This window comes from Aspergillus thermomutatus (genome assembly GCF_002237265.1).
Source record: "Aspergillus thermomutatus strain HMR AF 39 chromosome Unknown NODE_170, whole genome shotgun sequence".
Classification (NCBI taxonomy): Eukaryota; Fungi; Ascomycota; class Eurotiomycetes; order Eurotiales; family Aspergillaceae; genus Aspergillus; species Aspergillus thermomutatus.
Genome location: NW_020798219.1, coordinates 1 through 66,686, shown reverse-complemented (window position 1 = coordinate 66,686; position 66,686 = coordinate 1). Strand labels below are relative to the sequence as shown.

General features: G+C 49.8%; 20 protein-coding genes across 20 annotated transcripts; 11 read left to right on the top strand and 9 right to left on the bottom strand.

Annotated features, from left to right (window-relative positions):
- Positions 1 to 2,562: 2,562 nt before the first annotated feature.
- NPR3 (nitrogen permease regulator 3 family protein) lies at positions 2,563 to 5,146 on the bottom strand (the record flags this gene model as incomplete). The annotated part of the gene is made up of 2 exons (XM_026760138.1): positions 2,563 to 3,965; positions 4,027 to 5,146. 2 exons carry the CDS (start codon positions 5,144 to 5,146, stop codon positions 2,563 to 2,565), a joined length of 2,523 nt encoding a protein of 840 aa, XP_026612499.1.
- Positions 5,147 to 6,856: 1,710 nt separating this feature from the next.
- Positions 6,857 to 7,517, top strand: CDV56_106374 (GFA family protein; the record flags this gene model as incomplete). The annotated part of the gene is made up of 3 exons (XM_026759993.1): positions 6,857 to 6,864; positions 6,960 to 7,139; positions 7,214 to 7,517. The coding sequence occupies 3 exons, from the start codon at positions 6,857 to 6,859 to the stop codon at positions 7,515 to 7,517; spliced, it is 492 nt and encodes a 163-aa protein (XP_026612498.1).
- A 2,141-nt stretch (positions 7,518 to 9,658) lies between these two features.
- Positions 9,659 to 10,778, top strand: CDV56_106155 (aldo/keto reductase; the record flags this gene model as incomplete). The annotated part of the gene is made up of 4 exons (XM_026759774.1): positions 9,659 to 9,798; positions 9,857 to 10,118; positions 10,179 to 10,506; positions 10,573 to 10,778. The coding sequence occupies 4 exons, from the start codon at positions 9,659 to 9,661 to the stop codon at positions 10,776 to 10,778; spliced, it is 936 nt and encodes a 311-aa protein (XP_026612497.1).
- A 402-nt stretch (positions 10,779 to 11,180) lies between these two features.
- CDV56_106057 (phosphatase PAP2 family protein) lies at positions 11,181 to 12,372 on the top strand (the record flags this gene model as incomplete). The annotated part of the gene is made up of 3 exons (XM_026759676.1): positions 11,181 to 11,251; positions 11,330 to 11,841; positions 11,894 to 12,372. 3 exons carry the CDS (start codon positions 11,181 to 11,183, stop codon positions 12,370 to 12,372), a joined length of 1,062 nt encoding a protein of 353 aa, XP_026612496.1.
- Positions 12,373 to 12,578: 206 nt separating this feature from the next.
- CDV56_105983 (vacuolar protein sorting family 37 protein) lies at positions 12,579 to 13,416 on the bottom strand (the record flags this gene model as incomplete). The annotated part of the gene is made up of 2 exons (XM_026759602.1): positions 12,579 to 13,065; positions 13,136 to 13,416. The coding sequence occupies 2 exons, from the start codon at positions 13,414 to 13,416 to the stop codon at positions 12,579 to 12,581; spliced, it is 768 nt and encodes a 255-aa protein (XP_026612495.1).
- An 825-nt stretch (positions 13,417 to 14,241) lies between these two features.
- On the bottom strand, positions 14,242 to 14,901 carry CDV56_105885 (ankyrin repeat protein; the record flags this gene model as incomplete). The annotated part of the gene is made up of 1 exon (XM_026759504.1): positions 14,242 to 14,901. One exon carries the CDS (start codon positions 14,899 to 14,901, stop codon positions 14,242 to 14,244), a length of 660 nt encoding a protein of 219 aa, XP_026612494.1.
- Positions 14,902 to 15,463: 562 nt separating this feature from the next.
- On the top strand, positions 15,464 to 17,959 carry CDV56_105667 (tRNA ligase; the record flags this gene model as incomplete). The annotated part of the gene is made up of 1 exon (XM_026759286.1): positions 15,464 to 17,959. One exon carries the CDS (start codon positions 15,464 to 15,466, stop codon positions 17,957 to 17,959), a length of 2,496 nt encoding a protein of 831 aa, XP_026612493.1.
- A 9,396-nt stretch (positions 17,960 to 27,355) lies between these two features.
- CDV56_104790 (basic helix-loop-helix domain-containing protein) lies at positions 27,356 to 28,927 on the top strand (the record flags this gene model as incomplete). Its single annotated transcript, XM_026758409.1, has 1 exon — positions 27,356 to 28,927. The coding sequence occupies one exon, from the start codon at positions 27,356 to 27,358 to the stop codon at positions 28,925 to 28,927; it is 1,572 nt and encodes a 523-aa protein (XP_026612492.1).
- Positions 28,928 to 29,828: 901 nt separating this feature from the next.
- On the bottom strand, positions 29,829 to 32,814 carry CDV56_104457 (uncharacterized protein; the record flags this gene model as incomplete). Its single annotated transcript, XM_026758076.1, has 7 exons — positions 29,829 to 30,540; positions 30,641 to 30,730; positions 30,830 to 30,859; positions 30,936 to 30,946; positions 31,009 to 31,125; positions 31,701 to 32,122; positions 32,412 to 32,814. 7 exons carry the CDS (start codon positions 32,812 to 32,814, stop codon positions 29,829 to 29,831), a joined length of 1,785 nt encoding a protein of 594 aa, XP_026612491.1.
- Positions 32,815 to 33,718: 904 nt separating this feature from the next.
- CDV56_104041 (formin-mediated actin nucleation enhancer) lies at positions 33,719 to 36,904 on the bottom strand (the record flags this gene model as incomplete). Its single annotated transcript, XM_026757660.1, has 2 exons — positions 33,719 to 36,718; positions 36,833 to 36,904. 2 exons carry the CDS (start codon positions 36,902 to 36,904, stop codon positions 33,719 to 33,721), a joined length of 3,072 nt encoding a protein of 1,023 aa, XP_026612490.1.
- A 2,176-nt stretch (positions 36,905 to 39,080) lies between these two features.
- CDV56_103443 (putative PAB1 binding protein (Pbp1)) lies at positions 39,081 to 42,768 on the top strand (the record flags this gene model as incomplete). Its single annotated transcript, XM_026757062.1, has 5 exons — positions 39,081 to 39,256; positions 39,557 to 39,743; positions 39,812 to 40,085; positions 40,155 to 42,512; positions 42,563 to 42,768. The coding sequence occupies 5 exons, from the start codon at positions 39,081 to 39,083 to the stop codon at positions 42,766 to 42,768; spliced, it is 3,201 nt and encodes a 1,066-aa protein (XP_026612489.1).
- Positions 42,769 to 45,123: 2,355 nt separating this feature from the next.
- CDV56_102853 (COPI-interacting protein CEX1) lies at positions 45,124 to 47,981 on the top strand (the record flags this gene model as incomplete). Its single annotated transcript, XM_026756472.1, has 9 exons — positions 45,124 to 45,246; positions 45,306 to 45,443; positions 45,536 to 45,646; positions 45,716 to 45,862; positions 45,923 to 46,296; positions 46,358 to 46,652; positions 46,714 to 46,917; positions 46,977 to 47,149; positions 47,210 to 47,981. 9 exons carry the CDS (start codon positions 45,124 to 45,126, stop codon positions 47,979 to 47,981), a joined length of 2,337 nt encoding a protein of 778 aa, XP_026612488.1.
- Positions 47,982 to 48,620: 639 nt separating this feature from the next.
- Positions 48,621 to 50,768, top strand: CDV56_102502 (uncharacterized protein; the record flags this gene model as incomplete). Its single annotated transcript, XM_026756121.1, has 1 exon — positions 48,621 to 50,768. The coding sequence occupies one exon, from the start codon at positions 48,621 to 48,623 to the stop codon at positions 50,766 to 50,768; it is 2,148 nt and encodes a 715-aa protein (XP_026612487.1).
- A 318-nt stretch (positions 50,769 to 51,086) lies between these two features.
- Positions 51,087 to 51,948, bottom strand: CDV56_102352 (peptide alpha-N-acetyltransferase complex A subunit ARD1; the record flags this gene model as incomplete). Its single annotated transcript, XM_026755971.1, has 2 exons — positions 51,087 to 51,469; positions 51,567 to 51,948. 2 exons carry the CDS (start codon positions 51,946 to 51,948, stop codon positions 51,087 to 51,089), a joined length of 765 nt encoding a protein of 254 aa, XP_026612486.1.
- Positions 51,949 to 52,547: 599 nt separating this feature from the next.
- CDV56_102064 (PI-PLC domain-containing protein) lies at positions 52,548 to 54,061 on the bottom strand (the record flags this gene model as incomplete). Its single annotated transcript, XM_026755683.1, has 3 exons — positions 52,548 to 52,768; positions 52,834 to 53,433; positions 53,503 to 54,061. 3 exons carry the CDS (start codon positions 54,059 to 54,061, stop codon positions 52,548 to 52,550), a joined length of 1,380 nt encoding a protein of 459 aa, XP_026612485.1.
- Positions 54,062 to 55,609: 1,548 nt separating this feature from the next.
- CDV56_101707 (SUR7/PalI family protein) lies at positions 55,610 to 56,660 on the top strand (the record flags this gene model as incomplete). The annotated part of the gene is made up of 2 exons (XM_026755326.1): positions 55,610 to 56,015; positions 56,098 to 56,660. The coding sequence occupies 2 exons, from the start codon at positions 55,610 to 55,612 to the stop codon at positions 56,658 to 56,660; spliced, it is 969 nt and encodes a 322-aa protein (XP_026612484.1).
- An 833-nt stretch (positions 56,661 to 57,493) lies between these two features.
- On the bottom strand, positions 57,494 to 59,773 carry CDV56_101260 (uncharacterized protein; the record flags this gene model as incomplete). Its single annotated transcript, XM_026754879.1, has 1 exon — positions 57,494 to 59,773. The coding sequence occupies one exon, from the start codon at positions 59,771 to 59,773 to the stop codon at positions 57,494 to 57,496; it is 2,280 nt and encodes a 759-aa protein (XP_026612483.1).
- Positions 59,774 to 60,616: 843 nt separating this feature from the next.
- Positions 60,617 to 62,041, top strand: CDV56_100906 (WD40 repeat domain-containing protein; the record flags this gene model as incomplete). Its single annotated transcript, XM_026754525.1, has 4 exons — positions 60,617 to 60,638; positions 60,735 to 60,756; positions 60,828 to 61,323; positions 61,382 to 62,041. The coding sequence occupies 4 exons, from the start codon at positions 60,617 to 60,619 to the stop codon at positions 62,039 to 62,041; spliced, it is 1,200 nt and encodes a 399-aa protein (XP_026612482.1).
- Positions 62,042 to 62,676: 635 nt separating this feature from the next.
- Positions 62,677 to 63,431, bottom strand: CDV56_100689 (dynein light chain Tctex-type family protein; the record flags this gene model as incomplete). The annotated part of the gene is made up of 4 exons (XM_026754308.1): positions 62,677 to 62,961; positions 63,051 to 63,125; positions 63,243 to 63,281; positions 63,405 to 63,431. The coding sequence occupies 4 exons, from the start codon at positions 63,429 to 63,431 to the stop codon at positions 62,677 to 62,679; spliced, it is 426 nt and encodes a 141-aa protein (XP_026612481.1).
- Positions 63,432 to 64,355: 924 nt separating this feature from the next.
- VTC1 (putative vacuolar transporter chaperon Vtc1) lies at positions 64,356 to 64,799 on the top strand (the record flags this gene model as incomplete). Its single annotated transcript, XM_026754099.1, has 2 exons — positions 64,356 to 64,389; positions 64,462 to 64,799. 2 exons carry the CDS (start codon positions 64,356 to 64,358, stop codon positions 64,797 to 64,799), a joined length of 372 nt encoding a protein of 123 aa, XP_026612480.1.
- Positions 64,800 to 66,686: the final 1,887 nt, after the last annotated feature.

The following is a 66,686-nucleotide window of genomic DNA, read 5'->3' as shown; positions in this document are numbered from 1 at the left end:
TTATGTGTGATTAGTTGGTATTTAAAATTAATGAATATGTATATTTGTTGAGTATTTTTTTTTTTTTTTTTTTTTTAAAAGAAGAAGAGGCAAACGGATTTTCCCTTTTTTTCTGTGGGTTGGGGGAGGTTATAAAAAAAAACAAAAATAACTTAAAAAAAACTAATAAAGAAAAAAAAAGAAGCCAATTCTTTTTTTTGGAAACCCCAAAAGGCAAAGGGGGGGAAAAAAAAAAAAAAAAAAAAAAAAAAAAAGTTCAGTCTCTGTTTTCCGCGTTTAAGCCTAAGGTCTTCTCTTAGGCTTTCATCGGCCTGTAGAAACCAAAATAATCGCATAAAATCGAAAGGTTCCTCCCGGTTGCCGTACGCCCGTCAGTAAGAGTGGGAGGATTTTAGTGGACTTCAGGGCTTGTGTGGGTATTTTACCAGTAGTACTATGAACCAGGCCTAAGGTAAGGTAGGTACCTTAGGACAGGTTGTGTATACTCACCAATTCATCCTAAGGTATGTACTCTCGTATTTCTACCTATGTAATTCTTAAGCCATGGCTCTCTAGCTTTCTTTTGATTTGTATTGCATTGGATATATTGCCCTGGAGGAGAAGTACCTAGATTTCTCATGAGCGTCCTTACGGCCTGAGGCCTTTGCCGTTAATACATGATTATTACCTCAACCCTCAACCACTAATCAAAGTACCTACCTAAGGTACCTACTACTAGGTACTCTGGTTTCGGAATCGCTAATACAGCCCCTCTACCCCTCCTTTGCAAAATTAATAAATCTAACAAGGGCATTCTTTTACAATCATAACTCATAAGTCCTTCTGAGGATCATCAATGTCCAACAACATAGATGAGGTATTGTTGACAAGCACCGAGGCTACCTTATACGTCAATCCCTTCTACTGTCATCCATACTTCTTGGAATCTGGACTTTAGATCTCCAGGTACATTTCCCTTTCGACTTCCACGCCCATCCAATCATCCAAAGCACAGTCAAACCCCAAGTAACATCCTCCCTTACGTCTATCTCGCAACGCCAACATACCTTAGTATCCAGAAATAGATTAAGTGGAAGAAGATGAGGTATAAAACAACAACAACAACAGGAATCTAACCTGTAGCTCTACCTCAACTGTAGGTACCGTGAGTTCTGTTGCATTATAAGCCCAGAGCAGTAAGGCGAGAATGAGTGATAGCCTCCATATTATATTGATGGGCTCTTCGCTTCTCCCGGAAGTACTACTAAGAGTTATATTCTACACAAACTCTTATCCCAGCACCCTGTTGTGCAAAATAAAGCATTACAACAATACTTCCAAGCCTCCTCATTCCAGTTAAGGATATCCAGGCGTAAATATAGGTACTTGCAAAAGAGCGCAACTATTGAACTTTACCAACCCTTACAAGAATGATTACAGGACGCCTATGAAAATTTATAGTATCCTAATATTATTCATAAACATCTCTCAACTCTGAGAACTCCAGAATCCAAATGGAGTAATTTACCTATGTATCGGTGGGGCGGTCTGTTAATGTGTGTGGTCATTGTATTACATGGGATAGCTCCCGTCGTCATTGAGATACATGCCTCAAAGAACTTTAACCCGGCAGGATCACATTTATGCTCGTGCGACTCGCTCTTCATTTACCAGGCTTTAAATGAGCAATCAATCGGCCTCAAGTAGTACATACTCCCTTTCTGTCCCGTATTTGGTGTTGCTCCCTGGATAAAATATTCACATGGCTCGTCTTCATGTGTAGGATCAAATTTCCTGGCTTGGGTAACGAAGAGTCCGCACTTCAGCCGCAGGCGCTGTTTGAGATTGACGGACCGGGCCTCCTGCAGAGCAGTTCAACTCATTCATCAGACTGCAAGTCTCACCTATTCCATCCGGTATATATCTCATGTTCAGCTTTCACCTTCCACGGTTATAACTGTCGTCCAGAAACACTGCAGGGCCAAGCCGACTGACAGTTACATAATGAGGGCCGTCTGTGTAATACACATGCAATCTTGAATCACACGTGAGTCGTGACACGCAAAATTATGGCCTTCCGGCATGAGCCGTGGGGGAGATTTGCTGGCTTGGATGAAACTGCGGTAGACTTATCCCTAATCCCTACTAGTCACATCATGGATTTGTTCGAGAAGAACATGGATTGATCTTGTAACCTTGTAACGCCGCTAACGGTTACATAGCAAAGTAATCCATTCGCTTAGCACCTAGCAGCCCGCATGGTTCGCTGCCATTAGGGCTGAGCCTGTATCAACAATAGACAGTATAACGGATGGACCCATGGGGTAAATGATGTCGGAATCCTTCGGGGCCTCGGTGTCCCTCTGTAGTATTGGTAGGTATATTATTTATCCAAGACTCAGTACCCAAGCCCGCAGTGCAGTTTTGCTTATTTTCAGACAGGCAGACTAAGATAGACTATGGCGGTGGGATACTTTCCATATCACGTGAGCCCAACAGGGTCCGTGATTTAAGAGACTGCTGGAATGACTTCAAATATCATGAGAGCGAGGATCACAAGTCGGTTCTCGAAGGTACTGCTGTTCACCAATGCCTCACACTAACCAGCACCTGTTCCCTAGGATCCAGTTCAATAGAGGACTGTTGAGAAGTCGCCAAGCCCAAGCGTGTGAGGACCTGCCACACCAGCTTACGCTTGAGACCTTCGCGTATCGGGATCTTCTCAAGCGCGTCAAGCCCATTAAAGTACTTGATATATGTCGGCCATAGATCCTTCATTGGAGTGCTCAGTCCAGCATACTCAGAGTCTACTTCACCTCCAGCGGCACTCGATCCTTCTCCCCGGTGACGGCCCGCGGATCGAGGGTGCTCAGGAAACCGGGAGACAATCTGTTCCAACCACCGTGACTCCAGCGGTGAGGCACGGTGAGGGTAAAGAATCAAAGATGATGTTCTCAACGACGTCTTTCGATCTAGCATGGAATGTGAGAGACGCAGGTTGCTCTCCGGCTGATAATGCCCGGGCATTGGCGTTTCTTCCCCGCTACCCTGGCTTGCCAGCGATGACGACGAGGACGAGCTGGCATCGTCGTTTTCATCCGCTTCGTTTCCATCTTCGCCACCCGCGGGCTTCTGTGCCTCCAAGGATCTGCCTTTTCGCAGATATTTGTCCACTTCTTCACGACGGAGAGCAACTTCTACGGCCATCTTTATCTCCGGGGTGACTTTGACCCTTGCAAATGATCGAAGTTGAGTCACCCAACCCCCTCTTAGCAGCCACGCCAAGATAGCAAAATATGTCTCCTTATGGTCTTTGCTCGGGATAAAACTTCCATATGGTCTGGGTGTTCCGCTCAGGGCAGAAAGCATCTTGGGCAAACTGGGTAGGGTTGGGAATGCTGCTTGATAGGCAGCAGTGGCTATTTCCAGCTTGCTCAAGTCGCAGTTCGGAGATACAATATACGTATGGCGTTGGTGAATTGGGGGTATGGCGCGTGCACGTCGCCAGTAAACGAGATGACTGGCCAGCATCTGTATAGTCGAGAGGGGTATGCCGGATGTCGCGGATATCTGCGCAAAGGATTTCGTTGGCTTGGAGCATCGAAGATAGTGGGCAAGAGCAGGTGCCAGAGCACCACCGGACGCTTCGACGTCCTTGAGAATTGCCGCCTCGTTGTCCAGCAACAACAAAGCAAAGTTTTTGGCTAGCACCTGATGCGGTGCGGTGTTTTCATCGGCAGTAGGGTCGTCCACCGGGCTGACGCTGTCTGCAGTGGTGAGCCAGAGACCCGGGTATGCTTTATCAGCTGGTCCAGGCAGATAAGGTGTTGAAGTTAGAGGAGGTATCTGAAGCGATATGGAAACATCCGGACTCAGCGGAACAGATGCGATTTTGGATGCGGATATGCTAGTGTAGACGGTGTAGATAGCCCTAGCGAGCGACGATTGATTGATCAACTCCGAGTAAAGGGCGTTAAGGGAGGTTCCTGCATAACAAAGCATCAGCATTCAGGCATCTCAGAGAACGTTCACGAACATGCGACTTACTCCTCTCTTTAGCTTTTTCTTTGAGATGTGATATATGTTGGGCCTCTTTCCAGACGTAATCGGTTCGGGCCTGCTCCCATTTTAAGGCTTTGGCGAACTTCTTTATGATATTGTCGTATACCTCTCTAATGCGCATGGAGTATTCCAGTAAAGGAGGGTCTAGCACGAAGACCACGTTGAACATCGTCATAGAATCCTTGTCATCACCGTCCACACAGTCAACGGATGACCTTGCCGCTTTGCTGCTAGTTCCCAACGCTCGTTTGGCCTCTGTGAAGGTCATCTGCTTGGGACTCAGCGTCTCAGTCGAGGCCGCAATCAGTCCACCGCCGCCGCCGGTGTTGCCGCCAGCATCGCCGTCCTCATCATCCGGCGCCTGCTCTGCATTCTCGTTATGCCCAAGTTCGCCTCCCTCCCACACGGCACGGGGCTTCTTCCTTTTCTTCCGTCTCTGTTTCCTCCACGTCCCGTCCTCGCGAACAAAAACCGGCCATCCAATAAACGCCAGGTCGTTGATCCCTACCTCGAAACGGCGCTTATGCCACGCAGGCGACGGACTCAATAACTTCTCCCAGACATCGGCAGGAAGTCCCAGAAGCGACTCCCACGGTGGACGATACGGCCCACCCGCTCCTCCCGAGCCATCCTCTTGCCTGTCCGACGTCGCGCCCGGGTCCTCCTCGACATCTGAATTGCCACCTCGTTTGCGAAACAACGTCCGGCCGGATCCAATCGATCCAGCGCGCTGGGAATCGCCGCCGGGAGAGACAGACATGGCGACATGATCGTCGAGGCCGAAGTTACTCGACCGTCGTCCCGATACCACGCTCCCGCTGAGGTGACTCTGGCTCTGGTTCTGGCTCTGAAGCTGGCGCTGGTGCTCCTCCTCGTCCTCGTCGGAGGTGGACCCACTCTCCTCGCTGGAGCTTGATTCATTGCTCTTGTAGCCTTGTCCGTTCTTCGAGCGCGAAGTGCGTCGTTCCTTGGGCGCGGGTCTCAAGCCATTCTCGCTGAGCGGGTTCGGAGGGTAATGGAACACGAAGCGTGGGCCAGCACGGGAGCGGACAATTAAGATGATGGCAACCAGGCAGGGATCTGGTGGACGTGCAATTGACGACATTTGATGGCTGATGATTACTCCATTAGTAGTGTGTGGACTTTGTGAAAAAAAAAGGGTTGAGCGCAAGCCAACTGGGCCTTCCCCGGAGCAGCTGGGTAGGAGTGCGTGAGCTGAAATGGAGATACGTAGATAGCGGTGGTTTGGGGTTGTCGATCGCGGGATAATATCAAAAGCAAGTCTCCCCGCATCAAGTTTCAATAATGGCCAACTCTGGTCGTAACCACTAACCCCTTCACTGAGGATCTATACCTCTCATTCAAAACTGATAAATCTGTGTTCACTTGAAAAAAATATTAGGATCAAAGCATGAGTACGCTTTTCATCCGACCGCTTGGTTCAGAGGGAGGGCAGATTGATCAACCCCAACAGGCGCATTGGTCTTGGCCTTTATTGCTTTCATGTTGATATACAAGAGATGCGATATGTCCAATATATACAGATAGAGCAAATCCCCAGAACGCCGTGAGCAATATAGCAATAGTCGTGAGAGCTGGGGCATTCATATTCCTGACTTCATCATGCCCAGTATATCGTACACTCCCCATCTTCAGTCGCCAACAGTACTATGATTTTGTCCCTGCATTCTGCCCGGCCACTGTGTTGTTTTGCGCTTCCTGTTTGTCAAATACGAGTCCGAGATTTTTGAAGTCGTCGGGCGCCATAAGGTTCCTGCCCAATCGAGGATATTAGCATCATTCTTGCGAGATTAATGATTTGTATCGCGACTTGGCCAGGTCTATGTTATGAAGAACATTGTCACGGCCCAGACATACTTATCCATTCGACAGCTCAGATATCCCTTGGCTAACTTGCGACACTCTTCGTCGTTAACCCCTCTCCTCAGTTTCAGACATTTCAGATACTGGGAAATAAGGTGCTTGCATTCGCCTGTAGACTGTTAGCCCGAATTTTTGCGCAATCCGCAGTAGCAATATTTCATGGCAAGTGTCGTTTCCTCGAGAACTGATATGTTGCTGGAACGATCGGATTGATGGACTTCTCCACTGGGGTCCGAAGACAACACGGACAAAGAGAGTTACCTTCATGATCAAGTGGAAAACTCCCTCGCTCAGGACTAGTTGAGCCGATTAGCCGCTGTCTCGTGTCCGGTCACCAAGCGCATAACTCGAGAATTCGGAGCGGTGTAAAAAGGACTCACGGAGTAGGCTTGATATTGGTTGCGCCGCCACCAGGGCTTCCGAAACTCATCGCGATTCGATTATACGAACAGTGACTCAAGCAGACTGTGAGCAGTAATAATAACGTAAAATAGAGACGAATAGAGCCAATGAGTAAATGCGGTACGGAGTTGAGCTGTCAGATGTCGAAAATTGAGGCCGAAACCGACGGTTCTCAAACAGGGCAAACAGTCCAAACATGTGAGATCATCTTATCAGCCATTCAGAGATGCGAGAAGGACAGCATCAACACGGGATACTGAGCTTAGGTAGATGCTATGACCTCTTGATCCTTGTCATCGTGGCCTTGTAGCTGGTTTGTGCAGAATGTTCTTGATAAGGTATGTTTGCTTCATTGGATGAGGTGTTTCAGAGGTCTGGCTGTGCTTAGATTCTCCATATGATGCAAGCTATATATACATGACGTTGTTCCCCCGACTTGAGCAGCTGTACTTCAATACATATTCCCTCTAGACAGCCAGTTCTAAGAACTGTTGAATTCGCATTTTCGATCGCAAAAATACCCGTCAGGATGCCCATGTAAGTTCGCAAATTGGTAAACGGCATCTGCGTTCATATACATCCCTCGCTTGCCGTTCATATCAGACCAGCAACCACTGATACTGTGGACACAGGAAACTCGAAGGAAGTTGCCAGTGCGGCGGGGTGGAATTTACGCTCGATTCTCAAACCCCTGCTCCCTATCAGCTTTGTGCATGCAGCATCTGCCGCAAAGTTGGTGGCTATAGCGGCAGCGTCAACCTGGGAGGCATCGCCGATAGCCTCAAAGTCATCAAGGGGAAGGATCTCATCAAGTATGTATTGACTCCAGACATGCCCGGCACAGAATGTAAGGTCTTTTGATTAAGCGTTGGTCTGACAAAGGCAGGAAATACAACGCCATAAAGGACCGTGGCACTCCCAACGAGGTGAAGTGCTCGTCTGAACGTAGCTTCTGTTCCAACTGCAGTACTATGCTCTGGCTATGGGACTATCACTGGCCGGAGCTGATCCATCCTTTCGCATCTGCCATCGACACCGAGTTGCCGGTCCCAGACGAGATGGTCTGCATCATGGCAAGCTCCAAGCCATCCTGGGTACGATGGCCCGAAGGCAAGAAATCGGTGCATGATGTCTACAACGACGACAGCATTGAAGAGTGGCACAAGAAACACGACCTATTCCAGGAGTGAAAAATACGTTGCAATTATCATGTGATGTTTACTGAAGAATATATTAAGAAAAGAAGCATTAAAAACTCTTGCATTTCCCTAGGGCTTATAACAAAGCAATCTGACTGCAAATAACAAGTTAGCCGAAGTAACTTTCAGGCTTCCACAACAGATCATCGGAGAAGACGAGGTATCAGTTCTCCAAGGTGAAATGATGTTTTTCTTCAAGATGTATTCAGTAAGAACACAGCGAATCAAGAGATCATCATACAACGTCTGAGGCAAAAGAGAAGGGGCAGCACTCACACTGCAACAAACGTCGTTAGCAATGACTACGATGGAAGTATTCCTATAACCATTCGGACAATCAGCAAGTCTGCTCAGGACGAGTGGTGTGTGATGCAAGCGAGAACAAGTGTCAACTATAGTCAGGCTGTGACGAGTAAGCATATGTTTGAGCAATCAGGACCTCGCAGTACTAACCTCATTAAATCAGATTTTTGTTGTAAGATGTTCATTTCCAGAACGCGTGAGCGCCCAGATCAAACAGTGTGAATAACGTGTTCATCATGTAGAGTTGACCGATGAATGCAAGGGCAATTGATGGGAAGATTGAGTAAATATAAAATACCTAGTACAATTTGTTAGTCGTGTCCAAAAGCCCAAAGTACGACGATAACTGAAGACGGCCGAGAAAAGCTCAGGTGACGAGATCTCAACAAGTGATACACCTTCACAACACCCGCAGAGTTTGTACGCTCTACTTTTGATGGATGAGGGAAGCTGCACACAATCTGTCCGCCCGTTCGTTCAAGATATCTTCATCGAGGCGGCCGTCAAGGCAGTTTAAAGTAAAGCGGATGGTATTTACCTATTGTACAGCTCGTTAGTAATCGAGGACAACACTGGAATGGGATGAACAATTCAGGCATGATGTGAAGTGGTCAGACAAGGCTGAAACTTAAGTTTAGACAGATTCCACATGGTGATTAAGTTTGAGGAATGCCTTAGCGTGTCGTAGAGTCATCACTCAATGGCAAGGGGAAAGCAAGATGAAAAATTAAGAGCCAACGTACCTTTTACTATTGTTGATGGGATATATTCCAAATGCTCAAGCTATAGTTTGACTAGGATTTCCTGATAGACAGAACGTCAGCAAGGTATGCAAGAGAAAGACAGCAGGTCATCCAGTGACATGTGGGAAAGAGTCAGAGTAATTCTAGAGACTTTCAAAGGGTCCTTCATGAATTTTCGGACTGGATACTCCTGTTAAGGAATTCATCCTGTAAAGAAACATGTGTTGATGTATAAATTAGCATTGGGAAGCTCACCTTTTCTACGCAAATGTATTCAATGGGAAGCATAAATGCCAACGATCATTGTAAAGAGAATAAACAAGGAGCCAGAGGTTGGACAATCATCAAGTCCGTTGTGAGGCTTGCGGTTGTGAGGCTTGCAGTTGCAAGCTATGGTCGTCGGGAAAAAAATATTATTCTTGTGGGTTGAGATGAATTTTTATAGGAGGAAGCTTTAGCGTGCGGTAAGCGGCCTGTACCATAAGTGCTGTTTGACAACTTCTCAAACACTATGTATGGCATGGAGAGTCTGAGACCGTTGATGGGATGAGGTCCCTTCCAGAATCATGGATGTAGAAGAAAATGCTTAATGGCATATTGAGCTATATTACGTACTAAATCATCTACTTGAAGCTGAAGGTATCTGAATAGGAGAACGAGCTCCCTTTCGACCTATGAGCGACGCCCAGGACGTTGATCTTATTTGGAGTACGGAGTACTACCTATGATCTTGGCTTACTTCTACCTCCAAGTCAAAATCTAGAGCGCTTGGCCATGAAAATGACAAATGCCAATACAAATTCTTATTTCATGCCGTCAGTCTGTCTCGAGAAGACGTCATATTCGTCCGCATTAAGGCAGGGAATTCTGGCCTGGTTTTAGCTGGTCAACAAGGCAAAGGCTTTTGGACGTCAAACTGACGTAGAGTGCTCGGCTTTGATTCCCTGCCTTCTAGACGTGGCTCAATTTATAAAGTAAAGCTTTTGGCCGTAGGAAACAGTCTGTCAGTAGACCATCGAGTCGCCAGCTAGGATTGAGACCTCACTACACATAGTCCTTTGTTAATAATCAGAAGATCGCACGAAAATGCCGACTAAATTCAAGCTCAACACCGGCGCCGAGATTCCCGCCGTCGGTTTCGGAACCTGGCAAGACGAGCATGCCCAGGAAGACGCCGTCGCAGAGGCTCTCAAAGCAGGATACCGCCATATTGACACGGCCAGAGTGTAAGTGTGGATTTGGCTTTGTGTGCTCGAATGACATCCCGTCTCTGACGACGGACAGATATTTGACCGAAAAGGCCGTAGGAAGAGCAATCAAGAAGAGTGGTGTACCTCGAGAACAGCTTTTTATAACGACCAAACTGTGGAACAACAAGCACCATCCCGATGATGTCGCTCAGGCACTCGATGCTTCTCTCGCCGACTTGCAGTTGGATTATGTCGACTTGTTTTTGATACACTGGCCGGTGGCTTGGAAACGGGGAGATGACCTCTTCCCCAAGGAAAATGGGAAGTATGTCCTGGAGGACATTGACTATGTGGACGTATGTACATGCTTGCCATCAATCGGACCTATGTCCCGGTCACTGATCGCATGGTCGCAGACATATAAAGCCATGGAGAAATTGCTGTCTACCGGCAAGACCAAAGCCATTGGCGTTTCAAACTTCTCCAAGGCAGAGATCGAACGCTTGATCCAGAACACCTCGGTCGTGCCGGCTGTCCACCAGCTTGAAGGTCATCCTTGGCTGCAGCAGCGCTCCTTTGTCGATTGGCACAAGTCAAAGGGCATCCATGTCACGCACTACTCTCCCTTTGGCAACCAGAACGAGATCTACTCCTCAAAAGGTCAGATTGGCAAGCTGATTGACGACCCGGTATTGGTCGAAATCGCGAAGAAGTATAATAAGTCCTCGGCACAGATTGCTCTTGGTAAGTTCCCTTGCAGAGTACATTAAGCCGGAGATGACGTTCATTGACCATGCATCGCACATTCAGCCTGGGGTATCACACAGGGCCATTCGGTACTGCCAAAATCCAAGACCCCATCTCGAATCAAGGCCAACCTCGAGGGCGACTTCCGTTTGAGTGATGAAGATATGAAAAAGATTCAAGGCATCGACAAGAAGCTACGCTTTAATGATAGCAGTGCTGATTTTGGTCGGGACTTCTTTACCGATTTGGATGGAAAGGAGTCGGTTTGAGCATACTGCATTATTGTTAGTCCAATCAAAGAAATCATGTAGCCTAGAGCAACAGAGGGCCCGAGTTAGAAGGAAAAAGCTTAATTGATTCGATGACATCCCCAGAGAAGCTGATTGATCGTCAAAGAAATCCCCTTGGTTTCTTGGAAAATCGTGGCGCAGTTCAAAGTTCCAAGCCGGTGCTTACAAGATACAAGGCCTCTTAATCCCAGCAGCCACCCAAGCCATTCATTTGTCCTTGCTCAATCCGCCCTCATCACTATTTATGTGCTCGCATGACCGCTTTGGCACGAGTATTCCATCAAAGTGTTCAAGCGCAAATTCTCATCGTCTTGCTCAAATCGTCAAGATAGATGCTTGCGTAGCATACAGTCAGATCCATAGTCCAAGACCACTTTCACGATGCGCCCTGCGCTGAGTCGTATACCGCTGCGCTTAGTTTTATCCTATATCCTGGACTGGATCTTCATAGTGTATGATGACCGTCCCTGAACTGAATATCGATGAACACTGTGTGTATAAGAATCACTGTTGGACTGACATATTTACAGCATCGTTGCGGTGATAGGATATGGCTTTTCCAAGGTCAAACCGAACCATAGACCTTTCTCCTTGACCGATCCAAGCATTTCCTTTCCGTATGCGGAACATGATACGGTCTCGACTGCTGTCCTGGTTGTGGTATCTCTGATTGCACCGGCTGTCATTATTGTGATTGCGGCCGTGCTTATCCCCATATCTACAAAAGAGGACAATGTGTCTCGATCATCACTCTGGAGATACAAGCTATGGGAATGGAATGCAGGATGGATGGGCTTGGCGGTCGCTTGTGCATGGGCGTGGATGGCGACCGAGGGCTTGAAGGATTTATATGGCAAACCACGACCCGACATGCTTGCGCGTTGCAACCCCGATCTCTCGAAGATTGCAACTTATGCTGTCAGTGGCCTGGGAGAGAAGCTTGCGGGGGCCACCACCCTGGTGACTTGGGAAATATGCCAAAACAAGTCAGATGTACTGACAAATGACGGATTTTCAAGCTTCCCCAGCGGACATTCATCTTGTAAGTGTCTGATGCCTGAGCCAGAGGGTTACAAACGATTGACACCTTGCAGTTTCTTTTGCGGGTTTGACATACTTGACTTTATGGCTATGTTCCAAGTTCTCAATCGGATTTCCATATCTCGGCCACTCTTTGTTGAACCAAAATCCGATCGGCCAGCCACACGGATCAATTCGAAAGCGCGGAGCAGCCCCGCCGGTTTATATGCTTGTCATCGCCTCTGTGCCTATTGCAGTGGCCAGCTTCATTGCTGCTTCCCGCTGGTTCGACCATCGTCATCACGGTTTTGACATTCTGTTTGGCAGTATCATGGGCGCTATATTTGCATGGATCGGGTTTCGAATGTACCACCTCCCGATCACGCGAGGCGCAGGGTGGTCTTGGGCGGCAAGAAGTCGCAGACACGCGTTCTTCAAGTGCCCCAGATTCCCAAGTGAGGCAGATGGAGACACACCAATTGACATTCACGATACTCAAAAGACAACACGGCAGGATGCTGACGTGGAGAGGGCAGCTGAGAACCTGGTATAAGATTCCAACTGCGGAGAGACATTTAATATTCGACACAGCGGTGGAGTTCGAGGTAATAATGTGTGCATGGAACATGGAATGCGAATATGCCAGTCATAAAGATAGTATTTCGAGCCATCGAGAGGTATACTCTGTGTATGTTAGTTAATATGATCAGGATGATGATAGTAGACATATCTTTTAAGGTTCTGAAACATACCAATCCTTCATCTCCATCCACCAACTCTGCCTTCATCCCATCTGGCCTTGGCTTCTCTTCTCGCGGCCAACTTGGCAGCCTCAGCTCGTACTCGTCTGACCCAATCTGCGACCTCCTTTTCAGTCGCTCGTCCGGGATGCTCTTCTTCGAGGAAGCTTTCCTCCACCGCTCGACAAACAGCCTCTTGCTCGGAAATAGAGGCTGATAGCCGTTGGTACAGAGCCTTGGGTGACCACGGCGCCAAGGCAGCATCCATTTCTGATTGTTTCTTTCTCCATGAAACTTCTAGTGATTGATGTTTCAGAAGAAGCGTCTCAGTCGAAGCGCGTTGTTCTTCCAGGCGCGCTTGCAGTTCGAGAAGGTGTTTGGTTAGATCCTGATTGTATTTGAGGAGAGATTGGAGGTTCTGTTGTTGGGCTGTGCATGACGGGTGTTGACTGGCCAAGGCGGAGGTGAGATTGGGGTCTTTAAGAATTGCCTGCAGATCAACAGTCCTACAAAATTAACAACCCAATATTTAGTGTATTGATTCCCTCGCGACAGTGGCACTCGGAAAAAACATACGATTTGTCTTTCACAACGTCTGGTAACCAGCCTTCTTCCACTGTCGGAGGCTTCGGTAGCGAGTTGAGGTTGTTGGCATGGACCGTTTCAGTCATGGAAGGAGACTGATATCTGTTTTCCCCATTCTTCCCTTCCTGAGCTTGGTAATATCCCCGGAATTGCTGCGTTGGCGTGCCTGGTATGGACTGATTGAGCTGCGGTGTTCCCCTTCGACTCGTTTCATGACTACTTGGCTTCGGAGGCGGAGGTGGAGGAGTATCTGGATTGAGTGCAGGATTCATGATGATAAAAGCCACAGGCAAGAACTGTAGTCCAGAGCGTATCCTGGATTGGGTCTGAAATGATGTGCGTGATGTCCTGTGTACCTTCAGTGTTCACCTCTGAAGAGGATGCGGGGAAAGCTGCTCTGCCGCAATCACGTGCATAGTACAGAATACAGGTACGGAGTACATTGTTCTTTATCACGAGGACTGTACATCCAACCTTGGTTTGAAAGGTATTCAGCGTCCTTCAGGAGTGAATAATTGATTACGTGAAAATCAATCCTCAAATGCAGCTTGGAAGTGAAAAGCTGTAAATAGTTGCATGTTCCGAGCTTGAATACTGCCGAAATGGTAACTGGGCGCCTGGGAGGAGAGTGACCATAAGTATTTATGAAATTTGACACATGAACATCCAAAAAAGCTATGCATATCAGCATGGCAATACAAAATAGCCTGGAGTGGCGAAGGGCTATCGCCTCTCCTTGAATATCCCAAAGATGTGCATGCTATCTGGAAGTTTTGCTGGTCTTGGCGAGGAAGGCGGACCATCAAAGATCTACACAAATTTGACAGCACATATGCCTTCGTGATGACATTGAGAACTCCATATTCTCATCTTGAGACGATGTGCAAGGGACACAATGGCTCTGAACGTTGCAGAGTCTTCGACTGGCCTAAGCTGACTGATATCTCGGTTTCACCCTCGAGTTTGGAGGCCTTGCCAGCCTGGTAACAGGCCCCAGCGTGTGCACCCTTCCGAGCAATGGTGGTAATGGAATTGGGGACAGTGTCATATAGCTTTTTGGCATTTATTCTCATCATCACGGCTTCGATTCCTCTGTCCTATTCCGTTCTCCGTCGAACATCTCTGTCCTGTGTTTCAATATTGGAGCCATTAAGGGCATCCATAACCAGCTGTCGTAGCTGGTTTTGCGTAGCTTCGCTGTGAAAGTCCTCCCGCGCGGCCAGCTCGTCAATCCTGCGTTTGAACTCCGGGTCCACCTGGTCCGTCCCTGCACTCGCTTCCTGCTCCGATACTGTTTCCAGATTGAGACTGATATTTGGCGGCAATGGAGGAGGAGTATTGAAGGCGTCTAATGATGAGCCTGCAGGTGCTGATGGAGATATGCCCATAACTTTTGCGAGGTATGCTGCGACTTCGGGAAATGAGCCATCGCTCTCAATGGTCTCCTGCGCCGTTAACCCTTCATCGTTCCTCTTATTATAGTCCACACCTAGCTCCTCGACGAGACATTTGGCGATATCAGCATTCTCAGTGACAAATAGGCAGGTCTCGCCGTCCTCATCGAGAAGGTTGACGTCCACATTAAACTCTCTGACAAGCGCGCGTAGGAGGTCGGCATGGCCATACGAAGCCGCAGCGTGCAAGAGAGAGTATCCGTGCTCATCTTGACAAGATGCGACGGCTGGATTCGAGCGCAAAAGAGTCAATAGGGCGGAAGGGTTATCGGCGGCCAGAATGTAGGGGTTTGGTTGAGTCATTGTGACTGTACAGTAGCAACAGATCTGGGCCTAACGAATGAGTCAACGAAACCAGGGTCAATTCCAAATCGCCAAGAAATAATGAAGCCATCCGAAATTTCATACCTGATAGTGCAGATTGCGATGATGCTGAATGGTTAAACAGATCAAAAGTTTATTGAGGTTGATAATGGTAGTCGGGCGGTGATATTTTTTATTTTCCTTTCCCCTCTGCTGCCCCGCAAATCAGACATTGGTATGATCTCACTCGTTTTTTTTTGTTTCGGTCTCAGTTTCTTCTTCCACAACAGATCACGGTTGACTCATATAATTCAGGCAGACATCGCAAGGCTTTTTCTCGAGCACGAGGCAAGGGTAGCCTCTCGCTTCTCAGAGGTTAGGGGGCCTTTTTAATAAGAAGCTTCTCTCACACTCTCCCGCTAGTCATTCTGGCATCGCTCGTCTTTGCTGCCTTCCTCTTCAATTTCTCCTCCTTTCCCTCAAAAGAATCACCATTGTACACAGCTACACCTTGCAATTATACTGGTGCATCTCTATAGTGAATCTTGATAACAATTTCAATATGGTTCAACAAGATCCTCAGGAAGTTGCGCATCTGGTTGAAGCCCTGGAGGCCTCCAGTAAGAAGAATAGACGCGAAGGGAAGAGAACATTTACCTGCAAGAAATCGACTTTCGCCGTGGCAGGCTCAGATATCTCTGTCGACTCCTGGAGGTTTATGGACTGGGATTACAAACGCAATAATCTTCCGACCTATGCCCGGGGTCTGTTCACGAGCAAGAGGAAAGACGGCACTCCCGAGATTGTAGTGCGCGGTTACGACAAGTTCTTCAATATCGATGAAGTGCCTACTACCAAGTGGCACAGTATCGAGACAAACACAAGGGGCCCCTATGAGCTCAGTGTCAAGGAGAACGGGTGTATCATCTTCATCTCCGGCCTGGAGGACGGTTCTTTACTTGTTTGTAGCAAGCATTCGACTGGAGTTCGACAGGACGTGAACCTGAGCCACGCTCAAGCCGGGGAAAAATGGGTCGAGCGTCATGTTGCATCCACAGGAAAATCCGTCAAGGACCTGGCCAGAGAGCTGCGCAGGCTCAACCTTACCGCTGTTGGAGAGCTCTGTGACGATAGCTTCGAGGAGCACGTCCTTGCTTACGATCCGGTGGCTGCAGGAATATATCTTCACGGCCTGAATTTCAATGTACCACAGTTTGCGACGTTGCCGAGCTCAGAAGTACATAAATTTGCAGATGCATGGGGGTTCAAGAAGGCCAAATTCCTCGTATACGATGACATCCATTCGGTCAAGAAGTTTCTCGATCACTGCGCTGAGACCGGCACTTGGGATGGCCGTGAGACGGAGGGATTTGTCATCCGGTGTCAGCTAAGGGAAGCGGGAGGCCCGTACATGGACTGGTTCTTCAAATACAAATTCGAGGAGCCATACCTGATGTATCGACAGTGGCGTGAATGTACCAAAGCGATTATCGCCGGGAAGTTTCCGACCATCAGAAAGCACCAGAAAATTACCGAAGAATATCTTCATTATGCTCGGAGGCAGCTCTCCCAAAATCCCAAGCTGGCCGACCTCTATAAGCAGAACCATGGGATCATCTCCATGCGGGAAGGATTTCTCAAGGAGAGAGGCTTAAAAGCATCAGATATCATCGCGATGGAAGCCGGGAACCGTGAGAAGGTGACCCGAGAGGTCATTCTAGCACCTATCGCTTCACTTGGCTGTGGGAAAACAACACTGGCTCTCGCTCTAACCAAGCTTTTTGGCTGGGGCCACGTCCAGAATGATAACATTCCCAAACAAAAGAACAAACCGAAGAAGTTTGCATTCGAAGTCGCCAATCTCCTCGCGGACAAACCAGTCGTGATCGCGGATCGCAACAACCATCAGAGGCGGGAGAGAGAGCAGCTCATGGAAGATATACTCCCTGGGTTTCCAGGCGCACGGCTTGTAGCTCTTCACTACGTTCACGAACCGAAAGACGTTTTACTTCCTTCAATCAGAGAGGTCACGCGCAAACGAGTCCTAGAGCGAGGAGACAATCACCAGACCATTCGCGCGGGAACGAAGAACTCGGATGAGATTATCGGCATCATGGAAGGCTTCTTGAACCGATTCGAGGGAATTGACACGGAGCGCGAACCCGACAGCGGCTTTGACCATGTCATCGACTTGGATGTTGCGGCATCTTCTCGAGAGAACCTCGAAACCGTGGTGAACGCGCTGCATTCATTCTACCCGGATCTTCTGCAGCGGGTTCCCACGTCGCAGGAGCTCGACGGTGCTATCAACTGGGCGATGACGGATTACCATGTCCAAATGGACCTTAGCTACAGCTACGGATCCACGAAGCCAAGCCAGAAATCGAACAAGAACAAGGGTCAGAATGGCGCTGTGCCGACCCCAGCACACGCTCCGGCCCCAGCTCCCACCCCAAGCCCCGAAGCACTAGCCCAGAAGATCGAATATTTCTGCATCTCTATCCCAACAGCTGAGGTCACTAGCCTCCTGCATTCGCTCTTCCCACCTTCCACACCCCCGGAAAAGGCACGTCTGTACCATCATCTTGTCAACTCGCGCCGCCTCCAGCCCACCTTCCACGTCACCCTCATCCACCGCGCCAGCAAGTCCGAGCGCGCCGATATCTGGGACCGCTACGCGAACCAATACATCGCCAAGATGAAGGAGCAGCCGCAGGCCCAGACCGCAACCCCCGTCCTGACTCCAACCCTGGCGCCCGCGCGGGTGCGCCTCGAGCGTCTCATCTGGGACGACCGCATCATGGCCTTTGTCGCGCGCATCATACCCCCCGAGGACCGCGAGCAACCCGACTGGCCGTGTGCGAATCCCATCCCGCACGTAACGGTCGGCACCGCCTCGGCGGAGGTCAAGCCCAAGGAGAGCAATGACTTGCTGCAGAGGTGGCTGGAGGTTGGATCGGGCGGGGAGACTGGGATCTGGGAGGCGGAGATCCCCGGCGTCAAGGTTGTGCAGGGCTCAGTCGGGTTGGTGATGAGCCGGGGGAAGTTGCTGAAATGAGATTGAGGTTTTGTAATGAGTCTACCCAGGCGATGGAATTGTCAGCGACCTGAACATACGTGTTCTATGCTACGCATCTACCCTACTTAAGGTAGCGCCAGAAGTAGGCTTAAACCAACGCAGTGAATACCAACAGTTAGTGATTATCCTCCCCATGCCTTTCGTAAGCAAGCTTCGAGTATGTCCACGGCAGGGCTCTCCTTGATCACTTCGGATTGTTCCAGCGATCAGTCTTCGAACACATTCGGTTGATGGTTCTGCTCTAAAGTCTATTAGGTATCCATGATAAGGTGTACGGTACATGTATAAAGTCATCAAATCTAGCCTCATAGTAGATGCATCAGAAGCTCCCAAATCCAGACAGGTAGGCAAAGACTCATACAATGCAGACAAACGCTACGAAAGCCGTCAAAATAGTACACAGTCACCAGCAATACAGCTGCAGCATTCCGAGAATCTAAAGGAAAGATAATGTGGGAAGGATATCAGCTGGTCATCCAGGCTCCAACGCGCTGTGCCCCGAATCGTCCCATGAATTGCAGTCCGGTGCTACCCATGGGGAAATAACTGACCAGATACCAGGCCAGGGCTGCAAGTTGGAAAATTGATGAGATGAGCGTTAGGAGGGTGGAGTGGAGCTGTTTCGAGTTCAAGGTCAGCAGCAGTTCTATAGTCTTATCACGCAAATATTCCAGTGCCGTGCGGATGCTAGTGCCAAAAGGAGAGGAAAGATGGACGGTAGCAGAACGAGAAGCCGTCGAGTATCAGGGTATGGCCCCGATCGAGGTCTGCACGATGCAACCACAAGGCCGAGAGCTCATAACAAGGGAAGCGCAGGTGCATGGTGATGTCATCGTAAGAATAAGAACGCTGACTTGCATATGCAAGCGCAATTGAGAAAAAGGAAAAAAAAAAAGAAAGAACAGAAGATCAAAAGCGAAATGCAAAAAAAGAGAATGCAGGATTTTGAATTTGAAATGGCGATGCATGCCGTGTCCGGCACCATCCCGTCATAGGCGCCGGCGGCCATTTAGGGCAAGGGACATTATCAAGCCGCGAGTCCCGGCCACCGGGGCAGGGATGGCCCACAGAGATGAGGAATTCAAGGCACTTACTCCGATAGCGAAGTAGAGAGTCATGGCAATCGAGCCAAAATAGGCGGCAGTAAACGGTAGCCGTGATCCCGAGACCAAATGCCTAGCGTAGACCAGGGGTCCCATGAGGACAGCCCATGATAGTAGAAAGAGCAGAGAACCGACAGACCATCTGGGATCAAAACCGGTTGGAGTCAGTCCAAGTGCAGAAGGTATTACATGCCCCCCCAGCCACGGCGCGACGAGTGCTGCACCGCCTCGTGCCCCTCCCTTAAGGTTGCGTGGAAGAATGCAAGGCGGGTGCAGGGTGGATGATAGTATCTGGCGGGATCTGGAATGGCACTTACAAAATGGCAAACTTGCGGGGTTTCAACGATAGCACTGGAAAAAGGAAAAAGCAAATCATGAAGCACACTGCGGCACCCAGGTTGCAGGCGATGAATATGAGCATCCGATCCCATCGGCTTACTAGAGAGGACGACGTTGATCAGTACGGTTGAAATTTCAACTCCAAAAAATACAAATGTATCCCCCGCCACTAGACGTTTCGTGAAACCCAACTAGATGCAGGAACTAAGTCCCAGTCACCTGGACCAGGCGTAGGAACCCAGACAGGAGGACGGTGATCCGGATATTTCGGTCATGAGCGAGGATGACTTACGGGCAAAGAAACCTTCTTCCTCCTCCCGTCGAGTTGGAGCCGGTAGGGGAGCTCCTGGAGCTTCATGAGTGGGCAGTTGCAAATAGCCCTCTCCTTGGCCGAACGGATTTAGTGACTGTAATTTCGATAGAAACGGAGTGGAGGAAGTGCTGGTACGTGCTGGTAGATCCGCATCTCTTCGAGACCAGCCCAATGAGTTGACAGAATCTCGAAACGAAGTAGTAGCCATGACTCTGATTCGGCTCTTCTTCTGGTTTGTCAAGTCTTGTCACCTACCAAAAGACGATGAAGAGGGTGGGGGGCTTCGTTGCAGACGCTACAGCTACAGCTAGAAAGGTAAGCGACTCGCAGACCACTGAAGAAGCCGTAGTAGGATTTCAAGCTGAGGAAACGCCTGCAGGGACTATGCACGACGGAAACCAGTATGTGCGTGCAGATGATCTGCAGGAATCAAGAATGGGGTGTGTGAATGCAACGCAGACACAGAGAAAAGCAAAATCAAATAGGAGAGATGGCTGTTGATAGGGTCAAGACAAGGCGGGCCAGATGACTATCGCGCAACTGGACTAGACTCCCGAGGAGCTTGGGCACGGGATGATATCTGTCTAGCGCCGCCGACTGATAAAGATAGCCTTTCTTGACGGCAGTCTAGTTGATGTCTCAAGCTTGTGATCGCCGTCTCCAGAGCTATGGTGGTGTGCGAGCAGGCCTCAGCTAATCGACAGCTGTATTTCCCCCTCCCACTGGACGAGTCAGAGTCGCTTCTGGATGGACAGAAGGTGTATCAAAGGAAGCGCGATTCCACTATCAAGTTCAGAAGCGAGAGAAGTCCAAGCTGGGATATGTCCGGTACGAGTAGAGAGTGCTGCGGAGAACGGGAAATCAACGCACAGCTGCACGATGACGATGCTGTTCCGATAGCGTAACGTCGGAAGATACTATTTCGAGCTGCGAGAGTATAAAAGGCGGTCGTCGATAGGCTGCAAGATAATCAGTCACTGTCATATGACTCAGGTCGAGCAAGAAGGGGAAATGGTGAAGGGAGGGGTCAATAAGGGTTAAGGAGGGGAGGAAAGTTAGTAGTCGATTCTCAACTCGAGGCAGCAGTGGGAATGGTCGGACAAGGCTGCTAAGGTACATACCTCAGTATACGATTCAGCAAATGCTTGTAAAATGAAAGCGGCTCCGCAAAGTGGTAGACTACTACCCTAATTCAGCGTCGGTGTTGAGATCTATTGGTGTTTGTTTCACTTTTTGAACCGGCGATGATAATGACCTTGACGAGTGATGATGATGATGATGATGATAATAATAATGATATGGAATGTCCCCGATGGCCGCAACAGGAGCTCTGCTGGGAGAGTTGGGCTAGCGTTGGGGCAGCTAGCCAATGGGAGAGCTGCAAAGAGTGACCGGTGATCAGATGACGGGACTAAGCCCAGAAGAGCTGGTGTCACCCTTTCAAAGCTGGGCTGGCCAATGAAAGGTTGTAGATGCCGTCTGCTGTTCTGCTTCAATAAAATTGATTGGTTGACCGTCTCGTGGCTGCCCTCCTTGTCCCATCACCACCTCTGGGGTAAATCATCTCCCTATCTGGTTCTACTGATGTGCATTTGCTTTGTATTGCCAGTACCATAATTGACATTGTTTGGCATGATAATAATAAGATATACTTGATGGGGAAAAAGCCTGAACTAGGTCAAAACATACCCGAAAATCTGTGGAATGAGGCTAAGAGATGAGACACTATGAGAAAGAGACCCTCAGTTCCAGAAAGAGGCAGTCAGCCAGGCACTACAAAAGACCGGATCCGAAGGTGCAAAGAGTAGCTTAGGCGGTGTCATTTACAGTCAAGGTTGTAGATCCTATCGAAGCACGCCCCTGCTGGCAACCTTGCTTGTCAATTGAGTCGATCTCCGCTAGAGCTGCCATGCCATTACTTGCATTCTGAGACCTGATGCCGAGCCACATCGGTGTATTTCGGAAGAGTCATCCGAGAATGATTCATGCACTCAGGGTATAGATATAGATTCATGCAGGTGAAGTTGCATGTTGGTCGCATTGCGTGGCGCTTACAGAAAACTTGTTGCATCTGGAATCGGTGCTGTGGTAGGTAGGATATGGGAACTTATGCGGGAAGACAGCAGCATAGCTAAGTATTATCCGATCTCTGTTGCTTTTATAGAGTAAGCAGGTACTTACTTTGTAAATGTTACACCCCGGAAGCGAGGCGGGAGATAGACACTTAATCCGAGAAAATATCTTATCATTGGAACCGGCTAGATACCTACTGCTTCAGTAGATGATCCATCCGTCCAGCGGATCCAGCGGAGATATTCTCCCTTTAACCTCATAAGAGGTTGATAGACAATCGCCATATCAAGGCCCATTATAGGACTGGGGGGAGGAACAAAGCGGAGCAGATCGGACCGAATCAAGAAAAGGCGAAACAATAGCTGACGTATGCGGTGGGGGAGGAGATATCAGAGACTCAGGAATAGGATATAGAGGACTATCTACCTATTTACCGAGAGGTAGTTAGGCAAACCCCGAAACGGGGTCTTTCGCAACCTTAGGGTACTGTATTGTAGTATCCATTAAAGGCTCTTTGCAGCGACCATGGGTTGCTGTTGGCCATAAACCATGCACTCCGAACCTTGACGGGACGGGACGGACACGAGCCAGAGCACAATCTCCAGCATCGGCATGGATTTCAAAAAGGAAAATGGAGTAAACTGGAGATATCTATAATAATATCAGAGGAGAGGTCAAATAAAGCGATATAGCTCTGATTGCCTCTACCATCTTTAGAAAGTTAGACTCCACTATGATCATCTCACATAGGAAGCTGGAGTGACTGAGCTCATACCTACTCTATGAGCTTACCATTTCTGAACCGTTAAATACCATCCGAGAACCATGACTTCATAGTCATGCTCAACAATCAAGATCAGAAACCAGGCATTTGGCCAGTTATAGATTGTCCTCTATCAGGTCGAATATGAGTGAAAATGCGGGTTCATGGGTCCATTGCTGACAGCATTCCGGTCATTAAGCTTCCCCCGCATTCTTCTGACGATATAGGCCTAGTATTCCAAATCATGATCGAAATGGAAAAGATCGAGGTATGAAGCGCGACAGCCGTCAATATTCGCACACATACTTGTCTTCGCTCGATCATCAAAGTAGTGATAAGATAGGCCGAATATGAGACGACAAGTGCGCCAGAAAAGACCTAGTGTCTATCTAGTGTCTACTAGTTCGGAGTGCAAGACGCATCTCGGAAAGCGACATGATTCACCACCTTGCAGGGTGTCACGGACCGCTTGGAGACTAACAAGATTGTTAGACTCAAGTAGATTACAAGGTCTTGAACTGTGGACTGGAGACCAGAGTCAACTCCGTACTCAGCTACGAAGCGCTTGGACGAGTGGCGAGACAAGACAAGAGGACGAGGGATGATGAATCCTCGCACTCTTATTGTCCCAACTTCTCTGGGTCCAAGCACCAGTTGATACGAACATGACAGTGACTTTCAAATACACAACCATAGCAGCACAGCCTAGAAAGTCAAATCTCACGCTGAAAACGAAACGGCGAGCCTCTCCACAGTCCACAGCCCACACAGCGCACAGGCGATTCCACCGGACATGGTTTCCAGCCTGTCGAAATTGTCGATCTTCCTTGTGTCTCTATATAGGTCTCAGACTAGAGACGAGATAGAATCATAGGAGGGGGAAAGGAAACTAAACGATAACGATTGCCTTTTCACTAGCTCAACCCTTCCACATGGTGGTGTCCCACGAATCAGACATTCTTGATACTTGATTCTCGACTCTGCATACTGACCTGTGTACACTTACCCACCCCCCCTTCGGTGCGTCTCATATTTTGGTCAAAATACTTGGATGAGGTAGCATACATGCACATGGAGCAGAAAATAATGGTCATCTCAATGTGGTAGAAGAAGCAGGCGAGATGATGTCATATCTGCTTCGTGCAATAATGCTCGAGAGCTCTAGACCCAATCAGATCCAATATCAGATACTCACATTGCTTGATCATTCTGTCTGTTCTTCGTTTGAGTATTGATCACTCACTAGAGTTATGTATAAATCATGGTCGAGAATGCATGGTATGTAGGGTATTCATTTTGCCCGGCTGGACATCTGATACATTGCTTCCAAGAAATAATACTGGAACCAAGGCAGAGAAGCTGACCAGAGAGTGAGTCATGACTCCCTTGTTGAGGACGAACAGGTGACAGCCATCGTACTGGACTGCTCATGGGATGAATGCCTGTCAAGATGGAGGTGAATAATGCCCTAATATACTTGACTCTTATTGTCCTGATCGGCTAATACTACTACTTCATCGTCTTCTCGATCCGGATTGTAACACCCTCCCTACACCATAGTTCTTGTCTCCCCCCTCCTTAAGTAGATAAATTTATATAATGAAATTGCAGTATGTGATTTATGACCTTGGTTGACCCTCCATCATCACATACTTCCTCCTCCAATGCCGCATCGCCACTGGTCGTTCCACACCCTCTTTATCCTTTTTTACTGTATTCATCTGCCTGCAGACGAAATACCTGATATTTCAATACTCAAGAAAAGAAATAAATGATTAATAAATAAATGAAATAGAAAAGAAGAATAAATATATTATTTTGCGGTAAATAGGCGCAATCAAGGCACGTAATGCTGTAGCTCATCAAGCCTCATCGATAGACGATCGACACCCTGCATGACCATCACCGTGGTATATCAAATGAGAGCTTCCCAGGAGCGCCTCGAGAAGTCCTTAAAGCCTTCATTCCTTCATCCTCTTCATCTGCAAAGGCTTTTGAAACGAATCATTCGTGATCACTGATTACTCACCCTCACAGTTATTGTCCGGATTCATTGCCCCGATCAGAGGACGGCTCCTTTTTTTCTACCCGCTGTCCCCAACACCCCGCTTGAATCCGATTCGATTCTTCTTCATGAAACTCATCATTCGCGAGAGGACAGACCGAAATCAAATCAAACCAGTTCGCTGCAGTACTTGCCGCATTATTCATCCTGATTGCGCCTTTGAGCTCGAGCCCTCTCATCCTGGCTCCCGACTTTCCCGTGTACCAAGCGGATAACCTCAAGCAGCTGTAAGTCATCCCAGCTGAGCCTCATGGCTTCCTCTGTTTCTTTCTGCTTCTGTCTCTTCCCTGGATTCGTCTTGCTTTGTGCTCTTCTCAACTTCCTGCACTTGCTGTTGCCCCTTCTTTTCCCCTGCACCGGTCTCACAAAGATAAGGCTCTTGCGCTTCTGCCTGTTCGATTGATTGGACTCTTTGGAGCTGCTGCTCTGCCACGTGTGTTTCTCTTCAAAACCCCAGACCTCATCTCACTCTCTCCGTATTTCTTATGTTGTTCTGCGCATGGAAGAGCGTCCTATCCTCCTGAGAGATCAGAGCTGATCCGTACTGCCAAAACAGATTCCACGAGAGAGAGTGCTTTAATCATCACATTTCAAGTCATCGCTTGGTAAGTGAATATTCTATTCTCTTCTCTTTGATATGTTTCTATCTCTGTCATTGCTGCCGTATCCTGGAGATCAAATATTATGAGGCCCGAGAGTTGCAGCCCGGGCAAAAGGACCATGCGGGGATTCCTCTATGCAGGATAATCAATGTGAGACGCGACAAGCCATGATGCCTGTTGGCCTATCTTCTTCCACCAAAGGCAGGGTTCCGAAACAAGGCGGATTATACCTACCCCTCCTCTTTGGAATGGATATGACTGAGCCAAGGAATTATACTTCGAATCCTGGGGAAAATACCCCTCCCTCTGGACAACATCTTACAGCGCTATCCATCTGCTGCACAACCTCGCTTGCATCGAGCGTTGCAGGGAAACTGTCAGCAGAAACGTGAGCAGAAGCTGTTCGCAGATTTCTGCTGAAGAGTTTGCGGTGGCGCTGATTCGACTATTTGATTGCTCGGACATCCCAAGGAAAAGGCTGAGCTGCAGAGGGGCAACCTAGTACCGTTTGCTAGAGGATACGGAGGACTACCCTTTCGGACCTGGATTTCCGTCTCACACCCGCCCGAAGCCGGTGAGAGGAGAAAAAAAAAAAGGTGCTTCACTTTGCATGAGCATGGAATGCAAGGGACAAGAGTCTATTACATGATCTGAAACCGGAGAGGCAAGAAACAGCAACAATGAGCGATCGTTGAGTTGAGGATATTCGTGGACAGCTCCGTGATCCATATACAACCTAAGGGGTCGAAGCTCCGCATGTTGTCGCTCTGACCGCCTTCTGGGGACGATTCTCCCCCCTCTCCTCTCATTATTATTGTTCTCAACGAGACGGAACGATAGATCCCATATCAATGATCTTAATATCAATCAGTCAATCGCGGACTGATTGGATGTATCGTTACGGGTCCCCTTTACGGATCATATTGATCAATTTCTCGCCCACCGCCTCTCTCGAACTCCGGGCTTCGCTGTCCAATATTCACCTGGCTTACCCCACTGTGCCTCTCCAGGTCAATTTTGGATCTAGTAATCACTTTTATCCCCCCTCACTAGCCCTCTTCTTGCTCTAAGATCTCTCATATCCTCCAAGGATCGTGGAAAAAAGAACAAAAAGAAAGAATTAGAGAGAACGCAAGAAGACAAAGGAGAGAGGAACCGCGGAGTTCTCTGCCTGCGAATACCTTGCTCGCCTCCAAAGGCTCAGCCAGCGTTGCTTTTTTGTTGGTTCTCCCTGATCGTGGCTCAACCCCCCAAACCCCAAAATATTAATCCACATCGCCTCCTCGGACCCAGTCTCTGTCTCTGTCTGTCTGTCTGGCTCTGTGTCTGGTCTGGCCGCGCCTCTTCTCCTTTTTACAACTGCTTTTGCCTTCCGGCCGCAACCGCCATCACACTTCTCTTCAACCAAATCCCTCCTGGACACGCATCCTCATCCTGGATTGATTAACTCTCTCTATCATCTGAATCTCCTTTCCTAGGATTTTATTGGCTCACAATTGTTTGCGCTTTTTCTCACTTGCCAGTTGCTTATTTTTAGGGCTGCCGAGATCTTGACTCATCATTCTTCGCGGACGATCGTCGGTGTGGCCTATTGACTTTTGGATCCCCCACGATACGCGCCTTCTCCGAATCGCCCGCTTCCGAATCATATCCCTTGATCGGTTCACAAAGCCACCTGTCCGGCAATAATATACCCAACTTCGTCTTGCCAGCATCAAGTTTTCTCCTTTTATCCATACAAGCGTACGTATCATCTCTCTCTTCTTCTGTGGATTTTTCCTTCATTGGCGCATGCATCGTGCAGCCCCTCACATCTCTGAATGATGCCCATTCTTCCTGGAATCTGGCCAGCTGACGGTCGCCTTACAGACAACCAACAGCTTTCATATCCCCTTTACCAAAGTGATCAAGTACCCTTCTCGATGCAATAACATATCCGTCGGTGCATCTCCATAGAATTACTTCATTTCATCGCTCGAGTATCTGGGATTCACATCTTGTCGCAATACCTGATACATTCCTGAAACCTTTCAGTTCCATCGCCACACAACTTCCGAATACCATATTCTTCTTGAGTTACACTCGGGGAGCCAGTCTATGCTATCTACCCAAACGCTATGACTGAAGCGAGCATTTTTATCAAGAGCGACCCAGACGACCACAACAACAACAGCCACTTCATGATGTCGCAGAACGGCTACTCCATATCCAACCAATTTGGAAATTCCAATGATGCCGTGGATCCCTCGGAGCTGAGTATGCAGAACAGCGGTTTCATGTCCTACCCGTTCGGTTCACAACAGAATATGTCGTCAAGCTTTAACTTTGGAAACTCCGGAATCGATACAGACGAGTTGCTGGACCTGGAAATCAGCGGTCAGAATGGGATTCAACGCGATACCAGTATGAATTTCCTCCAGGACCACTCTGGTGCCGGCATCTCTATGAGTCATCCCGGTCATATGTCGCAGATGTATTCCAACACCCCTGACGGGGCTCCGATGCACAGCCCCTTCATGCACAGTTTCAATTATGATCATTTCCGCGGCCTGAACCAGCAACAACACAATCCCTCCCATCTTCAGGGTTCTCATTTCGAGCAGAGCTACCTTAACGCCAAGGCACGCCCAAGTTTACAGGCGATCGACCGCACATCTTCCGATGGGCGCAGCCCCATGACCCCCAAAACTCCAGCTTTGGGTGCCCTGACTCTTGGAACTCCGGAATCTGGTAGTTTCCCTACGCAACCGATCCGTACTGGACTACAACCACGGCATCAGAAGACTCTGTCCAACCAGTGGGACGGCACTCCCGGAAGCGCTCACTCCTTCGGTGTGGAGTCCCCCATTTCATCGCCGGGTCATCCATCTCATCATGCTGCTATCTCGGAGATACTCAAGTCTGGCAAACACGCCTCTTTGCCCGCCAAGGTTGACACACACATGCCGGGTAGCGCCCAGGATTTGGAATCGCAAGAAGCAAAGCGTCGGCGCCGGAGAGCTTCTCACAATCTGGTCGAGCGCCGTCGGCGAGACAACATCAACGAGCGTATTCAGGATCTTTCTCACCTCGTGCCGCAACATCGTCTGGAGGATGACAAGGTCCGGAAACAGCTTGTCAATAACAGTACCATGTCAGGAAATGGATCCAGTTCAAACGTAGCCACCTCTCTCCTGGCCGGTGGCAATGGCCGTCGTGCCACTGCCGGTAATATCACTATGGGTCTTCCCATCGAGGAGAAAGAGAAGGGCCCTAACAAGGGTGACATCCTCAACGGTGCCGTGGGTTGGATGCGCGACTTGATGTGGGCTCTGCATGTTAAGCTGCAACAGGAGTCTGAGCTCGCGGAGTTGATCACTAGTCTTGGAGGCACCTGGCCGTTTGAACAAACGGAGGAGGAGAAGCGCATGCGGAGTGAGATCCTGGACGCCTTGGAGAAGAACGATCCTAGCACCTTCACTTACAGCCGAGGGCCCGGGAGCGGCTTGAGAGTGCCCAAGCATACCAACTTGGCGGGCGAGGCTATTGCGCAGAACGGTGCGCTGAGCCCGCAGAGTCTCAGTCCATCCTACAACAGTGGCGGCAGCACCAACGGTGGGAACTCGGGTCAAGCACAATATTGGAACAGCTCAGGCCACACGGGAATGAGCTTCAAGGAAGAAGATGAGTACGCAATGGAGATGAACTAGAGTATCTCTTCATTTCTGTGGGATCGCAGCTCAATCAGTCATTATTTCTACGAGTGCATGTCATGACATATTGCATACACAGGCGTCACATGGAGGGATGGGGGGTCAGCAGTTGACCGGCGTACGCGGAAGTCTTGACATATCGTCATTTTCATCGTTGCCATCCGGATTTAAGGTTTTCATCATCTGTCGCTTGTTACTGTTTGAGCTATCGCAGTTTATCCGATTATCGTGTTATATTCGTGGGTTCGTCCGTTTCAGGATTTACCTTAGTTGTTCTACTTTCCTGCTTCCTCTTCCTCCTTTCCAGCTTCCCCTGCCCTTGGTGTTATGTTGCATTTCGACGTCGGTATCGCTGCATAGCACCAGTTTATGATACCTCCAACTTTTATTTTCCTCGGCGATAATCTCACGCCAGCCACGCTCCTTGCACCATCTGTTGACTCGCCTTGATTTTTCGTTTCCAGTCTCCGGCATCTGTTTCGTTTACGTTTATATCGATACCCTATTTCCCTTTCTCTCTTGACATACACGGCTGTCTGTGTTCTGTGCTAGTTTCGGATGCGTTCTCATTACACACGGATTTACTGCGCTACGGCTTTACAATGTACCTTTGGCTCTTGTTGTGGACGAGGCTGCCCTCGATTCCTAATATAGTTCTTTATCACTTGTTCTAATTAATCGAGGGCGTTCGAATAAGACTGACACAATCTTTCCTGCTTATTTGAGTATGACCTGGTAACTAGAGATTGGCCGGTTTTTATAGGAGATATACACTGGCATCCTGCAATCGTCGTTATTTTTACAATTCGTTTCTCATACCTAGACATTCTTGGTCGGCGAGACATGTCGATTCATCTAAATCACTTTTTGGACTCTCATGCTAAATAAAATGCATCTTCTATTCACTGCGCATCTTACGGAAAAAGTCCATGACACCGGTGAAGACGACGAGCAGAATACCACCACCGGGACCCAGACGGAGCACCTTGGGGATGAAACCCTTGTAGAGGGCGCCGAAACCTTCTTCCTTCATGACGGTGCCAACGGCAGGCCAGGCCCAGTTGTACTTGGGCACCTGGCCGGAGACCTTGGGGGAGTTCTGGATGCGGGACTTGACGACGTCCATGGGGGTGTTGAGGACGGTACCGGCGATACCACCGATGGTACCGGCGATCAGGTCGTTGCGGGTCTGCTGGGACTTGTTGCCGGGTTCTGGGGCGGGCAGCTGCGAGCGGACCTGGAAGATGCAGCCGAAGTAGCCACCGTTCCAGAGGATGTGACGCCACAGCGTCGACTCGAGACCGTTGTACAGGGCAAGAGGGCCCTCGGTGGCGACGATCTTGCGCACCACGTCCAGCATACCGTTGTACTTGCCCGCGGAGGCGCGGTCCTGCAGACGGATCTTGACCAGCTCAAAGGGCACCACCACGAAGGCCTCGGTGGCGCCCGCGGTGGCACCTGTCAGCACGGCCAACGACTGTGTCTGCTTCTGCACGCCGAACAGGCCCCGGTAGAACGAGCCCCAACTGTCGTTGGCGGCGAACTTGGTCGCACGCTTGGGAGCCTCCATCAGGATGGGGGCCGAGATACCGCGGTATAGACGTGAGAATCTGACCAAGGGTCCCAGGATTAGCTTCCGCCGTGAGGAATTTCGGGTCATTTCCTTCCTGCCCGTCCAATGGGGAATGAGCTCCGTGCTTATGGACCTACCCTTCGTTCTTGATGATCTTGCGGAAGCAATCAAACATGCCATTGTATCTGTCCTCTGCAGCGGCGGTAGCAAGGTTGGACTGAAGTTGCCTGTAAGTTGTGGCAGGATGTCCACATGTCAGTCGCGCTTCCTATCACCCCGACTTCGCAAGATCGCACTGGCACGTGGAGGTTTTCCAAAGCACTTACACTCGCGTCTTGACCACATCTAACGGGTACCTGTGTAATTTAAATCGCATTCGTTAACGAGTCCAAGTGGAAGATTATGGGTGGGTTTGACCGGGGTATCGCATACATGACAAGAATCTGCCAGCAATTGAGTTAGCACTCAGTAACACGGTGGCCGATGACCTTCAGTGAGCTCATACCTCTGATACACCAGCGACAGCTCCGGCGACGAACTGGTAGGCGAACGGAAGAGGCTGTTGGTTGCTAGACGACATGGTGGGCAAGCGATTATCCGGAGTGAGATAAACAAAGAAATGCTAAATGACCAGACCCTAATCAAGTTCAGACACAGATGTCAAAAGAGCTATGAAAAAGCAAACACAGACCTAACAACAGCAGGGAGAGCAAAAGAATGGAACGCAACCGTGAGCCTGAGGAAGTGGTGAAGATAGCAAACGAGGTTCTGCGGTGTCGGAGAGTCTCGGTGCTCGCTCACCGGGTCTCGTCCCCATCGGGTAATATTCGCTACCCCCACGTGCCGTCCTCAGGAACCGCCCCACGGGGTCTGTATTTCCGCATTCATTTATCCGACAAAAAGGTCGTGAACTGGTATTTTAGAGTGAAGACGTTCACAAGACTCATATAATTCTATTGTTATCATCATCATCAATGTCATTGTTATCATTGTCATAGATCCATTCAGTCATCAAGAATTCTATATCATCCATATCATCATCCCTAGAGCGCCAATCGCCAATATCGCCCTGATCGAGTGTCGGCTGGCTGCATTCTGTGGCTGGCTTTTGGCCAAGGTTCCGCTAGCAGATGCAGTTGCTACAGCGGTACAGCTGGAACCACATGCATACCCAGTTGGACAGCATCCTCCACCCACAGTGTCTGCACAGCTAAACCAGCCGCTGGCGCATCGTCCCGTTCCGCTCGCCGCAGTTGTCGTTTGGGCTGGCACCACGATGGTACGGCCGTCCGATGTGATGGTCGACGATGCCTTCACAGGGCAGGACGTAGTGTCACAGTCTCGTCCTGTGCGGCAGCAGCCTCCTTCATAATAAGCAGAACAAGCATAGAATCCGGTTGGACAGATTGAGCCTGTCTGGCTGCTCTGTGAGGTGGTGGCGGTGGAGAGACTGGTAGGTCGAGCTGGAGGCGTCAGTTCGCCCGTGGATTGTGTTGTCCTGCTGCTGCTGCTGCTGCTGCTGCTCGAAAACTGGCTTGTCTCTGGAGGGACGGTCCGAGTAGCAGTGGACACTATGACGGTGGAACTCAAGGTCACTGTCACCGTGTAGATGTAGGCACCTGTGCAAACAAACGTCAATCAGCCTTTCACTCAGATAAAACTCAATCTGACCCGCAGAATCAGCAACTTGAAACCTACACCCGCCACTGACACACTCATAGCCAGGAATACAGCAACCCCCTCCCATCGAAGCCGGACAACTCATGTACCCCTGCTGACAGGATCCAATGACGCCAGAACAAGTCTGGCCTTGTGGACAACACCCTACATCACCCAACCCAGTGCCCTGGACCAGCTCACAGGTGTCTCCAGCCCCACAACAGCTGTTCGGCCGGTCAATCGCCGTACAAGCGAAAGTGCCAGTCGGGCATTTGAAATCTCGCCGAAACAGCGGGCTGAAGCCCATATTAGTCGGCACAGACGGCCGAAAGGGATATGCCCGAGGCTGGATCTCCGGCGCCTCCCGTGTTTCATAGCTTTGAGAGCTACATGTCTCGTTCGTTGTTGTCAGACCAATCTCGTCTGTCCCTTGGAGGTCCCAATAATCAAAGAAAAACTTCTCCCCCTCATCTTCGGACATCTTCTTCACACCGCGGATGACTGCCCTCACGAGATCAAGCTGAAAATCGTCACCCCGTCGGGGGACATCCTTGATGGCTGGAATCGGCCACGAGCTGCCATTCGCTGAGAAGGCATGCACTGGGATCGATGCGGGTACCAGGGCCCAGACTATGAAACGGATGGGCCACATCGAACCGTGTACCCTCTTGTAGCTTTGACTCGGTTAGGAACATTCATCTAGTCTTAAAGAGCAGATGGAGACATCTTACAGAGCGACAATGTAGTCGTCGGTCAAGCACAGGTATATAGCTTATCCAGGCTTCCAGATGCCTATCGATAAGGTTGCCAGATAGAATGGCAGTGGAGAAGTAGTTACATTGATTCTCAAGTCATCAAGTCCCTAAAGGGTTCTCATTGGTATAAAAGGAGCAGAATAAGAATCAGAGCACTGCAGGCTTGAGATATGAAAATGCTCCTCAATAATAAACATGTGGCTGGGGAACTCGACACCTGATTCTGCTGGCAATACGGAGCTTCATTACTCACCGCTTTTCATGTATCATGACCTAGTAGTATCAGATCCATGAATGTACCTTATTGTATTTTGTGTTGGTATGAGAGCATAAGTAGGTAGGTAGTTATGGTCTTCCTTAACTGCCATGGGCCATGGCAGGTAATACGTCGTTTGGAGTATGCACATATTCTATTCCTCGCTGAGGTAGCTATAAAGTTACTTGAAGCTGCAATATGTCAAAGGATGCAAGGACAATAGTATGTATCGTCACAAGGGTCATAACACGCCGCATGAAAACAGGGGTATCGTCAGCAACATGCAATGCTCACGCTTTCGAGCAATGTAATGCCAGGGATGAAAACACAGATGGACATGAATAGACAGAGTACTGGCATGACAAGAACAATTTGCAAAGAGATGACTGTGGAAGGAGGGAAAGGGAAGAGAAAGAATGAAACGTTAAACAAAAATCGCAAATGAGCCGCTTTGGTGCGGCCAAGGGCTCTCGAAGAGACTTGGAAGGGGTAGGCTAGGTCATTTGACGTGCTCAATGGCGTCGGAAGTAGATCAACAACAGATCTTACGGTGTTGTCGAGTCCACTGGGCCTTCACTTGTTGTTGGCTCATCCTCCTTAGTATCTTCTCCCTTTCCGTCGATCACCTCTGACGCCGAAGCCTCTGCCGAAGGTGTTGTCTTTTCCTCGCCCTTACTCGTTGCATCTCCAATTTTGGCGCTTGCTTCAGTGTTGTCTTCTGTCGAATCTTTGATTGAAGGCTGCTCAGCCTGTTCGGACTGGTCCGACTGCTCGGGCTGGGAAGATGCTGCCGCTGCCGATTCCGCTTCTGCCTTCTCCATTTCCGCTGCTCGGGCTTGCTGTCTCTCCCAAACCTCCTTCCGGATGCGATCATCTTTGACTCGACGTTGTCGCTCAGCCTCTTCCACGCCGCCGCTCTTCTTCAGCTTTCCCTCTTGAACAAACGCCCCAAGCTCTTTCTGGAAGAGCCCTATCCGACGATTCTCGAGTTCCTTCTGTCGAGCTTTCTCTGCCCTTTCGATCGCCTCTAATCGAGATTCATGATTAGGCTGGAGTGCGCGAACCTCACCCAGAAGGTCATCCTTCGCCTTCATGGGGTCGATCGCTGGGTCAATTACCACGTTACGCGATGTGTTTCGCAAAGCAACGCTTCCGTTGACATTCTGCTGCAACGCCTGCTGTTTGGTAGCCTGCTCAACCAGAGCAAAAGTCTGCGCGGCCTTCTCGAGATCGTCCTCGAGGTCCGCAGCCAGATCTTCCTGCATGGTTAATTGATCACGTTCCTCACACACAAGCTGGAGCTCCTTCTCCCAAATCTTCGTCCAAATCGGTTTCTCCCGCTTCAGGAATTCTTGCATCTTCTTCATCTCCTTGGTGACGGCGCTGATTTCTTTGCTGACGCTCTCTAGCTGCCTTGGGAGTGGTCGGACTCCACGTGATACCACGTCTTTACGAAGATCTTCAACCAAATCCTGAAGGTCGTCGACGCGCCCAACGAGTCGTTCCGACTCATCTGCGAGTTCTTTCTTGCCGGCGTTGACACGGGCACGACCAGCATCGCCTTCATAAGACGGCACGGCAACATCTGCAGCCGCAGATTTGACACTATTTGCCTTAGTGCGAATCGCATTCATCGAGCTAGAAATATCCGAGGAGAAATTCGAGTATGTCTGCCGTAGCACTGCAAGGTCACGCTTCAAACTCTGAAGTTCAGCCAGTTGGCTGTTACTTCCAGTAATAGAACCCTTCCGAGCGGTTCCATCTTGAAGAGAAGTGGGAATTGACACGGGGGGCGCGGCGGCCAGGCGCGCAATCTCCTTTGCGGCCTCTAGTTGACGGTCTGACACGCGCTGAATGATACTTTCTTGTCCATCAAGAGAGCCCTTCACGCCTTCAATCAGACGACGAACTCCCCCAAGCTCATCATCGAAATGCTTCTTGACCTCATCAAGTATATCCACATTCAAGACAAGGACCGATCTATCTTTGACGTCATTCAAATCTTCCAATTCATGCCGCACCCCGGAGATCGGGTCTTGAATATATATCTCTGGCAGATCGACCCCGTTGTTGTGTGTGTTCCACGCAAATTTCTCAATGAACGCAAGCTGCAGTCTTCCGATGGTTAACCCGCTGTAGCCTTCCGGAAGAACATATTTTTTGATCTTGCTTTTGTACTGTAAAAATAAGGTAAGCTCTTTTCCAGGTGACGGCTGATCGGACGTAAACTGCGAGGTCTGCGGTGGCGTTGATACACCAGTAGAGGGTCGTTGGATGGTTGAGCTTGGTGTGCCCGGCGTTGCTCCTTCATTAGGTATGGAAGAATCCTTGGTCGGTTCAAATGCCTCCGCCAGGGATGGTTCCTCGGCAGACCGAGGCAGCCCAGGTTGTTTTCCGGTGACTGTAGGGTTATCCCCAGGCCGGTGTGGCACTTTGTCCTGACGTATTTGGGGTGCAACGGAACCATTTGCCTGAGGCTCTGTTGGAGATGCGGTGTGAGCTTTGGTGAGCTCGTCCTCTCCTCCTTGGGCAGGGTGAGGGGATGGCAAGGGCTTCGCAGTTTTGCTTGGGGTAACCGCATCATGCGGACGATTCGTCGACCGTTGTCTCCCGTGCGCGTAAGACCCTCGCAAGCGAACCGCATTTAAAGATTCGCGGACATCACGACCACGATTTGGGACGGGAGAATTCTGGGTTGGCAGAACGGGGACGCCATTTGTCGATGCTCCCAAATGTTTTTGTATCTGGTAGGCGGAAAACCGCCGCGAGGCCCGTCTTTCCAGTTCTCCACTTCTCTGTAAAGCACCCAAAGCATCGTCCTGCTTGGGGGGAGGGGGTGGAGGTGGCGGAGTAGGATAACCAGAGAAGTCGGGTGAAGGCATGGCTACCCTGGAGGGAGTTTCGGTCTCAGGTTGCGATGGCTGAGATAGGATCTGCTGCGCCTCTCGTCTTGACGCTTCTCTCTCCGAGTAGCTAGTGCCCCTCGCGTCGCTTGAAGGCTGCACTGTAGAACCAGCATGAGCCCCACCGGACTGGTCTTCGAGTGAGCCATTGCTTCCATGCCGGCGACCACCTGGCCTTTTCGGAGACGTGACAGTGGCTGTGGCTTCCTCATACATCTGGTTTATGACGGCACTCCCCGAGCTTGCCTGCCGGCCAGGTAAGGGACGGCTTTCTTCCCTTTGCTGCCGCGAGCGCAAGCGAGCCTGCTTCTTCTTGAGACCATGGAGGAGGTTGATAATGATGTCACGAATACGAGGCAGGTATCGATCGAGGCTCTGAGGAGACGCATCCTGGCTCAGTGTATCTTCGAGGATTGTGCGGAGGAGGTCGGGCACTGGGCCCAGGTCGGAGGTATCAACACCAATCGCATTGAAGGCGCGGCAGGCTAGGTTAAATTCATAACCCAATCGCACATAGACGTCTGAGACTTCGTTCTCGGACGCCTGTCTTCGAGACCATTGGGTCAAGGTCTCCAGCAGTTGTTTTGTAGCGACAAGGAGATGGGTGACACTTTTCTCGATTTGGGAAATTTGTCTATCGGGCTGTGTGGATTTGAAAAGCGAAAGCGTCGTTAGCATAAATAATGCCGAAAACAAGAAAACAATACAGTATCTTTTGGATTGTCGAGAGGCACGACAGCGGGACAATAAGCTTACCACAACAGTCCTTGACGACTGAGACCTGCCTGAGCTGGACGAACTGCGTGGTGCGGAAGATTGCGAGGTCATGGCGGAATCAGCACTGCTCGCAGACCCAGCGGGAATGTGTTGAGGTGGACTTCGCTGGGAGCGAGAGGAACCGCTTAAGGTAGACTGCATTCGTGGAGACACCGTGGGAACACCTTCCTTTAAACAGCACGGGGGGGAGCGCTGCAGTATTCAGGTGAAGTGGTAAGGAGAAACCCAGGTCGCCGAAAGGGAAAGGGAGGGGGCCGACTGACACCTGGAGAGTGCGTGAGGTGGGAAGGGAGAGAAAGTCACTGTAACACTGTAATTACGTGAAGATGAAGGAACCTAAGAAAGTCAAGGGAAGTGTAAGAGTGAGACAAACAAGCCCCCAAATCGTACCAGCCACCTCTTGTGGTGGATAGCAGACTGTTCTCAATGGTGGACTTGAATGCTGATCGTCTTGGGCCGTAGGTCCGCAGTGCGCACCTATCTTGTAGATAGAGTGACATTTAATATCTAAAATAGTAGTACGGAGTAAGGTAGAGTAAGTACCGATCTGGTGGATTTTAGTGGTTAGATAGATGGTTGATGATTAGGCGCTTCTCAAGGCATGCACCTTGTCTGAGGCCACTAATACTAGCCTAACTCATCCATAGAATTGGGGGCCTTAAGAGGGAAGTTTCAGCTGCTATGATGCTATCTATCTTAAGACACCAGCCTCCGCCTTTCTTCGTCTGTTGTATCGCACAAGGACAATGACGATAGCAACTCAAAGCAATCTGGTGAGAGTCGTAGTCTATCACTTCATAGGGAACAATGTATATAAGTGTCAAAACCGATCGGAGTACTTTCGTAGGTGACGCTTATTCTAGCGTACGACCAATATGTACGTGGGTGGAGATACTTATGTACTGTACCACGGAGTACCTGCCTATGTATGTATCTTAGAGACACCTTGAATTTGCTTCCTCTGTATGGATATGTTGCTCTCGTGAGGCGAAGAATGACGAGACAATATTAAAGTAGATATACCCTGTTAAATCTAAGTAGCAAATTATCGACATGGAGACTGAATTACCAAATGCGAGCACCTAGATGAGCATCATTACCTTATGGTAGGATTGCCAACCAGGCTAAGGTACCTAATAAATGGTGAAAAGGCAGTGGTTAGCGAGGCAGGCACACATTAACTTGTCAATTGTCAGCGTATTGATCGCAAATCAGTGAAATATACTCTGTAGATGGCTCCAAGGTTAATGTAGGTTTGAAATCTATCTTTGTAAATTCAAAGACATCAATCATAGTAGCAAAACATCTCATCTGAATCCCCAAACAACAATGCCATTGTGTGGAAAATTATAGTAGTATGGCACTGTTCAGGCATCCACAGCCCTCTCAAGATCACACTATTCTCGTTCCCACTTACCTACTGAAGGTGAAACCAGGACTTTGTAGCAAGCGGTTTATATCTTAAGGTAGTCCCGAGAGTCTATCTGTTAGCAATCAACCAAGGATACCTTATGCTTACTTTCCATTCCAGACCCCTCGAAGTTTGCCGGTGTCATCGACATCATCATGCCTTACGTATCTGGAACCAACTGTGGTGAAACTATCCACCGTCATCATTTTTATTCATAACAGGAGCTTGGCCTCTGGAGCTTCCTGGGTCTAAGGTAATCTAAGTGTGAGTACCTAGTATGTGCGCTGTAAAGTCTCACCAATACCAGATTTTGGAGCCTTGGTGCCTTACCTCCATATTCCCACTAGTACTTTGTACCCCGTAGTCTGCACTCTTCACACCTCTTACCTTACCTTACCTTAGTACTACTACCTTACTACCACTACCACCACCTTACTGAACCTCATTACCACACCTCCTTCGTCTAGACTCTAAACACACCACCATCCTCACCTTCACCTTCACCCTCCTTCCCCTCTTCTTCTTACATCTTGAATAATTTTTCCCCCTCCCTCCTTTTCTCTCTTCAGTATTTTTTTTTCCTATCGCTGGTCGAAGCGCTGTGCTTCCGTTCCTCTTCGAGAGCTGCTTCGACCCTTTTTTTCTCCCTTTGCTGTTTCCTTCCCCGCGTCACCACCGTCCTAATTCGCTAGCTGTCCTTCGTCGCCTTGTCAGTGCAGCCGCTGTGCTGTGGCTTCGTGCCTGCTCAAGGTCTCATACTTTCTCTAGCCTTGCGTCGTGCCGATTTTCACGGCGCGGGCTCTGTTTTGATTGACCATGGCTTCCACCGTCAACTCTGTGTCAGCTGCCAGCAATGCTACTGGCAATGCTGTCAATGCTGTCAATGTGTCTTCGCAGAATTCGACTGGCAGACCGTCCTTAAGGACTACTAGCTCTAAGATATCGGATGGTGGTCGGCGGCAATCCGGAAGCCCATTTGAGGGCGGTGCTCGGTACGTTGTTTGAATCGCACCTCATCTGTTCCATAGCAATCATTTGCTCTCATGTTGTTTCGTTTCACCGCTGGTCTCCTCGCAGTATTCTTCTTCGTATCTTGTTTTCAATTCCCAAGTTCATTGACCCCGAGCTCTCTCTATATTTCATCTGTATACTTTACTGCCATCAAGTCATACCCTCTGTCCCCTCCCCATTGACCTTCTCAAATCTTTTTCGAGCACAATGGTTCTTGAATGAAACTTTAGGGTCGATGGTCTTTCAAAAGATGGCCGTGGTTTGCTAACACCATCCTGTAGACGCAGCAATTCTCAGAAGGCTTGGACTCAGGGTACAAATCCGATCACCCAGAGATCCCCGTATTCACCGCACAACGGAAACATGACTCCCAAACCTTCCATTTCTCCCAAACCCACTTCGAAAGAATCGAACACGCCCGATCATCATGCCCATGACCGCCTCATTTTCCTGCTCACCAGCTTCATTGTAAGCTTGTCGCCCCATGATCATAAACATGAACCGGATATGAAGGATAGGACGCTCATTATATCTAGGGTCTTAATGCTACTATCACTACAAGAAGCGGAGAGAGATTCACTGGCATCTTCTCTTCCTCGTCCCTCGAACCTAACGACTCTTCTTTTCTTCTCAAGATGGTCCAACGGCCGGCAAAACAAGACCATCAACGGGCCAATGGTGTGAGTGATGTCGTCAGCCCTTTTCTGGGCACGGCGCCAGATCATAGCATGTCCTTTGATGTCAAGGATGTGGTCGATATTGCTGTGTCGAATGTTTCGACTGCGGAAGTCACAGCTAAGGCGCCTAATGGTATGCCGCCTTTTGCACTTGTTCCCAATACCGATCACAATAAAAATGTTCCTTGCTGATAAGTCTTAGGTGCTTCAAGTGGCTTCAGGACGGATACCGATATTTCAGGAAACTTCGCGATGCGTGAACGAACTTTGAAACGATGGGAGCCTGCAGCTGACACCGAGGTCGACATGTCCCTTGAAAGTACAAACAAAACGACCGGATGGGATCAATTCGAGGCCAATGAAAGGCTGTTTGGCGCCACTAGCAGCTATGACGAGAATATTTACACCACTCGAATAGACCGTTCCGATCCTTCATACAAACAAAGAGAGGCAGAAGCTGCTCGTATCGCTCGTGAGATTGAGGGTACCGATGTTGACAATGTTCATGTCAGGGAGGAAAGAGGCTTGGCTCCGGTCGACGACAGTGGGTTGGACGAGGAAGACAGATATAGCGGCGTCCGCCGCGATGAGAAGAACTTTCCGCCGCTCGTTTCAGGACAGCCGAACAAATACACTCCGCCGGCGCGTAGACAAGCCGCTGCGCAGCCCGCTGCTCAGCCTGTTGCAACCCCCGAAGCCACTACCACTGTCAAACAGACAGTTGCCACCCCGAAAGATGCAGCTCCGGCTCCCGTCCAACCCAAGGAACCTGTCAAAACTCAACCAAAGTCGATTGCAACGATGGCCACGACGGTCGCTGAATCGGAACAAAAGTCGGTTCCAATCAAAGCTACCTCATCTGTCCCCTCAGCTCCAAAACGGCCCGCTGCTGAGAATGCCTCTACCAATGTGGAAGCTGAGGTTCTAGACCATTTCCGTCAGTTTGCCAACAGTGAGAAACTGAAATTGCAGGAGCGGCGCCGTAACCAGGCATCGTATGACCGAACGGTGAAGCTGAACGAGTTGATGAAATTCTCAAAGAACTTCAAGCTCGCTACACCTGTCCCTAAGGACTTGGTACCTATTCTCGCGAAGGACCCTCAGAAGCAGGAGGAAATCATTCAGAGAGCTCAACAACAGGCCGAGGAAAAATTGGCGTCAAAGGCTGTCTCAGGAGCCACCGAGCAGAAGCCCACGGCTCGTGTCAGTGGAACAGTGCAGACCACTACTCAGCCCGATCGCCCCAATCATTCTCGCGGTCGCCAGATGTATCCCCCAACCGGCCCGCAGGCTGGACCCGGTGGGCGGCTCCCAACCCAAGGAATGCACCCAGGTCGTCCGGGCACCGGTATGCTCAGTCACCGACTGGCTGATAATCTGCAACAGCGGAAGGGAGCGGCAATGGCGCCTGTCCCCGCGCCTTTGCCGATCCAGGAGGTTCGCATTCCTCCTAGTGGCCCTGCGGCGGATCATCCCGGCGTATCGAGCCCAAATAAGACGCAGACGCCTACCTCTGCTGTTTCAAGCAAGTTCAACGTAAGAGCCCTGGAATTCAAGCCAAACCCGGCTGCCAGTACCTTTACCCCTGGCGCCTCGTCCAGCCCATCGCCATTTGTTAGGGGCCGATCTGTCTCCCGCGCTACAAGCCCTTCTGTCTTCTTTGGCGCGAAGAAGCCACGGCCGATCTCTGACCGACCGTCAATCAATGACCAGTTCAACCCTATTAAGCGCATGAAGAAGGAGAGCGCGGAGCAATCCGATAAGGACTATACTTTCAACGGAGGCATTCCTCCGGCTTACAAGACCCTTCCTACCTGGGATGTAGCTCCGGCCAACGAGGACAAGACTTATATACAGATGTTCAAGCAGCCCGGTGCTCTGCCATCCACTTCTCCTCAGAGCCGCTCTGCTTCCAATCCTCAAGTTCCTCACCAGCCCCAGCTGCCTTTCCAATTTCAACAATCGACCCCGGGAATGCCTCCTGCCTCTGGCCCTCCCCACGGTCCTCACAACCTGCACCCTCAACAGCATCATGGTTCTGGTCCCGGCCATTTTGAGGATCATCACCGTATGCAGATGTCGGCATCGACATCGCAGATCTTCCCGTCACCGAGATTGCAGCACGGGTACCCATCTCCTATGGCTCCGCATGCCCAGCTTGCGTTTGGACAGCCTGTGCCACAGTTCTATGTGAACCAAGGAGGTCCGCAGCCAGCTCATCTCAGGCATTTTCCGGGAGCACCTCAGTTTGTCAACCCTCAGACAGGCATGGGTGCCCCGATGATGGTGCAGCAGCCCTCGAGCGGGCCATACATGGGCGGTCCTCAGGGCATGACGCCCTATGCTCCTCAGATGCAGATGTATTCTCCAAACCCAGGCCATGCATACCCTCAGCACGCCCCTCCTCCGCAACCCCACAGTGGCTACCCAAGCCCTAGCCGCGGTGCCCCCATGATGATGCATCAGAATTCCCAGCCGGGGCAGCCCCCTCAGCCGGTCATGTTCATGTCACCAGGGCAACATGGTCAGCCCGTGTACGCTACTCAACAGCCAGGTCATAGTATGTTTTTGCAGTTGTGGACCTCCGCTAGATTGTCTAACTTTCAATAGTGCCTCCCGTTCGAGGTAATTATCCTCAGCAGCAACCGCATTTCCAGTCCAGTCCTCATCAGACCCATCATTATCCACCTCATCAACATCGGACCCCGAGCAGCGGATTTAACCAGATGCCTCAGATGCCACCTCAAATGTCTTCTCAGCCCCCTTCAGCTGTATCCTCCAACCCCCAACCTGAGGCTGCAGATGAAGTGAAATGAACTCTGTCAATAACTTCGTCGTTGACGCGCGAGACATACAATCTTGCTGAAGTGGCAGCATCAACAGGTCGCCGCCATCTGGGCCTTTGTCAAGCCTCCTAACCTCGCTTGCAGTTGATGTGAGGTTTCCTGTTTGGTGGTGGAAATTTTGCCCTCCCTCATCCAGGTTTTTTCTGCCGAACCACTTCTGTACATCTGGTTCATCGTCTAAAGCTGCCAGTCACGGAGTGCGTAAGATCCTTCGGGTGGGCCGGTTCTGAAACCCTTATTGGTAAGTAGTATGTACCCTGCGGAAGCCTATGCTCGACTCGCTGATGCTGACGATCACGCAGTCAGCGTCTTGATGTTCTCTCCAGGGCGTTTTGCTCAGTTCCAGTCTCGCATCCGGACAGGAAATGTCTATATGTTCGGAAGTGGTGATTATATGAGGAAGGCGGAAGTGTCTTCAACGTTAGAGTTCGAGTTCCATAGGCTTTAGAGAGAGGTACTGTTGATGAAGCCATATCCTATGGCGCTTGCCTGTGGAACAGAAAGCTTCTGTACTGATTTAAAGGCCTATGCGGAAGGATACAAGATGAAAGTCGTCAATTCTACTTGTGACCTCGCGGTAAATACCTATCACTGGAAATGTTATAAGCCAATCATGTTCTGGAGATTCTTTTTATGCCTTCTTAAGTTGTCGATTTTGCCTGCTTTTCTTCTTCTTCTTCTTCTTCTTCTTCGACGTTCTCATCTAAGCTGCTGTGGTACACGGAGAGGGACTGTGGAGGAGCGCCGATGGAAGGGTGCGTTGAGAACGTATCAGCCACTCTTCAGGCACCGAGGAAGAAATTGGACTACGGAATGCTCCATCTTGAAACCTCAATTTCACTATATAGAGGTGGAGGAGGATCCGAGAGGGGACGCAACGACTAGCTATCAAAAATAGTAAGGGATGACATGACTACCGTGAAAATTAAGACGAAGAGTTGAATTTTGTTAATGTCGAAGTATGACAGATCGGTAAAACAAGAATCAGGCAGCAGTTTGAGAAAACCTATCGTCCGAAGTTAGCATAGAGTTTTGTCTTGCTTGTATGAGGTGTTTGATGTGAATAAGAAACACCACTCGTATCTCCTCAGGTCTTTTCAGTTTACATTGCGGTCTTCATTCAACCAAGAGTGACGACGGTGCAGCCGCGGTACCATGGGCTCCAGAGAGAGCAGCGGCCTAGCAAAAGCGAATTCCACGAATCCGCACCGAAAACAGCTCACACCATGTCGCGTCCTCATTTCGATCCAACTTCTTCTCCGTGCCCCTCGCCCATTCAAACAGTGACTGGGAGTCGCAGGGGTAGAGATACCCCGCCAAGGATATGTTTGCCACAGCCATTGGTTCCTGAAGTTCCTCATGGAGACGAAGCGGACCAGGAACCCCAGTATGTGGCGCCATATTGCTGATTTCATGTACACATGTCTCTCCAAGGTAAACAACGCCGTGAGCCTCGCGGCCAGGACCTTGTGCCTTTTACAAAATCACGTGCCTGTTTGGCTGAACGAGCCGAAGGGTGGAAAATGAGGTTGGGGCATGTCCATGAGGACCTGGACAGATTCTCGCCTGTTCTCGATGCATCTTGGAAGGGGGATTTCGCAGTTCCCAGGCCGAGCATTTTATTCTCGTATGAGTCGGGGGTACCTTCGGCGGGGGATGCAGCGCGTACTCTGGGATAACGCGGTCTGACCTTTTACCAGTGTCACATCATTGGAGATGCGTAGCGGTAACGGGGTTGGGAAGCAAAGTGTTAGAGAGCGGAAGGGCACATGGAAAGACGTACCAGTTAGTAGAGAAGGAAAGCCAAATTGATTCTGATGGATTGTCGCGATAGAAGCTTATAAACTGGCTGTATGGGGTTGTAAATAAATCATCAGTATGGCGATCAGATCGAAAAAGCCTCATCTAAAGTCACGAGAGCTGAACAGCTCGCTGATTCTCATTAGAACTGTAAAAGTTGAAGCAAGTGTCGTGATGAGAGAAGGAAGAAGCGCATGGAGACGGAGAGATGGTGACGGAGGAGTGTTTTGTAGTCATGCACGGAGGAACGATCGCCCTAAGCCGTATTGGGGCGGGGTATACAGAGGGCAATTCTGGCCAAATTGATCAGTCTCTCCCCTCATTTTCACGAAGTTCCAAGACTCCCGAGGACGGGGTGTCCTTTTCAAACTGATTACCACACTCGAGTCGCATTAACAGGAGCTGTCAAGGTAACTGAGCAATTACCATTGATTCGAAACGTCTGACATCCCGGTGCTGAAGCTCCTGCGTGCATCCGAATAACTGATCCTCCTACATAACAAGCATATTGGCTCCGTCCCCGCCATGGATTTCCTCAAGTCAGCCGTCGCATCTGCGATCGCAAAAGGCAGCTCATTCCCTTATTCGCTCGGCGACAGAGTCGACGTCTCAGACTCAATCTGGACCCTCCATAATGCTACCAAACGGGTATGATACTCCCCGAGATGTTGAAATTACAGGACGCTTACAATGCGTGGTTTGTATAGGAAGACGGCTCCCCGTGCAGCGTGTTCACCTTCGATATTTCTTCAAACAATTCTCGCACTCCTTTGGCCAAAAATGCCGTGCGAAAATCGCGGACCTTGAGACATCCCGGGGTAATAAAAGTGCTGGACACTATCGAGGTACCTGGAATCTAATCCTTGGGCGCACTCACACCGGACATGATGCGAGACAATTCTTCTCTACTACGTGCGCATATACTTACAGAATATAGACAGATACCAACATCTACATCGTGACCGAGCGGGTTGTTCCTCTGTCCTGGCATGTCAAGCGCCGAAGTCTGAGCAGGGAAACCTCAATATGGGGGTTGTATACGGTGGCTGTAAGTGCCAGAATCAGAAATCTGTGTCTCAAGATACTTGCTGAATTTGCTTTTGCCTCGCTCCTGTAGTCTACTCTCAAATTCATCAATGAAGATGCTTCTTCCGTTCATGGGATTGTCAGGGCATCCTCAATATTCGCTAGTGAGAGTGGTGAATGGAAGCTTGGAGGATTTGATGTCTTGAGTTCCATGAACGACGAGAATGCGGTAATATATGTCAGTCGATCACTACCGGCCAAGTCTGAGGGATCTTTGAACTCGCTGACGAAAATACAGACATACGGTAGCCTTGTACCAGACGCGGCTCGGTACACTCCGCCAGAAGTCGTCAAGGGTGGCTGGGATATAATCAAGAGACATCCCTTGGCAGCAGTGGATGCTTATGGGCTTGGCATCCTGATATACGAGGTCTTCAATGGCAGTTTTGCGGGAGGTGACCAAGTCGGCAAAACGACGAATGTACCACCCAGCATGCATCAAAGCTACAGGCGTCTCTGCACAGCCAATCCTAAAATGCGGTTGAGCGCGGCACATTTTGTTGAGCAAGGGAAGAAGACGGGTGGCTTCTTTCAGACACCGTTGATCCGGTTGACGGACGACATAGAGAGCCTGGGCCTTAAGAATGATGCCGAGCGGGAGGAATTTATCAAGTAAGTTCAAAGCATGTCGCGTATTCTGCTGCGGTAAGACGTTGTGAGCTGACTCTACCAGTGAGCTTGATGAGCTTTCAGACGATTTCCCTGAGGAATTTTTCAAGATGAAGGTCCTGCCGGAATTGCTCAAATCAGTCGAATTTGGGGGCGGTGGTCCGAAAGTCTTGAGTGCTATCTTGAAGATCGGGACGAAACTGTCACCAGATGAATACAGCTCCAAGTTAACGCCTGTCATTGTTCGCTTATTCGGCAACCCTGATAGAGCTCTTCGGGTCTGTCTACTCGACAACCTACCATTAATGATTGACAACCTACCACAGAAGATTGTAAACGACAAAATCTTCCCACAGATGGTAAGCTTGAGCGGAGACTCCAATATCTCGGACGGAGACTGACATACCCGTGACCTTCTAGACGTCAGGATTCACAGACGTCGCGCCTGTTGTTCGAGAACAGACGGTCAAAGCTGTATTGTCGGTCGTCAGTAAACTCAGTGACCGAACTATCAATGGAGACCTGTTGAAGTTCCTCGCGCGAACCGCAAACGATGAGCAGCCAGGTATTCGGACCAACACGACCATCTGCTTGGGTAAAATCGCGAAACACCTCGGACAAGGTGTAAGTGCAAAGTGGCCACTTATCCTGTCAGGTTGAAAAGTACTAAAATTTGTCCGCAGTCACGTCCAAAGGTCCTCATTGCCGCGTTCACCCGATCACTGCGAGATCCTTTCGTCCATGCCCGCAATGCCGGTTTGCTCGCGCTGGCTGCAACAATTGAGTTTTTCAACGAGGAGGATTGCGCAGGCAAGGTCCTTCCCGCTATTTGCCCATCTTTGCTGGATAAAGAGAAGTAAGTCCTCAGTCTTCAGTCCCTTTTCTTTTTCGGCCCTGCACTAACGGAATATTCTAGGCTGGTGAGAGACCAAGCGAACAAAACTCTAGACTTGTATCTACAACGCATTCGCAATTGGAGCAGCTCAATGGCCGATACGGCACTGCCAGCCACCGCTAGCGCAGAAACACCCAAGGATGCTGCGCGTATTGGAACATCAAATGATAAGTCCTGGGCCGGGTGGGCAATCTCCTCGTTTACCAACAAACTTACGACAGCCAACGGTGAGATACAGCCAACTACGGGTACTAGTAAACCGGCCGAGACGGAGGCAGCTCGCTCAGCATCCGTACCTCGTCCCACAAGATCATCACCCTCCACGCCGCTGGATCTACCTAAGAAGGTATTACGTGCCGAGGCTCAACCTCTAGGACGATCTCTATCGGACCAGCCGGTTTCGAGCACCATAACAATGAATGAAACGGACGATGTCTACGAAGCTTGGGGGGCTATTGATGACGATGATGAGGAGGAGAATGGATTGAAAGACGACGATCCGTTCAGTGCCCCAATTGTCACCAGCTCCCCGGCGCCAAAGTCCGCCACTGTTCCTTTCGATGATGGAGGTGAGCCCGACTTTGCCGGGTGGTTGGCCGCACAATCTAAGGCCAAAGCGAAGAAACCCTTGCCCAAAGGTTTAAGCAAGCCCGCCGCAACGACAACTAGAACTCGAACCCCCAGTCATACTAGCCTTTCCAAACCAAAGACAGTGGTAGCCCCCACCAAAAGAATTGATACGAAGCCCAAGGATGAGGATGAAGATGATGGTTGGGGTGACGCCTGGGATTAATGCAATGAATATGACTGCTTGATCTCTCATCGAGTCTCGTTTTGATTTTCAGCGTTGCAAGGCATGGAGTTTTGGATCGTTGGATAGCTTTGAGATACCAAGCACATATTGTAACATGACGATAGACTACCAATCCCGCTGAGTTTCTATTATTGTCCGTCTAACTCCATAGAGTCCCTGACTTGTTGATATGAATCAGATGATGCTTATCGATTGAACGTGCAAATCCCGTGATCAGCACTGACTAACGCTCTCTCTCTCTGCTTCTCCGCCGCTTCTTCTGGCAGTACTTGGTGCAAGCTTCGGCTTCATCGTCAGAGTCCTGCTTACGGGGCTTCTATTACGGAAATTTTTTGTACATTTGTGAGTTAGGAGGCGATATCACCTTATTAGTAGTACGGTATGGCCTATGCACAAGGAGCTGACTGTTTTCTTTGACAGACCCTCGTTAATTCTGCTGCCTTCGCAGTACATCGCCCGATCTCAAGCCGTGCGGGCATCACTGTTTGGGGGGATATCTGGTTTTTCCTGATCATCAGTCAAATGCGCGATGCTTGATCATTAATCAGCCCACTTTCTATTGTTTCCAGTAAAGTCACTTCCGACGTTGCGGTTGGACAATTATTCGACAATCTTGTGATGGATTCCGACGAGGCTCCTCCGCCATACTCCGCCGTCGATCCCTTGCTCGCACCGACGGTCAATAATAGAGATAACAATGCGTCGGCAGAAACGGCTCGTACCTTTCTCCGCCTTCGCGGAGGTGAAGCGTCGTTGAGCGATATCGCGTCCAGAGATGGCTCGGCAGCTTCCGTTGATGGTTCCTCAGCGGCGTCTTTCGCCCTCCCAGCCAACTTCGCATCCGCTACGGCCTACTTCATAGAGCGACCTCCAACTCATTTTGACGAGGAACGGCCTGCTCTCTCGCACCTTCTCACCATCTACCCGCGGAGCCAGTCTAAAGACTTCCCCCGTCGTCCTCGGTGTTGGAGCCCTCGGACGGCGGAGATCACCCAGCAGGACTGGGACATGTTTCTGAAATATCTGTTTCCTCCGCACCTGGGCCTTGCGGCATCGTCCGCTCACTTACCTCGGCAGCTGAGAGCCGAGATACAGAGAGATCGAAAAGATCGCCCGCAAGAGACAGATGAGCAACGCCAACTGCGAATCGCAGCTGTGATTGAGGAATGGAACGAATGCTTTTTTGGACCTCGTGCAACTCGCATCGAATTCATTTATGTGACGGAATCTGAGAACGCGCCTGTCTCTCCATTGTGTCCTCGTTGTTACCCGGCCGCGACTAAGGCATCGCGGGCGAACCGGTCAACGCAGGCACAAGAGGCTGGTGAAAATTCCGCATCCGTCCCCGCGGGCATGCTGCCAACGGTCGCAGGGCAACCGACCGCACCGCCAGCAAGCGTAGCATACGCAACTGGGGTGTACCCGTACCCAAATCCGCAGATGCCTCCTGCCCCCTACCCACCGTATGGTCCTCCTGCCTTTTTCCCCCCTGGTATAGTTCCTAACACCCCTCCTCCTCCTCCTCTCGCATACCCTTACCCTCCTCAACCGCCTTCACAATATCAGCAGCCTTCCTCATGGGGCTGGAACAATCGTCCGTACGGTCCGCAGTATCAGTACTCAAGCACCTCCAAAGCTGGTCCTTTTGGCTGGTTATCATCGCTGGCGTCGCATGCGCAGAAGTACAGTGAGCGCATTACGGAGCAAGCGCAACATTATGGAAGGCAGGTTGAAGAGCAAGCCATGGCTCATGGACGCTGGATAGAGGAGCAGGCCGGACTTCGCAGTCGAAAGCTCGAGGATGTTTTTAGCGGTCTGTCCAGCCCTCCTCGTGTGGAGTATGCTGCCAACAACCCACAAGCTCAAGGCTATTGCACCAATGGCTATGGCTACCAGCCAGTCAATGTGGTGTCAACTCAACCCGTGACCACACCGGTCACCCAGCCTGCTCGTAGAACATCAGTCGGCTCTGTTTCATCCGAGTCATCTTTCTCATCGATCGATTCGATATCGACGACGTCTGACCTCAGTTCGTCCGATTTGGCGACTGTTCGAGCACAGCTTCAATCTCTTAACAACCATCACGACCGCGAGCTGTACGAAGCGGCAGTTGGTCTTCGGCGTCAGCTCGATGTTTTGCGCGAATCCCGCCGCCAATCTCGCATTTCTGGAAGAGGCCGTTGGAGAAATGGATGGGGGCACGATGGGCAGCAAGGGCTCGGCCGTGGCGGCTGGGGCCGGTGGGAGTCACCACAGGAGCAGCAGCGGAGCTCTGCTGAGAGACGTGCCCTGAAGGAGGAGGTGAGAGCCACCAAGAAAGCATTCAAGGATGTGTTCCGTCGTGCAAGGGATGAACAACGGGAACGACGGAGGATCAAGCGTAACCGCTGGCGTCAGGAACGACGGTCCCGCCAAACATCAAGGGAGAACGAGCATCCTCCCGAAACTCCTCTGGAGCAGCGGCTGCAGAATTTGGAACTGAGCAATAGCCAGGAGAGGGGGACAATGGTTCGTATAGGCGCACCGTGTGCGTCCCCACGGCAATCTTTGAGTTCTGAGGCCAGTGGGATTAGCTCAATAAACACACCAAGCACTGGGTCCGATGGCGGCAGTCGCGCAAATTCCAGTGTTCGCAGAGGAGAAGCACCGACAAGGGTGAAGACAGAGGAAAGCAAAGACGGGCAGAAACAAGGCGAGACGCTAAAAGGAAATAGTAGTTCTCCGTCGAAGAAAGACAAAGGTTCTGGCTCGAACGATGCATCGTGATGGCCGCCTGTCTTTGAACAGGAGTCACCGCCATCGAGTGCATGGAGAACACCAGCACTATACAAGAGGGTAGTTGGTCAGTACAGGATCCTCATATGCCTGGATCTTATTATGATGTTATGACTTGGCATTTAGTAGATATTCATGGGCGCATTTTGGGCTAACACGTTGATACTTGGATCTCATTTCAAATAACCTGGTTCAATGGACATGCCACTGCTTATTCCGTAGGTCGAGCACGTTTACCCAGGATTTCATGTAATCTTTCAGAGAGACTAGCTCTTAGAGGTATATGTGATTGACCACGAAGACTCGGTTCTACGAGCCGACACTTTGTTGCGAAGGGTTGGCTTCATTCCTCTCCACCAGATCGCCGACACCCAAACTCCGACCGACCTTGACGCGAACGGTCTTTTCCTCCTTCTTGCCCAAACTTCCAACTTCGTCGCCCTCATCGGTGTCCTTTTCGTCACTCTTGGCGCGCTCTCTGTCCTTGCGTTCGATCTCCTTCCAGTCCAGCCATTGACCGGTAAGGTCCATGCGCATGGCGTACGCATCCTCCCCATCCGCGTAGTACTTGCTCTCGACGGACTCGACCTTGAAGCCGAGGGTGTCACGGTACAAACGCAGGGCGGCGGTGTTGGAGACACGCACATGCAGCGAAACGTAACTGGCGCGATGGGACTCGGCCATGGCGCGTTCTTTTTGTTTTCCGATCAATCTCCGTCAGTCAGGAACAGGAAAATTTGTCAAGGGAAAAAAAACTTGACAGGAAAAAGCAACGGGAGAGAAGCATACGGCTCATCCTCATCAGTCTCTCGGCAATACCCAACCTGCGATGCGTCCGCATCACACTCAAACTCGTGATATGCCCGTGCTGCACCCCGTCCGTCGGCTCCTCCTCCATCTTCGCAAGCACGTACCCGACTACCTTGGGATACTGCCCGGAGAGGTCCCCGGTGCCGGTGCCTGCCGTGCCTGGGGCACCGCCCTTGTGTTTCGAGTAGCCATTGCGGGGCCGCACGACGGCCACGAAGCTCAGCTGCGGCCAGGTCAGGGCATGGTAGAGGTAGTATTTCAGAAAGTAGTTTTCGGGGAGGTTGGTGATGTTGCAGGTTTGGATGGAGGGGAGGAGGTCGATGTACGAGGGGTAGGAGGAGAGGGGGACGATGTCGACCATTTTTTTATTTCCGGCTTGATTTGTTGCGAGGTTGGAGGTGTGGTGGTGTATGGCAAGCTCCTGGCACTCTGGCCGATTTTTCAGGAGGTCTGGCAGATATATAGAGGCCCAATTGAGACTGCCTGGCCTTTCGACGGAATGGAAAATGGGCTTGAATGGGTGCGGAGCTCGAACAATGGAGAGCGTTGATGATGACTGAGAACCGGAAATCATGTGGTTAGAGCGCGCTAAACCCTATTCAATCAGCCAATCGATATGCGTCAACATATCCATTTGGACAATGGATGGCACCCTCTATTGTTGATGCAAATGTATGTAGTGTTCACCATGTTTCCATGTCATAGCGGTTAGAGCAACCTTCTTGGAAAATCATGATGCAGAATAATCCCGGTTTCTATGCCTAAATATAACCCTCCGTAGAGGCCGAATGCTATATGAACAAACATATGTACAATGTCACCAAGCGGTATCAATGCAGTCATATCATCATGAAAGAAAATGCCTCAATATAATGGCAACCCACAACTCCGGATGCAGTCAAGTAAATGAAAAAGCCGCGGTCTATAGGGTGAAGATGAATACAAAGGCCAAATCTCAAGCTAGAAGATCGAGGTGAACAATTGAACACCTGCAACAACGAACAGCGCGCTCAGCAAGCTTCCTGCCGGCATCAGACTAGGAGCAGCAGAAGTGGATCCACAGCAGTTGCCGTTATAGGTAACGTTGTTCATCTGCGCTGCTACTTCAAAAACAGAGCCATTGAAATTGCCGTAATTGTAGTAGTCGACAAGGAGGAAGTTGGGGGGACGATTCCACATGGCTAGAACAGGTTAGAGCCGGACATCATCTCCTTGTAGCGACTTGACAAGCATGAGGAGAACTTACTAGAGCAGTTCTCAGCCATTCGTCCGAGACTACCAGGCCCAGATACGGCATTCGTCTGGTTCAATTGCGCGGTGTTGGGGATGAGCAGATCGATGTTGGCAATGTTGATCTCGACGTTCAAATTGTGGTTGGCCATGTACAGGCGCTTATGAGCATCCTCATCTGAGAGACCAGGGGGACGTTGAATGGTGCAAGGGAAAGCTGGGTCGGTTGGCGAGAACGGCGTCTCCCACATTTGGGAAAATTCGTCCATCAGCCACGGAAGAGCAGTTTGGTTGGCTTGGTAGTCCATAAACACGACAGCTCTTTTGCCAGACAGGATCATGGCCGACAAGGTTGGCCAGTCGTCCAGGGCCATGGGAATCTTCGGAGGGGTATAGACCAGATCGGACAGGCCCGAGTCCTCGATCGGCTTGGAGAAATTTCCGGGTGCGACATAGTCGTAATTCCCAATAAGAATGGTGACCACGTCGTAGGGGTGCTGTTTCATCCATTGGGTGACCGTGGTGAAGTAGTCGGTCAGGGTGCCCACGTCGAGTAGATCACAGCTCGTATGACAGAGGTACATGGTGTTGTTCTCATAGTGAGTCTGAAATTGCACTGCACAGGTCCCGCATATCAGGTTAGCGGTCGGTCTCGAACAAGGACATGTTCTTCAAGAGCACGTACGCATCCGGATACCGTCGTTCAACTGACTGACCACCTCCAACGCTTGGTTCGCAGCAGCATTGCCCGGTTTGACAAAGGGACTGTTGTGAGCAGCCACCATGGTGATGTTTGAGTACTTGCGAGCACAAAATTCGGGATAGCCATTGCAAGGTTGAGTGTTGACAACGGGAGATGCCGAAGCCGACGCCGACGCAGTCATGGTGGCATTCGCCGTGCTATTGCCGACCAGTCTCGTCATTGTATCTATGGAAGTGGTATGAATCGTCGAATTACCGGAAGTGGTAGCGTTAGCCACAGCGGACTCGGACCCAGTCACCATCGAGGACCTGACTTTGCCATTGCTGTCGGTGGGAAGAGTGAGAGTGGAAGTATAGGAGATATAAGTGCCGGTAGGCAAAGTTGCATCGCTGATATGATCTGTGATTGTTCCTGTGATCGTGAAGAGAGCATCTGTCGTCGTTGTGGTGCTGCTGCTAGTAGTAGAGGTATCTTTTGCAGCCAGCGCCAGAGGAATGGCTGCTCCCGCCAACAGTGGCAGCCAACGGGTTAACAACTGCATTGTTGCTGCGAAGGACGATGTGATTCGGACAGGTCGGAAACTGAAATCAGATCATATAGGTCGGGTCGTTCTATATCAGCATTGAAGGCTATAAATTGTGTCCACGACCTAGTCTTTGTATGTGCCTACCGAGTGAATGAGCTGTTCCGAATCCGAAACCCAGAGTCCAGTCCGTTGGTCGACGGTTTGATGGTTCAACAGGAGGATTGCCATGGGGAGGAGAGAATAGGTAAGGTAGAGAGGGTGTGGTAAGGTAATTTTAGGTATCATACCTGTAACGACGTGACGTAGTGTACAGGAACCTTACCTACTAACTACTAATTTAATAAACTAAATGAGGCATCTGAAGTTTAAAATAGCACTAGCGCAGACCCACTTGCAAGCCAGCGGATGATCAGTGGCTGATCCCAGGCAGATCGTGGCATGTTTTATAGCTAATCAAAGGTAGCCCTGCATTAGGCAACTGGAAAACGAAATCCAGGTAGTGGAGAGCTTCGGGGCTCAATGACGTTGAATTGCACATCAGGGGCCAATGAAAAATTACCATGGAATAAAGGGTGCTCCGTACTCTGCTCAAGTTGCTCAACAGTCGAGACCGTCACACCTTGGGATTTCACTCCAGAGTTGACCCGACGTTAGAGGCCCAACACAGAGGCATAAGAGAATGTCCAGCTAGATCCGACCAGGAGTCAATCAGGATACTGTCTGACTTTACGATGCCCTTTTTGCCAACGCGATCAACAGATCTACAGTGATAGTGTTTTATTTACGCTGACGAAAGTGGAGTTTCTCAGCTCAGGAGAAGGGGATGAGAAGGAGATACTCCGTATGTTCAAACTGATTGACAGAAAGGCAGTATCTCACAATATTATTGGCTAAATTGATATTGACTGCCACCAGCCTCCCTCATGGCTTTTTTATCTACCCACTCTGAAACTGTACCCGCTGACCCTTCCAGTTCCATAGTGTTATCCCCTACGGAGTACACCCTTTCCACCGAGTTACTACCACGTATCTAGTTTCCCTGGCTTACCCTACCTGGTATCTATCTACGGATGATTCTTAGATTCTTAGACTGATGGCGAATTGTTGTCTGGGGCTGAGCAGTTTGCAAGTGGTCAACTCCGTACTTGCCTTGACACTCTTCATTCTTCATCTGTCCAAGTTTCCTTCCCTCGAGATCGTTGCTGAAAATCTAGTCTCTCCGTCTCGATTCCTATTCTCTCGATCTCCTTACGATCTACCTTCTATTCACCATCATCCTCGTTTTTCTTGTTAGTTTCCTTGACTTCTGAGAATCCGGATACTCCAGATTGACTACTTATCGCCTGTCTTTATCGATGTCTAACGTCATTCGTCCCGCGCGTCCCTGAACTAGCTCTCCCATCATTGGGCTTCCACAATCATATAGATACTTTTTATTAGTTCTCTAATCCGGGCTGATATTACTTTTGATATTTTTTCTTATTCTTATTCTCAATTCTTATTCTCAGGACACCTAGCAATCACGCGCTTGATCCGTCTTCCCCAAAGCTCTATACTTATTCCATGGCAAAGCTTCCAGCATTCCGGAGACGATCAGAACGGCCGGTTTATGGCCGGTCCCGGTCGAAGGTGCTTTGGCATCGGATCATACGCTCTTTACTCTATCTGTTAGCCTGGGTCTTCTTGCTTCTGGTCGTCATTGGCAATGTTTCCGACAAACCCGTCCTCCGAGAGATCTACTTCCTCAAAATCGATCTATCAAACATCATTCCTCTGTCCGTCCCAAATGCCGTTCTCATCAACAGTATTGCCAGAACTATCGGTCTCCATGACTTCTACCAGGTGGGATTATGGGGTTTCTGCGAAGGATATATGGACTCCGGGATCACCCACTGCTCCAAGCCAGAAACCCTATATTGGTTCAACCCGGTCCAGATCATCCTGAGTGAGCTGTTGGCTGGAGCTACCAGTAGGTCATCCCTCTCCATCTCGGACTGTTATTTATCGAATGTCCAAGGTTAACGTCAGTTTCTCCTCCTCTCCCCCCATAGTTGCACTCCCAAGCGATATCACCGATGCTCTCAAAATCGCTCGCCTCGCTTCTCACTGGATGTTTGGTCTCTTCATCGCAGCTACCGTCCTGACCTTCATTCTGATCTTCCTCGCTCCATTTGCCGTCTCCTCTCGTCCTCCTCAGACAATCTCGCCTGATCCCGGTGTCAACCAATTGCACCCTCCGCACCGACGGCGCACCTTCGTTTTCCTTCGGGCCTTTCCTTTTCTCATTCTTACTTTCCTCGCCGCTCTCTTCACCATTGTTGCCTCAGTCGTTGCCACGGTCATGTTCATCATCTTCAAGAACGTCTTCACATCGTCTGGATACGATCTCAACATAGGTGCCGAATTGGGATCCCGCATGATGGCTTTCATGTGGATTGCGTCGGCATTCAATCTCCTGGCTTTCATCGTAGAGCTTGGTTCATGCTGTGCTGCCTGTTGCGGCGGCCGCAAGGCCCGGAAACAGCTCAAGTCTACGTCTATTAAGCAAACAGAGCGAGGGGCGGCGAACGAGAAGGACAGCCCCAATAGTCCTTCGACGAGCGCAACAGTCTGAACGGGGGATTCTACTCTTGTCTCTTTTTCATCAGGATCAACCCTTGTCGCTTCCTCCTGTGTCTCTCGAATGGCCCTGACTGGGAACGGATTCCCTCTCCAATTCGGCCTTTGCGTCGATCAAACAGCACGAGAGTATAAAAGGAGAGCACCTTCATTGGTACATTCGTTCATGCACCAATTTCCCGATCGAACTTGGCAAACCCGCAAGTGAGATGCTCCAACAAGTGTCGATACTCGACTCGATTACCATGTACATATACACGAAACCTGTTACCTTACACAATCATTATCTCGAGCCGCTGTGGACGGCGTCCTGATCGGCTACGACGAGATGTGGACTATCTGTTGCAACGAGCGCGTCGGGTCCAGACAGGTCTCAGGAGCATAAAGACCCAGCGTCTCATCTTTAGAGGATATATAAATGGTGTTCTATTTTCACATTTCCGGAGCTGATACCAATTTTGGGTTTACTTTTTGCTTTGCAACATTCATGATTCTTATGACCTTATCACGATTGGCATGATTGCTTAGATTCCATGTCCAAAGGGAATCGTTTTCTTCGCCATAGATATCTATGTATTTTGAGCTGAGCGGATAGATGATGAGACTTTATTTTGAGATTAAATAAGCCTAGCAAAAGTGTGTTGATGTCTTCCGTTATTTCATCAAGTGCTGATTAGTCTTAGGCTATGCAATTGTAATCCTGATCCGTGCTATGCATGAGAACCCTCCAAGATTGGTAGAACAATGGTGTATCGCATGAACGCCTCGATAGAAGACCAAAATGCAGTGTCGCCGATAATGAAATGGGTATCGAAACGTAAAAATTGGTCAGCCTCGAGCCAACTCCTCCTCCATCTCGCGGAGTAGCTCGTCCTCGATATCAATTTGGTCGTCATAGTTAGTATCGCTTGCTGGGTGTATCTCGGGAGGAGGTACGCTAGGCCGCTGATTGCTACTTGAGCGTGACGCAGGAGACTGCTGAGAGGCTCGAGGCACAGATTCCGAACGTAGCGGAGGCCGAGATCCTGCTCGAGCTACCGCAGGCTGTGCGGAACCTGATTTCGCTCTTTCGAGCCAGTTGTATCTTTTCTTCTGCAATGATTGAAGAAGCTCCCCGGTTTCCTGGGATGGCTCCGATGGAGCAATCGAAGCTAGATTGGGTGTGATCCCGGGTGCTTCGTCAGTAAGATCAATAGTCACTCTTTCTGGCTGTGGCTCTGCCGGAGTGGGATGTTGCACTGATCCAGGTGTGGTGCCACTAGGCTGCGGGTCTTTCTGAGCCGGATTCTGATGAGGCAGATGAGGATAAGGAGTGCTGGGCCCTTGAAAGGCTGGCATGACGGGTGGTTGAGTAGGAACAGGGACATGGCTTGGCGAAGAGGCAGGACCTGGTACGGGATGCTGTGAAACAGGCACGGCAGGAAAGCTCGCAAGCTGCTGACCGGGTGCAACGGGCTGCGGATATGTAGGGGGCCTGTACCCGCGCGGAACGGGAGCCACGGCAGGCATTCTCTTCTGAACATGGATCTCATAGAGGAGGTTGTTGTGTAAAACACTGAGATCATGTAGTCTGCCTTTCCAGACCTCTATTTCTTGCTTGTACTGCTCCGCTCTTTTTTGGTGTTGAGTAGACACGCGTCGCAGCGTCGCGTTTTCCCCCTCGAGTATCTGTTCCCTTGACTTTCCTGTTGAGGCTTCTAGTGCTGTCCACTTAGACCAAGCATTTCTGTATTTGTCTCTCTCGTATTTGAGTTGGTGAACTTTGTATTTGAGGTGCGAAAGACGGGCGTTGATTTGGTCATCGGCGATCCGAATGCACTTGACGTGAATACCCGGAGCTGAGGGAAGATAGCCCAAAGGCCCACGATACACAGGATATGGAGATATGTATTCAGGTTCATAATCAACTCGCTGCAGAGTCTCACGGTCGGCGTTGGCAAGAACATCTTGGGGATCGAGCGAGAACTGTCGCTTGGTCAATTCACTTGTAGGAAGTGGTACGCACTCAGCCTGATGATCGAAGGTCACAGGGTCAGCAGCTTGCACCTGAACATTGCCACTGTCTTCACAAGAGTTCAAGCTCGAACGACGGGACGCATCATACGAAGAACCCGCGTCTGCAGAGTGAGGTGTCGGTTGGTTCTCAAAAGAATACTCAGTTTCAGATAGGTCTAGTGGAATGTGGAAAGCAGGATCTTCGAATAGAGGATCAAAAAAGTCAAAAGGAGGCGCGGGTAATTGAGACTCTGCGATACCACCTGGTGTATTGGGCACTGTTTCAAATTGATCTAACTGAATAGTGTCAGGTGAGGACAGAGACGGTGTTGCATTCAGAGAAGGTGCACTGGAGCTCTGTAGTGAACCCAGCATCCGTCGTTTTTCGGGCCGGTGCCACAATCGGAAATCATCAGCCAAGGCTTCGTCGGCGGTCCGTTTCAAAGGCGAAGGATTCGCGTCGAAATTGGGCATCACAAAGTCGGTACCAAAGAGAGGATCGTAGAGCAGATCGTCTGCATTTCGCGTAGTGTTCGAGCTCAAGGGCTCTGGAAGTCTGGTCTGCGATGCGGCATTTGTGGCAACGACAGTCGACTCGACTGGACTGGCGGCTTGACCACTAGGAAACGGTGGCCCAACTTCGATATTCGATGAGCTCTCCTGTCTCAACTGAGACGGGTCGTCGGGCGTGTCCTTGCGTGAGCCTCTCGCCTGATCACTGTAGTTCGATCCTGCGGGCTGACTGGCCATAGATATTCTCACATCTCCGTCGGATGAACCGTGCTCGTCAAGCAACGGGTGCGGTTGAGTGACATTCGTAGGTTGTAGCAGCTGCGACCCAGGGGGAGGTGTAAGCCCCAGATCATGATAAGATGGGGGATTTGGCAGATCCTCAGGAGCAAAAAGGCTTTGAGGGTCATATGGTTGCGAAAATAGAGGGCAGGTCGGGAGAGAGGTAGAAATACCTTCAACCACGCTTCCTTCCATCTCGACCTTAGAAAGCCCAAGACAACCGGAAGTCAAAAACCAGGGCAGCACAGAATACCAGCCACAATCGGGGCCTCGGGTATGATCTGCTGGAGCGGTAGCTCGAAAATTATCGGTTGGTTTCATGCGGCGGATATTGAAGTTGCGAGGCACTGACGTCGCCAAGGCGTAAGTGATGTGGCGAGCAAAGCAGAATGAACAGAAAAAGCGCAAAGAACACTCTACCACATAAGGACTGATAAAGGCTACAGTTGAACAGAAAGCATATGCATACGCTCACGCCGAGTAGCTGTACTCTGTGGTGTTCAGCCGCTTGTGCCACTCTTGTTGTGCCACAGCTAAACAGAGATGACTATGCCAGAGGGCACTGCTCGATCACGCAACAGCTGACTGATAAGGCAAGGACCGTGTAGCAAACTATGCAAGGTACCACGAGTAGGGAATGAGAGAAAACCTCGGAATGGAACGGTCAGGCGAGTTCGATGAAGTCGACTCAACACAACACGATCAGACACGGACGATTAAGCAAGGAAAGCCATGGTTATTTTCGGCATGCATAAACGGCAATCAGGTCAAGCAGAGTTCAGTATGCCCAGAAGCAAACTAATAGAGTTCGCAGTCCTTCGCATAGATGCAATAGGATGAAGGAACCTGTAGGATATATGACGATATGGAGCCAGAGAGATGTCATAAAAGTGAAGATGGAACAAAACAACTGCGTTTTTCGAATCTGATAATGGGCATTCCGCCTTGTTCACCGCCTATACAACCGCTCACGTGTGCTCACCATCAGCTGTTGCGCTAACCCCAATCAGGATTGCAATGGGTGCTTAAAGGCCGGCAGGAAGGATGAGAGAAGCAATTAACCTCCAATACTTCTCCCCCCACCCGCAACGAGTCAACGAAGACTCTCAATCATCCAACATCCTCGAGGATTTTCGAGTCTCACGCTGTTCTATCTCACTCATAATGAGTGTCATTCTCTGTACTGGTAAGTATGGCTTGCGAAGATTTCCCGTGCTATCTAATTCGATCTCACTCTTTGTCGGAGCTGCGTGACTGACGTAGTTGTTGTGGGATGTTGCAGCGGGCTATGATCATACCATTCGGTAGGCGAAGCGAATGCTTTCTGGTGCTGCCTGATTCTTTGGGGCATTGTGCGCTGATCTGCCCGGAATAGATTTTGGGAGGCCCTCTCAGGAATATGTTCGCGGACAATCCAGCACCCTGACTCTCAAGTCAATCGTCTCTGCATCACTCCCGACAAGCGCTACCTAGCGGCCGCGGGACACAACAATGTCAAACTCTACGATATCAAGTCAACCAATCCGAATCCTGTCATGACTTTTGACGGTCACACGAACAACATCACGGGGGTCGCATTCCATTGTGAGGGGAAGTGGATGGTCACCAGCTCTGAGGACGGGACGGTGAAAGTATGGGACACTCGTACGGGAAGCTTGCAGCGCAATTATGCACACAAATCTCCAGTCAATGACGTCGTGATCCACCCCAATCAGGGTGAGCTAATTAGTGGTGACCGGGCGGGTATCGTTAGGGTCTGGGATCTGGGGGAGAGCGTCTGCACCCACCAGCTCATTCCTGAGGAGGACGTTGCTGTACAGAGTGTTAGTGTCGCAAGCGATGGCTCTCTTCTCTGTGCAGGGAACAAAAAGGTAACGCGTTGAACTTGGTGTTTCATAGCGTCGTTGACTAATCAGCATTTGGTCCTAGGGCAATGTCTACATCTGGCGCATGATCCAGGACGCTGAATTGACTCGTATTGTTCCAATCTGCACCTTCCAAGCTCACAAAGACTATCTTACACGGGTTCTCCTTTCTCCTGACGTCAAGCATTTGGCAACTTGCTCCGCCGACCATACCGCTAAGGTCTGGAATCTCGATCCTGGTTTTCCCCCGGCTAAGATGGCGGCGATAACAGCCAAGGCCAGAGCCAACGGCAATGAGTCGCCTGCGCCTGAAGTCAAAGAGTCTGTAGCGAAGGAGCCCGTTGCGTCCCCGACATCCCCCAAAGTCCAGGACCTTCACATTGGCACTGACCTGGGAAGAAGTGGGGAGTTGAACCCGATTTCCTACATCAAAGCAAATGCTCCTGCGAATCCGGAGCCACAGCAGATTTTCCCGGTGCAGCCGGATGGACCTCCGATGGACATGACTACGGGAACCCCGTTTCTAGAGACCACATTAGCCAATCATCAACGCTGGGTGTGGGATTGCGCGTTCTCTGCAGATTCCGCCTACCTTGTTACCGTTTCGAGTGATCACTATGCGCGTCTGTGGGAGCTGGCTTCGGGTCAAATCATTCGTCAATACAGCGGCCATCACCGCGGGGCGGTATGTGTTGCATTGAACGATTATTCGGAGCCTCGTTGAGGTGGGGTAGAGTAGCCCAGTGAAATTCCGGGGTTCGCGAGTCATACTACATGTCCATGTTCGTGATCTCTTCTTCCTTTTGTCTCGATTGATTCTCTTGTTCCTTGGTTAGCATGGCGTCTGGTCTTGGGAGAAGGGAAGCTTTGACTATCGTTTGATACGGTGTTTCGGTTGTCACCCTTAGCTTATCCAGTCTAATGATTTTTCTTTCGACTTCTTTCACTATGTTGTCCTGTAGACATTGTCTATTCCTGAATTGGGCGGTTCTGAGATACTGGCGGTGAATTCGATGACTCGATGGGGTGAATGCATTCGCTGATGCAAATTTCCTCCTGACACCTCTTTCCCCCCAAGTCTGCTGGAATGTTAACTTCTATAGGTCTCGGCACCTGACGTGCTGATACAAATAGCGGCAATCTCTGGAACTAATCGATATCGTAATCAACATTGTTCTTGTACACCAAGTCGCTGAGAACCTATAACAGGACGAAGGCATGCTAAAACAACCGCAAAGTCGTAGAAGAAATAGAGATGAAATGAAGATCACATCAGAACGAAACATGGAGATATCAAAATCTTCAGAACAAGATGGGGGGGAGAGTATATTTTTTCTTTTTATAAGTTTCTGACTGAGACTAGCCCAGAGCAAACCATGTCACACTGACGACGACATCGAGGCCCCGCTCTTCAGCCCCGGGGTACTTGAATGTCCACATTCCATCACGGTTGACGTCCCAGAAGGCGCCCGAGGCGGAGTGCATACCACGCTTGCCGGCGTTGCTGACGGCGCCATCCGCTGCGGAGGACTTGTCGATCAAGCCTTGTTGAACGATGGTGCTGTTGACGGTGAAGCGGTATGGAGGTGATGTCGCGGGAGGCTCTGGGGCAGTCGCTGCAATAAGGGCCTTGAGGATAGTGTTCTACCGAATCAAAGGGTTATAGATCAGACATGCTCTTGGTAGTCAACGTGCCTGAAGGCATATCATTTGCCACAGGTTGATATACTCACAATGATTTGGGAGTTCCATTCGCCAACCTTGGCGTGCTCGTAACCCTCGGCGCTCTTCAGGGCCGAATCACAAGCCTTGAATCAATTTGTCAGTACAAGTATATCGCCCAAGTTGAGATCTTCGCTATTGTAGGGTATGCAAGTCGAGCAAAATGACTACTATTGACGGAGTGGACGAGGCAAACAACGCACATCTGTGGCAATCTTGGTGAGCTCCGGAATGGGTACGGGCTAAAGGCAGAGAAAGAGTCAGTGAGTATCCGCGACCGAAAGTGCGATATTTGGATGAAAGACAAAGTTCGATGCTGAGCGTCGCAGATGATGCTGGTGGGATAGATAGGGTCAGTCACGCACAGAAACAGGTCCCTTCTCAACAGCCATTGTATATGAGGCTTCGAGTAGAATGGGTTGACAAACGTGATACGTGAGCTGAAGTGCTCTAGTCAGCAGGTATATCACTTCTTGAGCCTATAAAACGCCGTGCAGGTCGAGGGAGTGCGGCGCAACGACGAATGCTGAAGGTGCGATTGCGGGGGATGAGACCGCTGTTCGGAGCTAGTCAAACAAACCAATTGACAGGATTCAGGTCCAGTTTAAGCTTACCAGGTGGGGTACAGATATGCAGGAAATGTAGATAACCAGATATGGATAGCACTGCAGGAAACGGAAGAAGGGAAAAGGTTAGGAGGTCACAGCCGATGTGCTTTCTGCGTTGGATGTTTGGGGACGACACACATCAGAGTCCGTGGCATCATGGATGTGGCTTTGCGGCTGATGATTGGACAACGCACTGGGCCAAGCTATTCCAGAACCAGCTTAGCCTTTACTTTATCTCACACTGTCACCGCCACAAGGACACGGCAGAACGATATTCCATGTTAGGGCCTCAGGCAGTCACAGCACAGCAAAGAAACGGAGCACGTGGGGTCTCTTGAGCGGTCAGATTGGGCAGAAACGCATAAGCGCTACACACTAGTCTTCTTTGAGCTAGCATTGACCGCTTGTCATACCGGGAGGGGTAGTTCTCCCGATTAGTGTCAGTCCAGCCCTTCTAGTTGACTTAGTTACATCAATCCAGCCAGCGTCCATATTTTACCTGCTTGCAACCATTATTATAGCTTCGCTTCGGCTGTGCGGCCTTCTTCTCTTACCAATTCTTTTTTCTTCTAGCTGAATTCACATTCCTCTGTGTTATCAAACATTGATCAATCGTTCCTCATCGAACCCTTCCTTGGTAGCCCTCTCTGAACTCTTATCAGCCTTTAATCTCCCCATTCTATTACCAATTTTCCACATTCACCCATAATGTCGAGTCAACCTCTCCTGCAGACTGCTCCAGGTATGTGTCACCGATAACAATGGGTCATCACTTTGGATCGCCATGTACTTACCCATCCACCCGTCGATACAGGCAAGCGAATTGCCCTGCCAACCCGGGTTGAACCCAAGGTCTTCTTCGCCAATGAACGTACCTTCCTCTCGTGGCTCAATTTCACAGTGATCCTGGGCGGACTGGCCGTTGGCCTGCTCAACTTTGGCGACCGCGTAGGTCGCATCTCCGCCGGATTGTTCACGATCATCGCAATGGCAGCCATGTTATACGCCCTCTTCACATTCCACTGGCGGGCGCAGAGTATCCGGCGACGGGGGCAGAGTGGGATTGACGACCGATACGGTCCAACTGTACTGGCCTTGTCGCTTTTGGCGGCTGTTGTGGTCAATTTTATCCTCCGTATGAAGGTGGACTGAAGATTGCCTCGCGGGCGTGTGCCGTTCATTTTTTTCCCTGCCTGTAAATCTCCTCATGACACATTCTGTTTGGGTCAATTGATAAGCCGACGGTCCTTCCGCGCTTGGTGCATTGTATAACACTGCAACAAGTACAGGTTCAAGCGAACTGATGATGACGACGACGTCTATGTGCCAAGAGCTGTGAGACAGCTCTTTTATTTTCTTGTCTAGGAGTTTGGTTTTTACTCCGCATGTACCTTATGATTCAACCTGGGGTTTCCATCTCGCCTTCTGTGTCTGCTTCAACCAAAGGACTCCGAATGAGGGTGCCCGGAATGATAGAAGCTTAAGTTGGCAGATCTCTTGAGATGAAAGCACGTTGTCTATTACATGAATCCTCTACCCGAAACCAGGGACGATTCTCGCAAGTCTGGGTCAGATATTCTTCATTAATGAATGTTTCGAAGTTCCAGCGGTCTGCCTCTTTCCCGGCGCGTTAACCGTCGCATTGCCTCTGTACTTGGTAGTCCAGTGGCAACTCCTCTGAGCATGCTTTGCCCAGGCTGCATATTTGATGGGATTCTCAGAATGTCGACACCCGCTACCTTGATTGTTCGGGCATCAGAAGAGTGATCATCCAGCTAGCCCGCGGGAATCGGAACTGTTGGCGATCATCTGAAGCAATTCTGTTCGGAGTTTGGAGGTCGGTGCCGTGTGAAGGAGTAGGCGCATAAATCTGATATAATGGAGCAACATTGGCTCTCATCGCTGAATCTCGATATTTCTTTTTGTTGAAACATGTCGGTTATGCGCTGCAGACATTCAGATGAGTCTTCCCGGCGTATTCGAGCATAGTAGACGTGAAGCTATAGCAGACGGTGGAGCGTAGGAAAGTGCGGTTGCAACGGCGCCGGCTTCATCGTCTATTCAATAATCATACAAGCTTGATTTTGATCCGCTTATATGGATCTGATGCGATAGAAATATAAGCACTAAGATAATCTCATCACTGAAAGCATTCCAGAGAGTTGGCTTGAATTAATGTTAGTGTTCATCTTCCTCTATCTGGGGGCACTTTAATACAGTAAAGATAGTCTAGTCTCAAAACCAAGGAGCTTCTACCAACCGAATACATAGGAAGGTAAAGGTAGGTAGCTTAGGTACCTTGTCTTGTGAAAGGTAGTAGGCATGGCGGCAATTTGATTCGTTGTGACTGCGGTGGCGATGCAGTCCGACCTAGGATTGATCCATGCCTGGTAGGTACCTTAGAAGTAGATAACTAGACACCTTTAGCAGCGATTATAATATAATGTCAAACAACTAGCCGTAGTGCCGGCAGAATCCCGAATAGGCAGTTTTACCATCATGTGATCAAAAAATCAACTATTCTATATTCGATATAGGCCATACGGGTAGCCTTAGGATAGGTGTAGATTATACGACTCCTTTATCTACGCGTTTTGATGCTTATATGCGTATATCATGGTGTAACGAAGATATCGGTGTAACGCATGGCTCTAGGGGTTGAGGAGTAGGGGAACCCCATGAAAAAGGCGTGCCTTCAGGTGTATCCATAGTATATATAACTGTAGTAGTAGTGGAATATGAATCGTATATCTCATCAAATTGCTACCTTAGGGAGGTCTATGTGTTTATGATTTGATACCTAAACCTAGCAGCTAGTGTGGCTCGGTATGCTGATTAAGCATTATTATAATGGAACTAAAACATTATAATGATTATAATAATATTATAATCATTAACTTAGTTAACTTAGTTAACGTAATCAACCACCGAGCGACGAATACCACCGAGCGACGAATTTTTGCCGCTTCTAATAATATTTTGAAGCTTTTCAACCACCAACATCATTAGACTTGACTATCTAGTAGCTGAATATATAGC